General features: G+C 41.1%; 2 protein-coding genes and 1 long non-coding RNA gene across 4 annotated transcripts in view; all 3 read right to left on the reverse strand.

The window, feature by feature from the left end:
- Window positions 1-10,371: 10,371 nt before the first annotated feature.
- LOC143295285 (uncharacterized) lies at window positions 10,372-33,550 on the reverse strand. Of its 2 annotated transcripts, XM_076606905.1 has the most exons (5): window positions 33,390-33,549; window positions 30,361-30,465; window positions 26,433-26,495; window positions 13,229-13,294; window positions 10,372-11,128 (listed from the first exon to the last, which is right to left on the reverse strand). In XM_076606905.1, exons 1-5 carry the CDS (start codon window positions 33,414-33,416, stop codon window positions 11,066-11,068), a joined length of 324 nt encoding a protein of 107 aa, XP_076463020.1. In that variant the 5' UTR covers window positions 33,417-33,549; the 3' UTR covers window positions 10,372-11,065. The 2 variants fall into 2 exon arrangements, with proteins under 2 accessions (XP_076463020.1, XP_076463021.1); XM_076606906.1 differs by lacking the exon at window positions 26,433-26,495 and having other exon boundaries at window positions 33,390-33,550.
- A 10,818-nt stretch (window positions 33,551-44,368) lies between these two features.
- Window positions 44,369-46,270, reverse strand: LOC143295253 (uncharacterized). Its single transcript, XR_013056999.1, has 3 exons — window positions 46,229-46,270; window positions 45,180-45,281; window positions 44,369-44,448 (listed from the first exon to the last, which is right to left on the reverse strand). It is a non-coding gene; the product is annotated as an uncharacterized LOC143295253 (long non-coding RNA).
- A 16,779-nt stretch (window positions 46,271-63,049) lies between these two features.
- Window positions 63,050-72,089, reverse strand: part of LOC143295467 (ribosomal protein S6 kinase beta-2-like) — a 48,716-nt gene continuing 39,676 nt past the window's right edge. Inside the window, exons 6-7 of the mRNA XM_076607181.1 lie at window positions 71,275-71,382; window positions 63,050-63,471 (exon numbers count right to left, since the gene is read on the reverse strand). Coding sequence (XP_076463296.1) covers window positions 63,397-63,471; window positions 71,275-71,382 — 183 coding nt within the window. The 3' untranslated portion in view covers window positions 63,050-63,396. The remainder of the gene's footprint in view (window positions 63,472-71,274; window positions 71,383-72,089) is intronic.

Raw genomic sequence — 72,089 nt, forward strand, 5'->3', positions numbered from 1 at the left:
ATATATATATATATATATATATATATATATATATATATATATACATACATATATCTACAAAGAGAGAGAGAGGGGGAAAAAACAACAACTAACAAGTACATAAATATCTCCATTCTTCCCTAACCCACTCTCTCTCTGCGTACACACACACTTCCTCCCCCCCCTTTCACCCCGCCCCATATCAATCCTTTTCCTACATTAATGTTTGGAGTCACTAAAACCAGGTGTGTGTGTGTGTGTGTGTGTGTGTGTGTGTGTGTGTGTGTGTGTGTGTGTGTGTGTGTCCGCATGTATGAATTCGTGTGTGGTTGAGTAAGTGGGTGTAAACTTGTGTGTGCGTGTGTTAGATAGTTAGATAGACAGACAGACAGAGATATAGAGAAAAAGAGAGAGTGAGTGAGTGAGCGAGTGTGTGCATATCAGTCTCTGTGTGTGCTCGGGCACCGGCACGTGCATGGGAGAGAGTGAGTGAGAGAGAGAGAGATAGAGAGAGAATATGTGTGCGCGTATGTGTGTGTCTGCACGGAATTAATAAATGTATTGACGGATCGAACACACACACACACACACACACACACACACACGCACGCACGCACGCACGCACGCATACTGGCACATTGGCACAGTCTACGTGTATAAGAGACAGACAGAAAGACAGAGAAAGAGACATAGAGAGATGGTCTGTCGATAGTGTATTAAGAGAGATCGAAAGGAGTCGGGTAGAGATAGATTGAATAAAATAATGAAAATTATTTGAATAATGGTGTCTATGTTTTTTTAGGGAGGCAAAAAATCTTTTGTTCATGATTCAGCGGCATTGAAGACACTCAGAGTGGTAGGTGGACAGTCAACACAGTCATCAAAAGAAAATTAAGCTGAACAGCACGACTCAAGGCGAAGTTCGAGCTAATAACGCTGATAACAGAATAACACCCAGCTGTCCAACAGTTGGTTCCTGTCCCTGCCCACACACACTAACACATACACACACACTAATATATATATATATATATATATATATATATATGAAAGAGAGAGAGAGAGAGCACTGAACAGTGAAATATATTTAATGTCATTGGCTGTACTAGATGACATGGAGTACAAATCAGAACAATAATGGTGAAAACAATGAAATACAAAATCGGATATCGGAAAACAACAACAAAAAACACAAAACAAAAAAAACAAAAAAACAACAACAACAGCAACAAAAAAAAAAAAAAAAAAAAAAAACCGAGACAGAGAGAGAGAACAAGAACAAGAACAAAACTTTAATCTCCAGGCCTCCGGCCCCTGAAAGAGGTCAAAAAGTACACAATATGGTGATCACTCAGCCACAACAAAATGTAAAATACGTACTAACTTAACCTGTAGAACAAAAGTGCTTCTCGTGCATAGTAAATTAATTCTAACTTTCATCATTGTTGTCACAGAATTCCTGTCGTATCTTCAGGGCATTAAATATATAAATGCAGAGTTTACGAATACTGTAGAACCATTCTTCAGCAAGTGAATATACGATTGACCTTCAGAGTTCAGATGTTTTTGCCGCCGTAGGTTATTGTAAAGGACACAATTGTTTATAAAATGGGTTTTCATCTTCGATCACATTACAACGTTTACATGCGTAATTTGAATTACATTTGAATGTTCTTCTAAAAAATGATCCATTTATTGGGAGGCAAACCAAGCCGTAATTTTACCAAACAGTCCCTAAAACACTTTTTATCCACATAGTCAAAATATTGCTCACACTGAAAACCAGTTTTAAACAGTCTGTAGTTATGATATATATATCTTTAGACATTACTGACTCGTCCCACTCCTGCATAAATATATCTTTCATTCTTTGCTTAAATAATGACAAAAATGTTTGCTCACAACCAACGCCAGACATATCCAAACCCAAGTCTAAATAAAGTATTTTTTACTAAAGACACCCAGCATTTTTTTCCCCTTTCGTCTAAGTTAAACAACATCAAATATGTCTGTCTGGGTAATCGGTGCACATTCATATTCAGCAACCTTAACCAGTACTTGATACACCTTGTTGCACTATTTATATACAGTGGATAACGTCCTAATTCGCCGTATGCAAACTTGTTTGGTACTCTAAGTGTTATGTTCAAAAAACGTTTACATGCAAAGGAACGAACCTTCTCAATATTACCAGGTCTGTTAAGACCGCACATCTCAGAAGCGTACAAAAGAATGGGTTGTACCTGAGCATGAAATATTTTGAAAAAACATCCTTTGGAAATATCATTCAGCTTCGTTATATATTTTATACAGTCAATGCATGCATGTTTGCCTTTTGCTGCTAAAATCCCTACTCCTTTGTTTATACTCATTTTTGTTGTAAAAACAAACCCTACATAATTATATTCATTCACTACTTCTAGAGCATTTCCATGAGATTCCACTTTTCATATCTTCCCCAAAAGCCACCTTTTCGAAAAACCATCACGAGAGAGAGAGAGAGAGAGAGAGAGAGAGAGAGAGAGAGAGAGAGAATCTGACAGAGGAGGGGAGAGTCAGAAAATAAGAGAGAGACATACAGAGAAGAGACAGAGACAAAGAGAGAATATGACAGAGTGGGGGAGAGACAGAGGAAGAAAATGAGAGAGGTAGAGAGACAGAGGGATGGAGAAAGAGAGAAAAAAAAACTGACAGAGAGAGAAGGGGGGGAGGGAAGAAAAAAATGAGAGAAAGAGAAAACGATGAGAGAGAGAGAATCTGAGAGAGACAGAGACAGAGACAGAGAATATGACAGAGAGGGGGAGAGACAAGGGAAGAAAATGAGAGAGATAGAGAGACAGAGCGAGGAAGAAAGAGAGAAGAAAAAACTGACAGAGAGATGGGGAGTTTGGGGGGGGGGGGGGGGAATGAGAGAGAGAAAGAAAGAGAGAGAGTGTGTGTGTATGTGTGTGTTCCCCCGTATATGCACTGAGTCGTGATGAAAGCGTCTAAGTCCGTGGAAAATGGCCCGTGTAACAACTACAATACAAGGCAGAAGCGAGCCCACACAATAGCGGGCCCCAACACGTTACGCACTGCTGCTCAACTCTGAAGGCGGACGGTTGAAAGAAGAGAACACGTAACACATTGATCATTCCACAACACATCTTTGATCACGCAGAAAGCATCATCAGTCACAACTGTATACATACACGTGTATTTGCTAGTTGTTGTTTTTTTGTTGTTGTTGTTTTTAAAAAAAAAAATCTTTTTGAGAGGGATTAACGAGCCAGGGAAGTATCGACACGGGGGAGTATCGACTTGGGGGAGTATCTAGCTGACCCCATCAGAGAGGGAGAGAATCAGAGAGAGGGAGAGAGTGAGGATCAGTCAGGGAAAGAGAATCAGACAGACAGACAGACAGACAGAGAGAATCAGGCTGACAGCCGTGTTGAAAAAAAGACGTCTTCTTTCTTTTCTACTTTCCGTTACACGACTAACATCGAGTTGCTGTCGTGGTTCATGCATGCTGGGTATTTTCGTGTCTCCATAACCCGCCGAACGCTGACATGGGTTACAGGATCTTTAAACTTGAACTTGAAAAGATCAGTGTGTAGGCCTCAGTATCTGGCCCATACGCTCCAACTATTACTGTTGCATGCGTGGGCATTTTAATGCAGGCCTACAAACTACCAGAGACACACTGGATCGTAGACAATTGAACTGCCTTTCCAGAAAGCGTCGAGCCTGCTTTTGAAACTGTTAACTGATGGGGCTGTGACCACTTCCTCAGGTAGGCTGTTCCAGGTGTTCACAACTCTCTGGGACATAGACACAAGAATTAGATATTAGTGTGTATGCGCACGCAGAAGATCAAATACGCATGTTAAAGATCCTGTAATCCATGTCAGCGTTCGGTGGGTTAAGGAAACAAGAATATACCCAGCATGCACACCCCCGAAAACGGAGTATGGCTGCCTACATGGCGGGGTAAATAAAAAAAACCCAAAAAAACCGGTCATACACGTAAAATGTTACATGTCTGTCTGAGTGCGTATGTGTGTGCGTCTGAAATCTGATTGAATGACACAGGAAACGAATGATGAGCGCCCAGTGGCAGCTGTCAGTCGGCTCTACCCAGGTAGGCAGCCTGTGGTGCAAATGTCCCCGTGTATATAAAGCGCTTAGAGCTTGGTCTCTGACCGAGGATAGGCGCTATAGAAGTATCCACATCAATCAATCAATCAATCTATGTCTGGGAGAAGTACCAGCCGCGTACTGCATGCCTGCACCTACCCTTGACCAGTATCAGCCGGGAGTGCCCCCAGGTGTCCCGATTGGTGTTTAGCTCGAGGCGAGGTCTGTCTGTACTGTAAAAACCATGCAGGTACTTATATACATCCGTAGCCGTGTTACCAAGTGGCTCTATTAGGGTACGGTACAAAAGAACTAACTAAATGATTGAACAAAAGGATAGACCAGAATTCCCGTGCACAGGCCAGGAACATATAGAGGCCAGTCACAAATAGGGTTTTTCTATTGCGTTATTTACAATAGTTATGTAGAGAAAACTAAGAAGAAGACATAAGAAGAAAAGAACATAAAAGAGAAAACCTAAGAGAAGAACTAAGAGAAGAAGACATAACAAAGAGAAGACATAAAAGAGAAAACAAGAAGAGAAGATAGTGCCTGGAATGACACAAACAAATGTCATTTGCACAACATGTTGGCACAAGTGAATAATAAAGCACATGTATACATATTACATGGAAAGACTTACCACTTGGTAATGCATATGTGTGAAGACCAAACACTGACATCAAACAACATTTCTAATACATGTAAATAGTGCAGTTAAAGTGATTGAAGCTATGCTGAATTAGTGAAAGAACACTGACAGTATAGATTAGGTAAAGCTTATACTGTGTCAAAGTGACTCAAATAAATCAGTTTATCATGTAAGTTGTAACACTATACTGGAGTAAGCTGTTTAGGAGAGAGCATGATAACTAAATTACAATTAACAGACTGATACATATCAGGTGGTTTTAACCAATAACTGATATTAATTCAACACTATCTTGTAATCATGACAGAATACTACACACATTTTAGAGTACTGAGAATCAGTGAAACACCAACCTTCATCAGTGACAGCAAATGAGAAAGAACGCGTCATATGCACTCACTAGAATATTCTGGAAGAAACTATCTATGTCCTGAGACGTCATTGACTGTGACGTTAAGAAGAATCAAATGGAAGACTGCTATGAGCATACGACAACATGGCGATTTTCTATATCATAGCCGAGCTGTGACTAACATGTCAAAGCAATAACTGAACAAAGCAATAACTTAACATACTCATATGAACACAAGTACTGTGTTGAACAATACAGTTTACAAATCAACGCATTCTACACACTAGTACTTACAGCGTTACGTAGCGAGATGTCAGCCGTTGTGGGAACACACACAACAAACACACTGTTTGGGACACAGCAAGAGAGAGAGCAGCTCTGGTCAGATGACTGACCAGGTATCAAATGACCACTCATCACTCATTGTGCCAATTTATGCAGGTTAAGCAGACCGCAGAGACAGTCACGTGTGCTGCAAACAGATCGACACTAATCTGGCCAAATCTGACAACAACTGTGTTTCTTACAAGGTGTTCAGTGATAGATTTCTAAATGATTCTTGAACCGATTTACGTCGGATAAGTTGCAAAAGAAAGAGCTCAACGCCTACTTTCTGATGAGTATAAAATGAAGTGTTGTTTATTGAAGATGAATTTATAATCTTAATTTAAGTCACCTGAACACGGTCAGTTTTAATGAGCTTGTCGCTGAAAATTACAAACTGTGTTAAATCAGTTTAACGTAGGCAAGCATAAATGGAATAGACTTAAAGATGGAATTGCGATGATTCTGCCAGTATATAATACTTGCAGTTTATTGATCCGACAAAAGAGATATTAATTAATTACAGTAGAGCAGAAACACAGATTAAAGCTCAACCAATAGCGTACTGCAACGTGACACTGGTCGAGCCGTGAGTAGGTTGTCTGGCGAGGACAAAATGATGTAAGTGGCTTGGCGTTCAAACTGAGAGTTATGTCACACAATCTGTGCGCAGGTTAGTTGGGAAAAACGTCGTCTGATGTAGCTTGTGTGTGAGCAGTTTCGGAGCAAGCATAGCACGCTTGGTCACACATCAATCATGTCACCTCGTTTCCTTTGGTGCTCTATGCTTGGTAATTGCAGGTGGGCCAGTCTTTCTTTATATGGTTTATCTTTGATGCAGGCCAACAGCTTAGTGGCTCTACACTGCACATCCTCAACTTTGGAGCACAATGTCTTATGATGGTGCTGCCATACCCAGTGTCCATATTCCAGAATTGGTTGGACGAAGCTTTTACACAACTGAATGAAAAGATCTGGGCTCAGGAAATCGAACGTTCGTCGAATAATTCCCACCACTTGGTTAGCCTTTCTTGTTGTTTTACCGACATGTTCTTTGAAACACAGGTCCTTGTCGACGAAGATGCACAGGTCTTTTTCAACTGCACTCTCTTGTAGCCGGACATTGTACTCCTCGTCCCTAGTCCCTTTCATGTAGTACTCTGCCTCAGATTTTTTCGTCCCTAGTTTCAGAACATGGCATTGCGTGCGTATACACAGAAGGGGGTTCAGGCCCTAGCAGGTCTGCACATATGCTGACCTGGGAAATCGGAAAAATCTCCACCCTTTACCCACTAGGCGCCGTTGCCGTGATTCGAACCCGGAACCCTCAGATTGAAAGTCCAACGCTTAAGCCACTCAGCTACTGCGCCCGTCAGACACATGATAATTATACATGCATCACTACCGCTTTTAGCTAATAAACTACTTCGCATCATCAACAATTTCATAAAGTCGAATTTTGTGTGTGTGTGTCTGTGCGTGCGCGTAGAAGTGTGTGTGTTTATTTTTCCATCTCTAATTACTTGTTGCTAGTCCTTATTCTGAAAACAGTTGAATGTGTCACGGTTGCCTGCTATCAAGCTCCATTTCAGACTGTCACTGCATGGACTGTACATTTCATTTGTGCATCTCTGAACAAAGGAAAAGTCATGTTCATATAATGAATAGATTGGAGACAGGAAGGGCTGACCAGTGCCATTCTGTTCGTTGTATGTCAATTTTCACACCACTCACTCAATAATTCATTTATACAGACAGTAGTCATGCTGATCTTCAAACACAGGTCTGTAGAAGCGTTCCTCATTAGCTGGTGAGCTGAGACAAAGTATGCCTTACTGGTTCTCAGCTGGGTAAAACATAAGCCAGGTGTGGTTCTTCCAGTTGTTGCGTTGTTACAGAGTCGGTTAGGCATTGGCTCGATTCCAGATCCTATGTTCACCAGTGATCAGGGTTCGAGGCCCAGTTTCTGTACAGTGTTGTGTCCTTGGGAATGGAACTTTACTCTGATTTTTGTCACTCCATCTGGCTTGGGCAGTGAAAATGGGTATGTGACTTCGGTCAGCAAAGGTTTAAATGGTGTAGGAGAGAACTGGGTCCCATCTGCCTGTGTCAAGCCTGACACAGCCCTGTTGTCTGTAAAAGGCTTTTTGACCTATAACTTTTAACCAATCAGTTGTTGCATTTCCCTTGCAATGTCTTTACATTTGAGTTGGTGGCCATCCTAATGGCTTGAGATTATCTTGTTCAATTACCAAAGATGGTAAGTAGGCCAATTCCTTTTTTGTGTTATTCTCAGTATAAATGTTGCCTCTTTTGCAGAATAACCAGTTTTATTGTTCAAAATTAAGCTTTTGTTAAAAGAATAACCACAAGAGAAGACTGGAAATAAGCGTTCATAACACTCCCTACACTACTATGAGTCATAACCAATGCAGGGTCTCCTCTCGAATGTGGCCTCTGGCATCTAAGCATTAATAGCTTCTTATGGACTGCTAGCCCTGGGTCTGTGGCAGACGAAACAGAATATGGCTGTGTATGGGTACTTGTCTTGGGATATGAGCGGCATGGGAATAATGGCACTGAATGTGTAGGATGGTGGAATAACAAACAAACAAAAAAAACTTGCTCAAGTTATCTCTTGATCAATCAAGTAATAATAGTAATAATAAAATTTTATTTTTATATAGCGCTATAATACAAGCACAAGCAAGCTCTAAGCGCTTTACAATTCAGTACCTAAAGTGAAACAAGAAAGCATATAAAAAGTAGTAGAAACATAAAACAGAATCATTAATATTATAAAAACACAATGCATTAAACTCACAAAGTAACATACTATCAATACTACAACTGTTACATTCCAACACTCACACTAACACACACGCACAGACACACACGATTAAACGGCTGAGATGGCAGCAATTTTCACTTAAAATGCATACATGTAAAAAGGAACATAATTGTAATCTGCATGCCACAGATTTTGTAAAAATTGTAAAATAAAATTTAGGATAGAAAAGGTAAGAAGGGTAAAAATCGGGTCATTCTCCCTTTTGAACCACACCACCCCCATTCTCTACTCTCCCATCACACACACTCACATTGGCATGAGCCTGGGACAACAGCACTATTTGAGTTATGACAAGTATTTTTTAAAGAGATAAGTTTTAAGATTTGCTTTAAGGGTAGATAGATGAGTTGTTTGTCTGACAGCAATAGGCAGAGAATTCCAAGTTGTTGGGCCGAAGATGGAAAAAGACCGCTTTCCACAGGAGTTAAGGAAGTATCAGGGAAGTTAGCTGGGAGGAATCAAGAGATCTCAATATTCTGTTTGGCAAGTATGGGTTAACAAGCTCAGAAAGATATGAGGGTGTGGTATCACAATTCAGGCACTGAAAGCATAGACAGGCAACTTTATATTCAATTCTGGCTTTAACAGGCAACCAATGAAGTGTCCGCAGGAGAGCAGTAGCGCTCTCTCTCCGACCTTTTAGGACGAGTAGAGCTGCACTCTTCTGTATTTTCTGGATCTTGTAGAGTTTATCATTGGGAAGGCCAGCTAAGATCGAATTACAATAATCTAGGCAGGATAAAATGAAGGCAACAGCAAGTTTGTTGGCGGCATCAACAGACAGGAAGGGGCGGAGTTTACTAATCTTACGAAGCTGAAAGTAAAAAACTTTACACAGGTGGTTCACTTGAGTTTCCATCATGAGAGATGAATCGAGGTAAAAACCAAGATTGCAGACAGAACTAGAAAAAGAAATTTCTATGCCAGAACAAATGATAGATGTTGTATTTATCTGCTTGAGCTTATTTTTATTAACAGTCAACACAAGTTCTGTTTTGTCATCATTCATTTTTAGTTTGTTTTGTTTCATCCACTTTGCTACATTTTCTATACCAGTTTTAAATTTAGAAGCTAAACATGGAATTTCAGAGGGAATAGTAGACTCATGCAGTTGAGAATTGTCAGCAAAGAGATGATGGTGAGGTAGACTGCTGGATGATCAAACTTGTTGTGTGTACATTGTAAAGAGTACAGGTCCCAGAACGGAACCTTGTGGTACCCCATATCTGAGCACAGACTGGTTTCCATTTACAAGGACAGAGTGTGTGCGACCTGATAAGTAGAAATGAAACCATTTCAGAACAGTACCATTGAGTCTGAACACAGACCACAACCTTCTGACCATAATGTCATGGTCTATTGTGTCAAATGCTGCAGAAAGGTCCAGCAGTGACAGAATGGATACCTTACCTGCATCGGATGCTAACAACAGGTCATTGACCACACATAATAAGGCTGTTTCCATGCTGTGCCTCTTTCTGTACGCTAACTGAAATGGCTCCAGGAGACTGTGGATCTCAAAGTGTTAAGCTGGCCAAGCACAATACGTTATAGAACTTACTTTCCAAAGTAACGAAGTCTGTTGGTGAAAGTCATAACCTCTGTGACTTGTACCGAGGTAAAATCACATGTGATACACATACCTGGTTATGTGTTTGACATGATGATGCAAGCAGGGATGCACTTTTCATATTTTCCATTGAATATTTTCTAATTGCCTTTCTTTTCAGCTTTTTTTTTTGTTTTTCATTGAACAATATTTGATAGATCATAACTGAAACTTGCAAATGCTTGATAGAAAAACCAGACTTGTGAAGAACTTGTCAAAATTTGGCAATACTTGTAACAGAAACTCGCAAATACTTGATAGAAAAGCCTGAAATGTGATGTACTGGAGTCAAATCATCAACATTCTCACAGCATTTTTTTTCATGCTGCTCCCCCTCCTGCCATTCAGCTCACTTTTCCACACTCAATATGGCAGATCCACACCAGCTGGCACCTGTGATGTTGGACCATACTAAATAAAAACATAATTCAAACTGTATGTTTTACACAGACTAGCATTTAAATACACACACACACACACACACAGAGTTGATTACAGCAGATTTTTATTGTGTTCATTCATGAATTGAGGGAGATGACAAAGATATCAGGCCAGGAACTTAGTTCAAAATCTTCGAACACTACAAGTACAAGGTGGAAGATTTGTTGTCAGCTCTAAATGTTGTGTTGCCTTTTCTATGCATCTGCAGGTTGACTAGAGATTAAACAAAGTTCATTCATGATTACCCGTGATGTAAACAAAGAATGCCTTCTAAAGAAAATATGTAAAGATCTACTTAATTATCTCATTAAGTTATGTCAACAAAATATGACTGTGTCAGCACATAATTCTGTGGCACAAGTCTTAAGTTTTTAAAATCTCAACACGTGAATTGGGAGCATTAAAGACTTACGTGATTTTTTTTTTCTCTTTTAAAAACATCTTATTTTCAAAGTTAAATCACATGGATGTGAATCCTCAGTACAAGGTGACACCCAGGTGGCATACGTACATATCTCACTGTAGCACATCATGCATATCTCTTCACAGGTATTAGTTGTTCTTTTTTATTTTCTTTCTTGAAGTTGTGCATTTACTTCCACATGAAAGCATTTCTATTTCCCCTTCAAGATCACTGAATATAAATGACTGTTTTTTTCCCTCAAAAACAAAAGTCTCCTGCACACAATTACAATGGAACTAAGCAGGAGACTTGGTCCAAGTGGATGCAAAGGTCAGCGCTCACTTATTGGCATTGATCTTGGCCTCCAGATTGTCTGCATTGGCTCCTATCAGTTCATCCACCTGAAACAAAGACCCAGAAGTTCAAATATATGGAAAAGAGCAGCAGCAGCTTTGCTCAGTTGTAGCTCAAGTAAGCAAGACATACCATGATGAATGATTACAAAATTAGCGGATAAATGGAAGGTGAAGTTCAACTGTGACTATCTGAGGCAACTGACAAGCAATGGAAATGATGTACCCACACACTTGTAATGAATAACTTCAGATCTTAGAGAACTGGACTTTCAATCTAAGGTTCCTGGAATTAGATTGTGGATTTGGAGCTACACAAGCTTGGGGCTTATTGAGAGGAGAAGACAAATAGACAGACAAGAGTCTGTACAAAACTACAAAAGCACAAACAGGACAGAGTAGGAAGACAGAGGAAATGAGAATAGACAGATACACCTTAACCCTTTCGCTGCCAGGAAAATAAGATTTAAGTGAAATCTATTTGCCAGGGTTTTTTCACAAAAAACGGGTATAAATTTTCAAAAAATTCTGTGCTCTTTGTTATTGGAGAAAGACCCATAAAAGTATATATTTTCTGAAAGGGAAATGAATAAAGAATACAAAACACATGATGTTTTCCCATTTTATGCATTTTAAGTGACATGCTGTTGTTTTGAAATCAGTGTTTTGTTTTTTGTCACATTTTCAACTTGTTCATTACAAACATTAGTCTGGTAATTTGCACAAAAATATCATTTTCTGGACAAATGGATATCTGCACACACAAAATCATACTAGAACAACCACAATATAAAAAAACTGAAAAAGAAATAGATGCATTGTGACTTCTGCAAGTGATAATATGGATGTGAGGCCACGCCCCCTCAGTCTCCACCCCCCTCCTCTTCACCCCTCTCACACCGTCACTTCATCAGACCGCGTTGGCTGAGTGCCAAGAAAATAGCTCATACGGTGCCCTGCTAAAAATTCGTCTGCTAGAGTTGAACAGCCTGCATCACTCACTGATAGTTGTATCTTGGCCACTCTCTTGATTGCTCCCTTTATTTTCTATTAAATCGTCCTATAAATGTTCACCACTGTCTTCTCCTTCGAATTTATGCTCCAATTCTTTCTGAGCATTAGCTAAAGAAAGTAATCTTGGTTGATTTAGTTCGCCACGAGCGCATGTCTTGAGCACGGAGTCAGTCCGACATTTTGTTGAGCGAGCGAGGAGAGGAGCCAGGCAAAGACTGCGGCCAGTAACCCAACCAAAACGTTCAAATAAAGGACTGCCTTATGACGCAGATGGTGTTTCTAGCTATGAATAGAATCCAGAAAGATTCCCCAAGCTAAAGCTACCAGCATTTTTGTCAACGAACTGAATGCAAAGCAGGGAAAAGTCAGAATATTTCGATGACGAGTTATCTCGTCATGCAGGCAGCGAAGCATACATGCTTGCCATGACGAGTTATCTCGTCATGCAGGCAGCCTAGGGGTTAACAAGATATTTGTAGTGTCCCTACTTTTGCAACATGTATCGCAAGACATTGCAATGCTGATCTTGACCAGCTTGTGCAACTAAACTCTGTTGGAGGCAGAAGTTCCAGAACTTGCCTCCATGTCAAAGACATGCTGAAATGATATTGCCAAGGTGGAAAGATCCAGTCAATAAACAGTGGACAGATCTGAACTTGTCAACTTGTCAATCAGCAGCACTAGGCATCTAACAAAGGTCATTTCCATTCTGTTCATGTTCAACTTGTCATTCAGCACTAGGCATCTGACAAAGGTCATTTCCATTCTGTTCATGTTCAACTTGTCATTCAGCACTAGGCATCTGACAAAGGTCATTTCCATTCTGTTCATGTTCAACTTGTCATTCAGCACTAGGCATCTGACAAAGGTCATTTCCATTCTGTTCATGTTCAACTTGTCATTCAGCACTAGGCATCTAACAAAGGTCATTTCCATTCTGTTCATGTTCAACTTGTCATTCAGCACTTGGCATCTGACAAAGGTCATTTCCATTCTGTTCATGTTCAACTTGTCATTCAGCACTAGACATCTGACAAAGGGTTCTTCTGACCTATCAACTAAAACAAAAAACAAACAAACAAAAAGGGGGGGTGGGTGGAGAGGGGGCACAAACAAGTGGAAAGCTTTGTTTACCTTTTCACCATTTTTGAATAATCGAAATGTGGGCATTGCGGTGACTCCTTGCTCCTCTGCCAGTTCCTGCAAACATACACAGACATTTGTTGACCTGCTGCTTTCTTGGCTCCAGTGTGTAATTATGTAATCATCCTGTGCTCCAGTTGTCCATGTGTATGTGTGACTATATGTATTATACACACACACACACACATGTATACATACATGAATTTAAGTTACCACTGGCATACATATGGACGCGCGCATGTGTGTGTGTTTGTGATACTCATAGGTAAACTTAAATTAATTTTCTCTGGAAATACTTTGTCATCTATGGGAAGCCCAGAGTGGCATAAGGCAATGCGCAACTTTCAGATTAAAAAACTCACATGGTCATACTGCCCGGGACATGCAGGTGTTAAGGGAAATGAGCGAGCTGACAGACTTGCTGGTAACGCAACACCAACGAGCGGCCTATATCTAGGAAAATCGGAAATCCTCAGAAAAATCAAAGAATACCAAAAAGAACAGGTACAAGGCCATCACACCATCGATCGCCTCAAAGAAATAAAAGCAGAGAGAGGGAGCGGCCGCAAGTCTAACATGAAAGGTAGAGCACGATGCTTTGCAAATCAAACAAATATCGGCATCATTTCCAAACCAACATTGCGCAAATTTCTTCAAAACGGAACAGAGTCTCTGTGGGCCTTTCCAAATACAATAGACTGAGCAACACACTAGACGCCACGTTTTTGGCATCAGAGATCTTTTCCCATCCCTCTTGCGGCCAGTCAGTGGCAGCCTCTGTGCGTGTGTGTTTGTGTGGATGTGTGGGTCTGTGCTTTTGAGTGCGTTTGTGAATGCGCGAGAGTGTAAGTGTACACAAGTGTCAGGAGAGATCTGTGTACGTGTGTGTGTGTGTGTGAGAGGAGGTGGGAGTGCGGGGTAGAGGATGAGGTATGTGAGTATATGCATGCCTACACTGGGGAGCAACAGGATATTGGAACGTATATATATATATATATTTGTATATATGTGTGTGGGGTTGGGGGTGGGAGATATGGGCGTATGTGTGTGTGCTTGTACAAGTAAGTGTTCATCTCTGTGAGTGTGTGTTTGTGTGTGCCGTGGAAGCTGCGATACGTAGACTAGAAATGAGTGTGTGGAGGAGGGGGGTAGAGGAGGTGCAAGGTAATGTGTGTGTGTGTGTGTGTGTGTGTTGGAGCTCATGTACGTTTATATGTATTTGACTGTGCCTTCATATCTGTGAAACTGCATGTTTGGTGCATTTCTGTTGTGCATGTGTGGGTGTGTGTGTGAATGTGTCTTCATGTTTTACATTTATTCGCTTATTTATCACCATTGTTGTCTTATTTATTTTTTTTATATTTAAAAAAAAAAAATCATTTTATTAGTATTACTATTATTATTACTACTACCTTTTTCTATATTATAATTATTATTCATTTATTTATGTAAGCTTATCTATTATTTATTCCGTTTTTTGGGGGTTTTTTGTTGTTGTTTTTCTCAAGGCCTGACTAAGCGCGTTGGGTTACGCTGCTGGTCAGGCATCTGCTTGGCAGATGTGGTGTAGCGTATATGGTTTGTCCGAACGCAGTGACGCCTCCTTGAGCAACTGAAACTGAAACTGTCATCTACAAATCTAGCTTAAAAATAAAACAGTTTGTTCTTTTCACACATTCTTATAACAATCCACTACTGGAAAGGACTTAAAAATGCAAAGAAGCACACACAAAAAATGTTTCTATTCACTTTACTGTTTGTGTTACACATTTTCCTCTCTTTTTTTTAATTACGATTTTTTTTTAAATAACAAAACAGCACCTTTAACTTACACACCTACATGATTTACTCATTCAGTGTGAAAAAAAGAGCTCTCCCTTTGCAAGGAAATTTTGAGGATTAAGGGGCAATATATATATCTAAAAGTTGTAGTACAAAAACTTAGGAGATACATAAACAAAGTCAATGTTTTTGAAAAGGAAAATGAATATGGACTCCGAATATGAGCTCCACCCCCCAAAAAAAATTTTTTTTTTAACTTGATTCTGATTGTAAATAACTATGCAGGCATTTCAAAGTGACAATAATGTTTGTGCATTTCCACATTCAAAGAATGTCATCCTAACAGAAAACAAACAAAATACAACTTGAAATAGTATGTTTATTGTCAGATTATACCTGTAGAAGAAGAAAAAACAGGTCATACATTTATCATAACAATCACAATGCCTGTAGACATGTAAGAGAATAACTGATGAGTATTCTGTCAAGATAACAAAGTCAATCATGTAATCAATAATTGAGCAGTCAAGCTTTTTTTTTTTTTTTTTTTAACACCACTGAGCTGATCAAGTGTCTGCTGTGCACCCAGTTTGCCTGCTCTACAAGAGTCAGTCAACTGATCAGTGACAAAAAGTGTGAAAAAATAAAAATACAATTCCAATCCACTGTCTCTCAACTTTTGGTTTCATAAAAATCATGGATTATTGGCTGCTGTCCAGTTCCTGCTAGATAAACACTTTGAAAGACAGTTCACTGACGGTCATGGCCACAAAACCTCTCACAACCTCCGTCTGATCTTTGACCTACCGTCTTACACCACTCCTCACTCTCTCCTCCCCCTTCTTCTCAAATTACGTGAAAAGTATTGCACCCTTACTGTCACCCATCCTCAATGTCACCCACTCGAAACTGATGTCTGACTGGATAGGTGGGACTGGACAAAGCGATGAATATTGCTGTTAGTTTTGTCATTGTTCTTCTTCGTTCGCCTCCCATCAGATGAGCAGCCTGGTGTCCTCGATGAAGGCTGCCGTCCGTCGCAGCTCCTCTAGGGTGCTGTACAGCTTGGCTTCCACTGCTGTCGGTGTTGGCCAGTACTTCCTCCTGGAATCTGCATGTGTCGTACAGTCTTGAAGGATGTGGTCGGTTGTCACTGGTCCCTCACCACAAGGGCACTCTCCACTCTGTCCAATGCCAAATTCTGTGTGCATGTGGTGGAGCAGGCGGTTGTGTCCAGTCCTCAGGTGGAAGATCTTGACCGGTTCCCATCGTTCCAGCAAATCGCATCTGTCTTCTGGGCTATATTTGGGGTGCTGGAGGCGCCACTTTATTCCTTGCTGTGCCCTGATGATTGTCTTGATTTCATGTTTTGTCATTGTCATTGTGATTCCTTTGAGTGCAAACTAATTATCTGACAAGACATATACATCTCATCTTTATTTCCATACATAATCAACTGCACTGCCTGCAATGTTGTGTAAATATGTTGGCTGGGACTTCTGTCTTTGCTGGACAAAGTTTCTGATGCCCTTTTTGCATATGACACAAACCCACTTTTCACCTGCGCTTGATGAAGTCCAGTTAGCAAAACATTATCAAGAAGAAAGGGAGAAAGGGGTCCTTCACCTGATGAATGCTCATTTAAATAGTTTGTTTATAATCCAGATACATTACACTCACCCAGTCAGTCTTGTATTCATTGAACCAATCTCTGATAAGGGAAAAATCAAAACATGTAGAAAATCAGTGGATGTCTTACAGGCACTATGGCAACATTTTCTGTGGCTATTGTATGCCTAGTTTGAGTAGGGAAATTTTATCCTTATGAAGTTTACTTTCATTCCTGATCATTCAGATCCAGCTGGATCTCTTTTCTGCTGCTTCTGCCATTGCCTTGAGAGCCCATATCCTCTCTCTGCCAGAAATCGACAGCTGTTTCATGAGGCTCTAGGCAGATGCGCTCACAAATCCTCTTGCACCAATCTCTATGGCGAGGACGACTTGAAAGCCATTCTCTCAGGCTGCTGGCTAAACTATCATACTTCTTGATCTTGTAGAGGTGAGATTTCTTCATTCTATTCTGTATTCCAGGACACAAAATATTACATGACTGAAGCTGAAATGAACCATGTCTATTATTCAAGCCATAAATCTTATAAAGTCAATCAATGGCTGAGTTCAAATTCACACACACACACACACAAAGCAGCAGAACCAGACCTTATTTGCAGGGTAGCCAACAGCTGGTGTGACCCAATTTATCAATTTTTGTGATCATGTTGTACAGCCCGTTTTATATATTTCTCAACAAAATCACTTTCGGTGGATAAACAAAACTTTCATCTGCACTTGTTTTATTTTTTTGTGTGAATGGTGCATGCGATACACCACAAACAAAAATATTTTCAGAGATGCTGACAAGCAACTTTGAACCCCTACTGTCAGAAAACCTCCATGGCAGATGACAGTAATAAACGTAATGAACATGGCTGAATGACCACTCTATACAAAAATAAGACTAACAATGATGTAGTAGTCTTGAATCAGGTTTTTATTATTTTGACAATAAAATATTCAGTTGAAAATTCACTTAATATGCATACCATTTGGTCACCCCTGTGTCACTTTTGAGAAGACTCAATTATAAAACTGGGCATCTGCCTGTAACTCTCACAGACTTAGCATCAGTCCTAAGAACTCAAGGTAAGAGTCACCTGATGAATTTGATTATCTTTTATCAAAATCAGTTACACAGTCAGAGTATTGGTACTTCATTCAAAATTACCTCATACAGTTACAGTTTTAATGTAGCAGAGTTAATGTTTCAATTTCTTTTATCATCAGGTATGGGTATTATCAGCTGCTGAGTAACCTTAATAGATTTATGTTCAGTAATTTGAAAAAGCTTTTTTTTTCTTCTAAAATCTTGAATTTGTGACATTTTCACCTAAAAAAAAAAAAAAAGTATTAAAAACAACAACAACACACACACACAAATTCATACCACATAAAGAATAACCACAAAGAAAATAAAACTTGAAACAAATTTCCATCAATTATTCACAAGAAAACGGTTTGAAAAATTGTTCAAATCTTATTATTACTTATTTTCTTCTTTTTCTTTTTAGTTTTGGCATTAGCCTACACCTGAGAGGCACAGATTCCAACAGTAACAGTAACGCTTCAGCAAATTACACATCCATTAAAAAAAAAAAAAATTGAATCACAGACAAAAAAATACATAAAGACTAATAATGTTAATACTAATGTAACAACAAATATACATAGTAATAATACTTTAAATGAAAAACATGAAACATGCAGCTGACAAGAGTTATCGTTCGTTACTTGGGCACATATGTTTCTTTTCAGTGATTAGCTGTCTAACTGAAGTGAGAATTGAAATGTGACAACGATCATCGGCTTTTGGATTGGTGTAAGCATGCCACAAATACAGCGATCATTTTGAAATATTTCTAACCTCAAATCGAATATTAACAAGAAATTGAAATTACAGACTGATTATATATATAGACTATTTACTTGATTTGTGTGGTTTGATAACAGAGATCAGGAATCTGAAAAAAAGTGCAAAACATCAACAGCAGTGCTCAGCAGAAATCCAGTCACGGCACACTGGTGGTTACCATTTTGAACTGACTTGAATGCAAGCAGTTTGTTTTTCCCACACGTTATGGACTATGACAAACAACAACTTCTGGTTCAAAACTTCTATTATGGACCATGACAAACAACAACTTCTGGTTCAAAACTTCTATTATGGACCATGACAAACAACAACTTCTGGTTCAAAACTTCTGTTATGGACCATGACAAACAACAATTTCTGGTTAAAAACTTGTATCATTTTAAACTGCAAAAATTAAGCTTTTTATGGACCATTTTCAGAAAATATCTGCAAATCACACTGAACAAAACAGAAAAAATATTCTGAAAACAAAGTGTTTGTTATCTGGGCTGGATTTCTCATTCACTTTAGTGTCTAAAAAACTTAATGGCTACTTAGGATTGAAATTTGCAAAGAAAACATATGACCTTGAACTTTACTGACCAGACAAATTTATCATTGCTGTTACCCTATCTAAATGATGCATGATGTCACTCTTCAAATGTAGAGTTACCTACTTTGCTCTGCATGCAACGAAAAATACAGTTAATATTGTGAGGAAATTATCTTTTAAAACAGATGTATACTGCATTTTTCTTCCTCATAATGCAAACCTTTTTAAAAAGATAAGTTTCAAGTTTTAATTATCCTTTCACTCCTATTGGAGTATGGAGGATTACTGCAAAATACTCTTTTCGTGCCCATAACAAACATTTCCAAATACACAACAATGTCACATAAAAGTTGAGAAAACACAAATGTCTTTTAACTCCAAAAGTATAACTAGGCAACATTTGCAAATCTAATCATCTTACTTACAGCTAAAATGACTTTTTTGCCTCCTTTGAGCATATTACAAAAATTAAAAACCGATTTTGGAGACAAATATTTTTTAGGAACATATCTATTTCGTAACTGATATCAACACCAATTAAGCACATTTATCGCAAAACAAAACAAGCTACATCAGCTTTACAAAATTGCAATTTATGACTGCCCTTTGCATCAGTTATGCCAATAAAACCCTTTTTCTGATTTTTTTTTAATTTTATAATTTAAAAAAAAAATAAATTTCCATTTCTAACAGGATGAACATATTTTTGCTGTAACAGAACAGACACTTAATGAGCCATGAAATGAAACAACTGAAAAAAATGTTACAACTTAATACAATCACTTCTAATACTTCCTGTTTATGGTGAAACCTTTTAGGAAAATGTTCTTAAAGAACAAACTCAATGTGCATTGTCTGGGCTGCTTAAAGCAAAAACAATAGCAACTGTAACAGAAAGGACAAACGTGAAACAAAAGAGACATGACAATGTTTTCAGCCCCCAAAATATGTGTTTTTTCAGTTCTGTTTTATGTACATTTTCTTTCTGTTATTTATCAACACTTTCCACACTGAAGGGATAAGTTGACATATCTGTGAGACCCTACTCTTTTCTGTGGCTAAGGTAAAATTGCCAGAACTAAGAGGTGATGTTGCATGCAATTCCACTTAAAGTCCACATGGTGGAGAACATGTGTGCACTCTGCTCTTTCCTGGATTTCATGGTCCCATAAGACAGCTCCATACACTAGGACTGTCCTTAGCTGAGTAGATCATCTCGATGGATGTCTAAAGAACGCTCGCTGCACCGAAGAGCTGCCAAATCCCCATGATATGACATGACCACGACTTCATTCAAAAGACCTGCCTGATTTTTTCATTTATCAAAAACCCTTCTGGGATATAGTCATCAGAGTACACTCGTTATCTCTTTCCACAAGATTGCCATCATTCAGATAACAGTCTGAGTTCAATGCCAGCTCGTGCACAATACAAAGCCAAATTTCATCTGTACAGCTATTGTGCCCATACGCACAAACTGAACCATAGGCTGGAAGACAATTCACATCAGCTTTTACAGTGACAGGCATTATCTCAATATCTGTTTACCAGATGTCTGGAGGGAGAAGTGACAGGCATTATCTGTTTACCAGATGTCTGGAGGGAGAACCTGCATTGCTTAACCTTCGCCGGACGGTGTGGGTCCATGTGGACCCAGAAGGGTCTTTAAATGCAGATATCTCGTATATTTATAAATGTTTTTCAATGAAATTTTAGATATGCTCCAAACACACAAATCCCCTCCTTGTCCTAAAATTTTGAAAATATGGGTCAAAATTTCAAAAAGTAATTAAAGGTGACATTTTAACTAGTCACTGATGACGGTGTGGGTCCATGTGGACCCATGGCTCGCAAAGAGGGAAAACTGTGTTTACCCCTCTGCAGACGGCATGGGTCCGTGTGGACCAATGGCTCACAAAGAACTGAGAAAACTGTGTTTACCCTTCCGCAAACGGTGTGGGTCCGCAAAGGAAAATTGTAACCCTTGGCTACAGAGGGCGACAATGGGGAGGTCTGTATGACCCCCTCTTTGCATGCTGGAGAGAGAAACTGAAACCGATACTGGCACTTCTGAAAGTAACAAGTTCTGAGGAAGCGGCAGGGTTTTTCCCACATTCTCTCCTTGCTATGAGTATCTCTCATGGAGGCTGGACAGTCACTCTGATACCGTCATGGACAGACCCAACATTTTTGAAGCACTTGTCACCTGCGCTGACGTAGAGGAAGATCGTAATTTTGGTGAGAATATCAACATTTTGAGTTAGAATTTAAACCACTTGACTATTTATTAGGGGAAATAAGGTTGATGGGTCGGGGGTTTGGTGAGTGCAGAAATGGCTTGTATCTATGGTTTGTATCTGTCCCTGTCTCAGTTCAAGTTGCATCTCAAAGCTAGCCAAAACTAATCAATAACGTAAAAAGGCTTGAAGAATACAATCACAGAGGTGTACTCTCGCAGTAGTTCATGCGTTCACAGGTGCTGATAGAGGAGTGGATAGGGGGATTAACGTATGTGCTTTATAAAAACCAATGAAACCCACTGTTTTGCTTTCCTATCCCCAGAAGAATATTTTGGTATGAATGCCTACTTTCACTTTCAATTGTTGTATGTTTGCCTGTAATCTATGTATGTGTCTGGGGAGACAAGGGGGGGGGGCTTTCTCACTCTCTCTCTCTCTGTTTTGGTGCTCTAGTGTTTATGGGTTGATTGTTTAAAAGTGCTTACATGTGTCTGCATTTTTGTTACTTGTCATTTTTTAGTTGCGAATGCTTACAATGTTGCCCGGGTTTTTTCGATGACAGAGGAGGGGTGTGTGTGTGTGTGTGTGTGTGTGTGTGTATGTGTCTGTGTCTGTGTGTGTGTGTGTGTAAAACATAACTGCAAATTTATGGAATCATATCTGACTATACTGTACCTATCTCTTCTTTTTTTGGTTACCCCAGATGAGCAAAGAACACGGATTGCCAGTTCCCAGGACCACGAACAAGAAAGTGGCGATGACTAGTGACGAAGAATTTCTTCCACCTGAGCCTGATGCGGAGTCCCCTAGTGATGATGAACCAGATTTCGAAAAAGATGAAGAAGTCTTTTCTCAGTCAGGTGAGGAGCAAGAAGTGCCACCAGATTCCAACACATATACAGCAAAGGACAGAACAAGATGGAGCAAAGTTCCAGTGACCGGAAAAAGAAAGACGCCGTCTAAGAACATTTTCAAGCGTCCCTCTAGTCAGGTCCCTGGAACCCAAAATGTGCATGATCCGTATGATACATACAAACTGTTTATTTCAGAAAAAATCATTAAAGACACTGTCCGTTTCACAAATTTGTATGGACAAAATCAGTACCAGGAAAAATGGCAAGATTGTGACGATGTTGAGATTGAGGCCTTGATTGGCGTGCTGCTTTTTGGGGGGGTCAAAAAGCAGAACATGCTCTCCACCAGCGAAATTTGGGATCAGGAATACGGGGTCAGTCTTGTAAGAGCAGCCATGAGTAGGGACAGATTCAAAATCCTCATGTGTTGTTTGGGATTTGATGACAAATCCACAAGATCAAACAGAAAAGCAAAAGATTCATTTGCCCCTTTCAGAGACGTCTGGGACGAATTCAACAAAAACCTTAGTATCTATTACATTGCTGGGCCCCTTCTAACTGTGGATGAGCAGCTTGCGCCTTTTAGAGACAGGTGCAATTTCATCCAATACCTACCCAGCAAGCCCAATCGCTATGGTATAAAGGTGTTCTGGGTTGCTGACTCAGCCAATAATTTCCCTCTCTTGGGAATTCCATACCTTGGCCGGCCCCTCGGCCAGGACAGACAGGTGAATCTTGGAAGGAACATTGCCCTTCAGCTGGCAACTCCATTCTTCAAGAGTGGAAGAAATATTACATGTGATAATTATTTCACAGATTTGGGTTTGGCCGAGGGCTGTCAAAACAATGGCCTGACAGTCGTAGGGACAGTCAGATCCAACAAAAGGTTTCTACCCTACCCTTTCAAAAGCAACAGAAACCTCCCACTTCACGGCAGCAAGTTTGCTTACAATAAGACTGTCACCCTTGTTAATTACCAGGGGAAGAGAAGGAAGAACACCGTTCTCCTCAGCTCAATGCATGACGAAGGGATGGTGAAGCCAGGGGCCCCCAAGCAGAAGCCTGAGATTGTTCTTTTTTACAATGAGACAAAGGGGGCCGTAGACTCTGGATAAGCTTGCCCATGCTTATACCTCAAAAAGAATTTCCAAACGCTGGCCATTTGTCATGTTTGCCAACATCATTGATCTCGCTACAGTGGCAAATAAAGATGCACGGAGTGCATTCATCCAATGCATCAGTAAAAGCCTGATGTTGCCACACATGAAGCGCCGTCTCATGCACACAAACATGCACCGGGGCACTCTTGATCTGATGAAGCGTTCAATCAAGAGAATTGAGCTCGAGTCAGAAGGGCACAAAATGCCAAGAGCAAAAACGGTCAGGCAAGACAAGTCTGAGAGAGTAAGATCAGGTGAAGCTGCCAGCACATTGCACAAGAGGCAAGCCAGTTCTGATTCTGGAACATCAAGTGAAGCTGCCCCCACACAGCGCAAGAAAGCACACTGCTTTTTCTGCTCATGGAAGGCTGATCGAAAAGTGAGACAGAGGTGCCAGAAATGCAGTCAGCATGTTTGTCCCGACCACATGCAAATTCTTTGCCCTTCCTGTGCGTGCTCAAAGTAAAAACGCTGAACTTGTCAGATCATGAGAATTCTAAAATGCATACATGTTCTTCAGCTATACCAAATGCAGTAAAGATATGGTATTTGGCTCTTACACAATGTCATGACATAACATGATTCTTGCTTATTGAGTTCTTTTGTGTGTGTGTGTGTTTCTTACTACTGCTTGGTGTTCTTGATGTTTTGATCTTGCTTGTTACTTTTATGTTTCTTTTTTCTTGCTGCTTGAAGCCTAATTGCCTTAAAAATATAGTCTGCATTTCAAGTAACATTCCTTAGTGTCACACATACAGACATGCAACACATACACATACAGTTTGCACACACACACACACAAACACACACATACTAACACACAAATTCTGCTGTGATGGAAGCGTAAGTGCCACTGTCCGCCATTGTTGCAGGATGGAGCAGTATTTTGAGAACTTCGCCAAAATCGGATTAAAATAATCCTCTTTATAGACATGGGTCCACCTGGACCCACACCGTCTTCGGAGGGATGAACACAAAATTTCCTTCTATGACGGCCATGGGTCCACATGGACCCACACCGTGTGTGGAAGGGTGGACATGATTTTCCCTCTTTGAGGGACATGGGTCCACACGGACCCACACCGTCTTCCGTGTATAGTCAATAGCACTGTCCGGCGAAGGTTAAATGTCTAGAAAATAATATTTTTCTGGAATGCAATGCCTCAGGATGGATCTGATTTTCTCTGATTCTCAGCAGTTGCCTTTCTCATTTCAAACAAAAAGTAACAGATGAAATTTATTTATCAATTTAGTGGCATTATTATTAATCAGTATTCTGTCAATCCTGTAACATCCTTTGTCTATGCTGTTACTATGAAAAACGAGACCACAACAGCATTGTTGGTGCAAAGGGAGAGACACCTAATTTGTCCTGTCAGTCTCAGAGAAAGTGGTCTGGATAGATCAGTCAATGAAGTGCTCAAGATTAAATAAAGCAATAACCATCTACACTATTTGGAGTTTAAGTTACAGCATTCAGTTCTGTTACCTTTATCTGTCTGTGACCAAAAGTTGGCAACAAGATAGACAGTAACATCATAAATAAATTAGTCCAATAAGAGCCTATTAAAATTAATTACTGCTCCTTTCAACAACAGCCCTTTTCAAAATAAAGACTGTTAATGATCTTTCAAACCTCACAGAAAATCAATCAATTTCAACTCAAAGTACTGATACATTTGTTAACAGAACTGACATGACAAAAAGAAAATCCTTACCCTCTGGGTTGATGTGGTCAATTAAAAAGAAAAGTCAAAATTTCCAGCACAAGCTTCCTGCTATTTCAAAAATGGTTAATGATGTCTCTGTTACAGGAGCCGGTATGTCTGTTGAGGGGTCGTTTATTCTCTGTGGTATGCTATATGCTCTTGTATTGATGGACATACAATCTTATCTTGGAACACCTTTTCGACATCATTTCTTCAAAAAACTATCACACAGATTTATAGAATTCTTGTCGGATATACAGAAACAAGTTTTTTCAGACATGAAAGGCAACAGCACGGACTTTGGGCCAGGCTATTTTTGGCACCCTAGTGTTACAATCCTAGGAAATCGTGGGCATGTATATCGTATTACAACCTTTTCTATATTATACAAACAGCTATCATCTATGACCGAGAATCCATTGGTTCGCACTTCGACTTAAGTTAAACAATATCAAACTGCACAATGTGGGCTACGTAGAGTGCTTGTGACACCATGTACAGACAATTTGTGAAAATGACCCATGTGACATGGTGCAGTTTATTCAAATTCATCAAATTTGTATCAGTTCAAAAGTTAAGTGATTTTTCAGTTGAGAATGTGTTTTTTTTGTTTCTTTTAACTGGTCATGACTGGATTCAAGACTACTCTGATGTCACAGTTCATAGTTTTCGCTTTACACAGAGTGGTCAATCAGCCATGTATGTTGTGCTTGTCACATTCCCTAATGGTTTTCCGATGGTTGATGATCAGGGTTGCTGTCACTCGCTCTGCAAAAATGGCGTCACAGGTTCTTCTCCACTGTATATCCTTTGCTCTTTTTCTGTTTGAGGTGTATTGTAGTCAACATTCACACATACATGAAGTACAACACAAGTGGAGGTGAAAGGTTGGTCTATTCAATGAAGTATATTTCACTGAGAAATAAGCACCATAGGTTGTGTAACATGATCAGAAACACTGATGAAATTTGGTCATGTAAGCTGATGTCTTCTTCCCACATATAAGGGCTGCACCTATTCACTGATGCATATATGATAATATTAGTATTATTACATTTGCCAGGAACAGCAAAATTCTGCTATATAATAGGACATCAATATGAAAATGCTGTGGAATTTTTTTTTTATTATTTCTTAACTTTTTTTCTTAAATGAATACCACCCATCCAAAACATCACAGTAAGTCAGTGTGATGGTCTTACATATAGATCTACATATCCTCAAGGTTATTTTTTGTCAGTAAAAATAACATACTCAGTGACGTCCCTTTAACAATGCTTACTTTATCAGGCATTGATAGTTCATGAAAACATATTACTGAAAAGAGGCAAAGGCGGCCACTGAACTATAAGACCAGAACTATCATTAGCAGTAATCTGACACAATCATCAATGTACTCAATAACTTTTAAAAGTGAAACATACATACCTCAGCTTCATCAACATCAACTTTTATGAAAATGACATCACTGAAGTCTTTTTCAGACCATTTCTGAAAAGATAGAAGAAAAAACAACAACTCAGCTTTATTTTATTTTTTATTTTTATTTATTTATTTATTCAGACTTCTTGCTATAGCGCCTATTCTTGAAGCTCTATGCGCTTTACAATAGCACTAAAAACATTCACTCAAACATCCCCACACAAACATATGCATATAATTTGAAATATAGGCGAGAGAGAAAAATTAAAATAGGTCATGTCAGTTGATTAAATCAAGAAATGCAACAGGTATTAAAAAAAAAACAAAAAAAAAACACCCCGCATAACACAGATCAAAACTAGAAAGATGAAACAAATGTTCACACACACACACACACACACGAATGACAAACAATTGAAACACACAGGCTACAACATCACATGATAAAGCAATATTCATCAAACATTTCAAGTAAAAACGTACGTACATCATTACATTTAAGAAATTAAACCTGAAAATGTAAAAATGTACGTATTGTTAAAAAAACCAAACAAAAAAACCAAACAAAAAAAACAAAAAAACAAAAAAAACTCACACCTCCACCACGTCCACATACACTAGCACACACACACACACACACACAAAACTCATCAACAACAACAAAAGCACAACAGATGGACAACTGAGTAAACAAACTACAACATTACTTCATAAAACAGTTCGTGTTAAAATCTCTCACATACATATTTATACATTAAAAAACACAACAACACACACACACGCGCGCACGCACACACACACACACACGTACCAACTCACCCACCCGCACACCCGCAACACACAGACACAAGCTCGCGCGTGTGGACGTGCAAACACCCGCCACCACCTCTCCCCCCTCGTTCCCCCCCCCCCCCCCCCTCCAACCCTCCCCCACACACACAACACAACACAACCACACACCTCTATTTCATTTCAATTTCATATAACATTGTATGACTGTCTGAACAGGTGTGTCTTCAGGGCAGTTTTTAAACTGTGAGGGGGTTTCAGAGTAACGAGTTGTGAGTGGAAGCTGGTTCCAAACAGTTGTCGCAAAGTGAGAAAAAGATCGCTTGCCATAAGTCTTTGTTTTGATTCGAGGGACAGTAAAGGTTCTATTGTCTGAAGAAGAGCGGAGTTGTCTGGCAGGGGTATAGACATGAAGGAGATCAGAAAGATAGACAGGAAAGTAGGGATCAGTGAGAGAGTTGAAGCAAAGAGTGGATGTTTTATGTTGTATTCTTGCAGAGATTGGGAGCCAGTGAAGCTGTTGGAGGAGTGGCTGTACGTGTTCGTGTTTTTTGACTCCGAATATCAGTCGTGCTGCTGAATTTTGAACCTTTTGAAGTTTGTCTAGGAGGTACTGGGGAATGGCAGAGAGTAAGGAGTTACAGTAAGGAAATTTTCTATCTAAAATTACGTTTAAATAACATACTTACCGTGACCCAACTAGTGCAGACTCCGGCAGGGGTCTGACATTCCTGTCCTGTGCAAACTACTATCCGCCTATGCGGAGCAGACGAAACTACGGCCGATAACCTCCCGGAAGTAGGTAACCTCCCCTTTGTCCCGCTGGTTATCGCCCTCTTGCGGCCATTCCATTGGTGCAACTGTGGGTATGGTAAAGAGATAGAGGAGATCGACTCGTACACTGCCTACTGGCAGGGCCGAGAAAACGCGGATCGCGTCGAGTGAGTTCGCGGATCGATAAAAATGACATGAAAGGTAACACTGACCTGAGTGTGTGACCACAAACCTCTAGAAGTCACCAGAGGAGGTGTAGGAGGTGGCGGAGGTCTGGAGTCGACCGGAGGGAGCGGAGGAAGTGGAGAAGGCGGCGGGTTGGCGTTGTTTAGAGGGCCAGGAGTAGAGGGCCCAGAGTGTCAGCGAATCGATTGCGATCGCGCCTTAATTTTAGCACGATTCCCCAATCGAGCTACATAATTATGTGACCTGGTTGGAGACATAATTTGACCACAAACAAGAACGCCAGAGAATCGACAGACAGACAGAAAATACGAAAAAACTTAGCCGTATGAAGAGCACAGGTACAGGAGTCATGATGGCTGCCGGAAAAAGAGGGCGATAACCAGCGGGACAAAGGGGAGGTTACCTACTTCCGGGAGGTTATCGGCCGTAGTTTCGTCTGCTCCGCATAGGCGGATAGTAGTTTGCACAGGACAGGAATGTCAGACCCCTGCCGGAGTCTGCACTAGTTGGGTCACGGTTAAGTATGTGTAAATAAAATCAAATTTAGACAGAACGAGAGAACAGACGAGAGTTTTGGTTGCATCAGAAGTGTGAAGATGGCGAATGCTACTGATTTTCCGGAGTTCATGGTAAGCAGAGCGACAGATGTTGGACACGTGTTTTTCCATGGACAGAGTGTCAGAAAAAGTTACCCCTAGATTTCTTGTAGCAGATGAGAACTGAATGTTTGTGTTACCAACAGACATAGAGGAGGGAGCGGAGTCAGGTAATGGTTTGTTCTGTGAGTGAATCAGGACTTCAGTCTTGTCATCATTTTGTTTTAGTTTATTTACGGTCATCCAATGCTTGATGTCAGTAATGCATTCTTGAATGTTGTTGATGGTGTTATTGATCTGGTCAGGTGTACATGAGTCATATAATTGTGTGTCATCGGCAAAAGATTGACTTTGGACGTTGTGCTGAGCTGTGATGGTACCAAGTGGCTTTGTGTACAAAATGACGAGCACGGGTCTTACATCTGCAATAAAATTTATTCACTCATTACAACTAATTGTCTTTTAAACAATTATGAACACATATAAATTTGTTCCAAGCACGAAAACCCGTGGAATGCTGCCATCAGTACACAATCTGCTTTGATCTGTCTATCCATGCCATTTATCATCCAGAAGTCGTCAAGTGGCTTGCATAATGCATGGAAATAAATGTACTTTACTTAGATGACAGAAACCTAAAACTGAAGAGATAATGGGGGGGAGTGCTTCACTTCAGGCAAAAAGTTATAGTAACCACTCAACCAATAACTTCACATGATTGAATTATAATTTTGACACAAACTACCACTCAACCAATAACTTACATGATCGAATTATAATTTTGACACAAACTAGTAAAGTTTCAAGAAAAGAGATGCAATATTTTATTTTTAACTTTAAATTTGAAACACAAATGGCAAAAAAATTGGCTCTTGTTTCACAAAGTTTTGTTTTTAACACTCACTTACAGTCCAGTTATTCATTTGAAACTCTGCTGCTTAAAAGAACACAAGTCATTTGGATGAGATGATAAATCAAGGTTCAGTATTCAGCTTCACTTAGTGAACTTAAAAGAACCCACAGCAACATAAAAGTTACCCAAGCAAAATTTTGTAGAAAAAACCCTTTGATACCAGAATAAGTACATCTGCAGACAGAAAAAAGGGTGGTGTTACACAAAAGCTGATGCACTCTCCCAGGGCAGCCTGAATTTCACTGAGAAATCTGTTGTGACAAAAAAGTAATACAATAAATAAAATGAATAAATACTGGAGTGTGATACAGTATAAACCATTGATATGTTATAATACTCTTTACATAAGCAAACGTTTTTGTTTTTCATTTTTAGTTTAATCGAATGACCATTGTGAGAAGTGTGAAGCAAATAATTGAATAATGCTCTTGTTAAACTGACATGGATAATGTTTTTTGTCTTCAAATCATGCAAAGATGTTCACTCTTTTAGTCTTTCTGACGCTGTAAATTACTGGAAATATTTGTGCTATTCTTTTTTTCTTTTTCTTTCTTTCTTTTTTTTTAAAATCAAAAACAAAAATAAAACTACACTAGATCTTACAAGTTACACCGAATTCACTTAAAATCTGCCACAAACCCAAGTCAAAAACTACAGAACAAACTTCACTATTTACCTTTAGTTTTGGGGCTATGACCTTGCAGGGTCCACACCATAGAGCATGGAAGTCCACAACTACCAGCTTGCTCCCAGCCTCATCCAGTATTTTCTTAAACTCCTCCTTGACAATCAAAACATCATGGTGAATCACAACTGGTTCATAAATAAAAGCTGCACAAATAATGTGTACAACTTCCATCAAACATGGGCACCATCAGGCAAAACCACAACTGACAGTGTTTGTGTTTGTAATAAGTATTGTATAATATGTTAGTAACACAAAACAAATGGCCTCCTTGGCCCTTGATGGATTAAAAGGGACAATGTCTCACCTGAAAAGAAGTCCTAAAGAGCAACAACACTCCTCTATCTTTCCTCCTTCCTCTTGAAGCTGAAGCAAACTGATTAAATAAAACAAAACACTAAGTTTCAAAGGTACCGGTATTTTTTGAAAGTGCATGGTAAACCAATTACATATGAGACTCGTTACCTTCCACTAGTTAGGTGAGGTTCTTGCGAGACGCACTAGGAAGGCATGTTTCTTTTTTTCGTCTCACAGCAAGAGTGGCGAGGTTCTCACAAATCAAGGCTAGGTAGCCTTCAGTCACTTCAGTTCTGAGCAACTTTGCCACAAGATAAGGGTAAAATCTACTTCCCACCTCATGCCCATTTCTTGCACATGTATTTCTAACCCTCGCCACTATGTGCTCACTAATAAAATATATCTCTGAAAATAAGCTAACAAAGCTTTGCATTTAGCCACAAACTCAAACATTATACTTTTTAAAGTACCTATCAACCTAAACTAAGGCACCTATCAACCTAAACTATAATAATAGTGAATTTCTATTGGACGCACTTGTGGAAATTTCCATTTTTGTTTAAAGCTATAATAAACAAGTTGATCCAAGATTGGTTCAGACACTGTCAACCCAAAGATTTCAGTTCAAAATCAGTCCGTCAATGATTGTCCATGCTTGTCAGGTAAGGGAATTAAAAGAAAAACTTCAATTCATTTTTACACTGACTGAGATAAACTCATTCAGTGAAACTCAGATACACTCAATCAAGTCAATGTGTACATCTGTTATTCATGCATGTGCATTACAGCACTGTATATCATGTATAAATATTGTAATGACAAACATGTATACATGTGTACTATTAAGTATAATATATGTTGTATGTGTGTGTGAAAGCTTTACTTTGTCAACATATTTTCACATCACTATCATGTACTAATCAAATCAAGATTCACAGACAGTGCATGCCTACACGAGTCAATGAAGTGACAGACTGTAGTCAGGACTGAGATGGAGAGAGAGACACACTGACAGTGTTAAGTTTTTGTTGTTTGGTTTCTTGGCCTTTCGTATGGTCTCTTTCTCTGCCTGCATATTCGCTTGATCTTTCTGTCTATCCACGGTAAGTTGTTGCTCTAATACCATGTCCGAACTTATGGGATGTGCTTGTCTGTGGCTAGTAGTATGGTCCTCTTGATCTCAGTCAAGAGTACGCTGGAATAAGAACCTTCTCCTGCATGAACTTCAACTCTCCAATTGACTCTGGTCAGCATTGAATTTTTAGTCATCCCACCTGGCCTTGGAGTAGAGGCAGTGTTTAAGTTTCTCCTTCACTCTGTGGGGTCAAGTGTGTCCATCTGTGTGTGTGTGTGAATGTTCAGACTAGTGAGTAGGTGTGTGATTGTGAATGTGTAAGGGTGTGTAAGTATATATTTTTCTCTGGAGCAGTTGTTTCTTTTCAGAGTTGGTTATAATATATGGATCAATCCATATGCTTCGACACCTTGGCACTGAAAATGAAACTGTAAAATATGTTGTAACTGTTTTATTGTCTAATATATTCATAAGCAGTCCATTTTTAAATATCTTTGTACTTTTTTTTTTTTACTTCAATTATGAGATAAATTTGAGCAACAGATAGGGATTGAGGGAAGGTGGGGTGGGGAAGATTTTTTTTAAATAATTTTTTTAATTTTTTTGAAGTTACAATTAAGCAAAAATTACCTGACAGGATATGAGCAGACCAAATGGCATCTAATTTGTTTGTTCCCCCTCATCCCCCAGTTTTTTGTTTTGCTTTGTTTGTTTGTTGTTTGTTTTTTTTTGGTTGCTGTTGTTTTTATATATAAATTACCAATCCCCACTAGTTCAACTGCAGCAAGCACTTTGCAGGGATGCCAATCATCATCGTCGTTATAAATAAAACTGCTTTTCTTTTTTAATGTCGCCTTCTGAATAAAAAAACTGAAAAAATCCCAGTCGGATTATTGTATCTGTATTCTATTGCCTCTCAGCTCTCTCAAGCACGTTTTCATGTTTCTATGTACACGTTCGTTATCTTTCCTCACACCCACTAACGTTAGCACACAAGTTTATGGTTGGGCCAACAGCAAAGAAAGAGCTGTATTATCAATGGTTTCTCAATGGGAAATCATTTACAGCTCAGTCTTTTGTGAAGGACAATGACTGGCTCTTAGTGATGTAGTCTTGGTGACTAGTTGGCCTTTGGGAACCGTCCCCAATGCCGACTGTCCTAAAACCCTCTTGGTCGAAAGAGTGGGGACTGTCTTGGGCAAAACACTCTCCACTTTCATCGAATTCTAGCCCAGATTGTCGAGACAGCAGTTACCTCTGCTGTTCTGATGGTCTTAGTCGAACACGACCGACAGCACACTCTGAGAACTGACGCTCAACACATTAGACGACGCCCTGACCTCGATTCGTGCACATACCTCCACATGACCCAAACTATTCTAGCACCTCATTTCCTGTCCGACCCACACCCCAGAAAGGCTGAATAATGGACAAGAAACGGTCAAGAAATGAACTACTGATTGCATCAGTGGCCGACAACCGGAAAAGGACAACTAAAAATCTCAGCTGACCCAAAGAACTACATAGTTTATGATTTACCTGTAGAAAAGTTCTTTCTTAAGACACTAAAATCATTTTACCATTGCTATTTTTGTTTCTGTGCCGATGACTGTCGCATTAATTTTTACTTGTTTGTCAGTCAACTTACCTTGTTTCTCACTTCAACGATTGCCATTCTGGACGTTGACACAATGAAATCGAGCTGCTTTCCAAAGTGTGGCCGCTGCAGAGTGCGAACGCTATGGCAAAAGAGTTGCGGGACGCGCGGTAAAATGAGGTATCCGATCGAGGTGCGCAAAGTTCTATAAATAAGTCCGTGGGATCGAGGCAAGTCATAGCCAGTTTCTATTTTTGGATCGAGAAAAAAATAGGGATTGGTCGTGAATTTGAGGAATACCAAAACATGGACAATCAACTCACTAAAGATTTTTTATGTCTTTTTTTTTTTAATTAAAGATATTCTCCTGCAAGAAATGAATGTCAAATGTGGTTGACAAATTGCACTGTGCCAGTGTGCGTGTTTGTGTTGGGTGGGGGTTGTGCAGACAATAACATCTCACTGAGGGATATTTGCGTCTATGGCAAAGACATGTAATAATAGATGTATATGTATCTCTGTGGTCTATGGGTTGTGTTTGGATCTGGATTCCCACAGTTGTAGTAGCAGTTGAATACTAGTAAGAACAAAGCAAGTTTTGAAGCTTTTAAAGTCCCTTCTTTGTTTCATAACATATTTTGGTAGAGATTTTGGTTAAGGTTTCACACTTCGTTTGCAGTTTATTTGTAGAATTGTCCAGTTGATTCTTGAATGAGCCAGTAGATGCATGGTACTTGTTTTAGCTGAGGTGGCAGTTGATTCCATACATTAGTAACGCGATTACCGAAGCACAACTTTCTTGAATTAGTATTTGAACTTTTTACAATATTTTTTCAATCGGTATTTCTTGTAGAACTGTACTGTGGTGCTGAGAAGTGATCCCAAGACACATCACCATAACCACTGCAAAGTTTATGTCTTGATATCACCACATATCCTACCCACTGGTGAAAATAATTCCAAATAAGTTAATCATAATAAGTCATGTGTGTACAAGCTTTATGGTTCTCTGCATCCTCTCAGTTGCAATAGATCGTCACTTCAGATAAGGACAACACACAGTGTTTCCATACTCCAAGTGAGGTCACACTACAGCTTTGTTTAATTTTACAAAAATATCATGGCCAAGAAAAGTAAAAGTTCTTTTGATTATTCCAATCAGTTGATCTGCTTTATTTAAGCAGGTATGAATGTTTAGGTCAAATGGAAAATTTCTATCAAAAATGACTCCAAGGTCTTTCTCATTTTCACATGATTTTACTGTGTTCGAAGTATTGTTTAGTAGCATGGTGTATGTTTTGTTTGGATTTCTACTGCCAACATATGCATCACTTTTTACTTGTCTACATTAAAATACAGATTCCATTTCTCTGTCCGAGCTTGAGTTTGACCAGATCTTTTCACAAGGTGTTACTGTTGCATGTCTTATTATATATTTTGGTACCATAAACAAAAATTTTACACAGTCTAGAAGGTTATTTATTCTTATTCTTGTTGCTTATAGTCCAGCCAACTGCACAGGGCCATATCAGGACTGTCACAGTCAAATCATACAAATGCTCAACCGCATCAACACAAAACTGTCACATCTACCAAAACAAAAAACGAAAAAAAACACCACTAATACAAACCCACAAAACACAGTTCACGACACAGTGTCCCAACCATTTAGCTCCTTTGGGCAAATAAGACTGGACCATGCTGAGGAGACGCCAGTCATTTCGCCTAATATATCATTCCCAGATTACAAAAAATCGTAAAGGAAAAAAAAAAAAAACTTCAAAGTCAAACAAAAAATACATAAAAAAGGCCATATAGGCAAATAAAACTACAGAATGGGCAGCTAGTGCCCATCCCAGTGTTTACATCTCACTACCTAATTGCCAGAGCAAAACAGCACAGATAGTAGTACATCACACTGTGGAAAAAAGAAAAAAGTGTCAAGGCTTGCTTGAAAAAATAAATGTGAATGGACTGGGAAGGCAGGAAAAGGAGACAATGGTGAAGAAAGAAGAAAGGAAGAAGGTTATTTGTAAAAATTGTAAAAAGCACTGGTCCAAGAATACTTCCATGCGGTATTTCACTACGAACGTCAGCCTCTGAGGTGCATTCATCACAAACTCATGACAGTTCTTTATGTCAAAAAATCTCTTGTCAATTTGTGTAACTTACTGACTATACCATAAGTTTCTAGTTTCCCTAAGTCTTTCATATTGTACACTGTCGAAAGCATTATGAAAATCTAAATAAATTATAACTACTGGATCACCATTGTCGAGTAATTTCCTCCATCACCTCCAAGAGCTTTGTGACACAAGACCTTTTGCTTCTAAAACCATGTTCCCAGATAACATGCCATTGGTAGGCCATGATCAATTCTGATAGGGTTTTGCAAGTATAACATTACCATCTGCAGCAATAGGCCTTAACGTGGCCTGGTTATGGTCCTTAAATCATTTGCACACATCCTCATTTCAGGGCCAATCGTGGCAACCTTTACCAACAAGGATCTGAACTAGTTTATTTCTGGCCCAGTACTCTGGTTGGTTTAGGGAACCAGCACTGGTCCAAAACAGGATATTGATCTGCCCTTGCACAAGTGGACACTGGACCTTCACTGGGCCAACATTCGTAATTACTATAGGTCCAGAAACGCACAAGTAATGGGTCACAATCACTTGTGTTGAAGTGTTGCCAACCACTGAAATACACAAGTTGAACAAATAACAGTTACAGTCCAAGGTAATATTTACTGAGAGTAACAGACATTAAGAAACACATTTATGACACTGATATTTACAATGTTACTGACAATGTCAGCATAAAAATAGGATACATATATTTGATCACTGATATCAAATTAGTACATAATTCTTCACATACACTCAAGCCATTTTCACTGTGTGAAGAGGATTTTTTTTTTAATCTGGTATTTTTCATTGCTCCCACAGAACAAAATAAACCAAGCTGTCAGAACACATGGTCAACTCACTGACCATTAATTATGCAAGATATGTTCACAGAGAATGTTTTTAGTTGGCCTTTTGACTTCTATACAGTATTGTTATATCTACCCCCCAACAGACATCTATAAAATATATGCAAAACTGCTTCACAAGCTGGTAGGGAGTACATGGTCACACTACAGCAAATGCTGTAACATCAGAGCTCAGTTTCCACTGCCAAAAAATTCACATGTTAAAAATTTATACCAGTTCTTCGTGGGAAAGAAACCCTACCTACACACCAGCAACAACCACCAATGTGCTAGTTATGGTCAATGCCTTGAACCAGCACACTCAATGGAAGAAGAAATGAAACAAGACTGAACAGTCCAATACTTTGACCAGATGTAGCAAAGACAATATGTGACACAATTGGCACTCATTTGGACAGACAATACTAACCAGAATTAAAACAAATAATAAAAATCACAAGATTAGCTAGAAATTAAAATACATTCTGAAACATCTGTATCTTGCTGAAAAAAATACACCAAATGCTTAGATTGTATAGTCAAACATTAGTGCAAGACTATTCACAAATAATCTTTGAATAAGGACTTATTAAACAATATTGTTATCTCTACCTTTAAACAGACAAAGATTTAATGCAGAACTGATTCACAAGTCAGTACAGAATATGACTGGTTAAACTCCAGCAGTTACTGTCCTAGCTAATTACCTTTTTTCAGCAACAGAGGTCACTTATCACTGCCAAAAAAATTCACTTGGTAAAAATCATACCAGTTTTTCCTGGATGAAAAAAAAGGAGCTGATCATTCACTTCAAGTCTTTTTCACTCTTTGAGTGCCCCCCATGGTCAATTGCATTTTGTAAATATACCTTGACAGCCTGGTGCACTTCTTCCATTGATCGTCATGACATCACCTGAAAAAAATCCAACATATTAATGTGTTATCATCAGTCAATAGCAACAATTCTAAACAGACTTACTGGGTATTCTGCCAATACTGGATAATGCAGGTAAATGTGAATTTACACTCCACCCAAACATCAGCTATCTCAAACAAAGAATATAAAAAGATGCACAAAAGAATCGCTAAAGCAATTTTCAAGCATGTTCTAATGTTTGAAATATATGTGAAGTAGTCTGAACTTGTTCAAGTGAAGACTCAGTTTTAATCCGTACAACTGGCTCTGAAGAGGTGTTTGGTTTTTTTACTGGAAGTGACCTATGGTTGAAGTCACCACCTGATCTGTCCCCTTTTGTCATCTGCTTGTCAGATAGAAAGTTGACTTTCACACACACAAAAAATAATCAAAATATATTTCAGAGGTTTTCTTTTATGATCAGAAATGCCCTCTTGACTTTTTTAATGTCCAAGCAAACATGAAGAATTGGGAGCCCTGAAACTGCACAGCATAAGGAAATATCTATACTATTAAATGTTACTACATGGCAGAACAAAGTGTCCTTGAAACCAGTTCATGGGTTGTCGTAGCCCTTTGACTTTCAGCCCTGCTTGCCAAGCCAGTTAAATTGCTTCTGCTACAAGTTTGTCAGTATTGTAACCAGTACCTTCTTCACAGTAACCTTTGCTCCTGCTCCTCCTAGCATACATAACTTTTGTACCTGCACAAATAAGAGTGGACCTTTTTTACTATGAACTTGCTGTTTTCACAAGCCTGAACCAAGAGTCAAAAACTGACTCACTGTCAGGAACATCAATCAACATCACCAACTGCTGTGTTCAGATTATCCAGATAATAGTGCACACGACCATCATACTATCTTGACAAATAATCATTAAAAAGAATGAAGCAAGTCCTCCGTAAACATCTCCATGCACCTCATCAACAAACTGACATGGAGAACACTACCACCTTCACTCATCTGGCCCTCTATCCTAAATTAAAAAAGAGACGGGTATGGGGTAGGCAGTTATGAAATGCTGATGTTACAAGCTGGCTGCTTACACAAAAAGCCAACAAAACTGATGTCATGACACATGAAAACACAAACTGAAATGGTCACTACCAAGACTATAATGGACTTACCACAATGAAATTCTGTGACCTTAAACTTGAAGCTGCACGTCAAAAAACTTTGAAGTCCTCCATGTTTTCAAACTTCTGAAGTTCAAGTTCACAAGGATGATCATCACTGACATTGCCTTTCACTTGCTCGGAAAGAAGCTGTAGCTGACATCTTGCCGATCCAGCTACTTTGACAGTAGTCTTGATTTCCGCCAGCAGTTTCAGAAGAGTAATGGTTGGTACTGTAACCCCCCAAAAAAGAAAAAAAAAGGATATTCTGAAAGTGTGTCTTTGATGGCATCACCAAAAGCCAAAGGCCATGTCTAAAATTATTCATTGAAGAAGGCTTCAGACTGTGTATATAAACACTTTGTCACTATGTGTGTGCTTGTGCCTTACATGTCTTTTCTTGCAGTTTGTGGACAAGCAAAATTATAGGATGCCAGAAAAATGAATTAATGACACGCCTTACATAAGAAAGCCAATTAAAAAAACTGGCCTCTCCTGCGGAGGAAAAAATCCATAGCAGTTTTCTTCTTTGGCTGGTCTCAACCTATACCTTTGAAAGTATCTCCAAAACAATGTTTTGGTGATGTTACCAATTTCACTCTATAGCTTATGAGACCAGACTTTGACATTCCCTTGCGGTATTCACTGGTTCAGCGACTTACAGCTGCACGACCATGTAGGGAGAACAATGATGCTCCATGGATTTGTTTGAACGTAAAATCTCACCTTCACCACCTAACTCTGTAGATCCCAATGCCGAATCACCTGATGCTGAAGCAGATGCTGACAGCACTTCACAGGCCAAAACTACTGAGGCAGATAATAATAATAATAATAATAATAATAATGATTAGTATTTATATAGCACTTAATCTTATGCAGAGACAAACCAAAGCACTTTCACACCAGTCAGTCATGCGCATGCATAACTCTAGACTGAAAAAAACTGAAAAACAATGAAGGGGCAGGAAGGGAGGCTATCTTGGGAAGAGGTGGGTTTTAAGGCCAGACTTGAAAGAGCTGAGTGCGGAGAACTGACGAAGCAAAGGGGGGTGCTCATTCCAAATGCAAGGTCCAGAGACAGAGAAAGAGCGGCGGCTGACAGTGGAGCGTTTGAATCTGGGTATGCGTAGACAGAGTGGATCCAAAGCCCATCATAGAGAGCAAGATGAGGTGTTGATGTGAAGGCAGCCACAGAGGTAGGAAAGTGCATATTTGTGAATACATTTATAACAAAGAGTGCAGATCTTGTGCTTTGTTCTGTGTGAGACAGGGAGCCAAAGGAGATGCTGTAAAAGAGGAGTATGTGCTCAGATCTTTTCTTTCTGAGAACAAATCGGGCAGCAGAGTTTTGTATGCGCTGGAGGGACTGGAGGGCTGAAGCAGGCATACCAGACAAAACAGAGTTGTAGTAGTCGTGGCAAGAGAGAATGAGAGAAATGACAAGTCAAGATGTTGCATCGGTGGACAGATATCTGAATGGAACTGAAGCACCGTAATTGACAGTAGCAGGACTGACAGGTCTGGCAGTTGTGCATGGACAGTGTGTTGTCAAGTACAATGCTGAGGTTCCTGACTGAGCTGGAAAGAGGGATGAATGTACTGCCAAGTTTGAGTGTGTCAATTGTGATGGAAGTGAGTTTTTGTTTAGTTCCTATGATCACTGCTTCAGTTTTGTCCGCGTTCAATTGTAAGTTATTTTGTCTGCATTCAATTGTAACATTTAGAGTCATCCAGTTTTGAATGTCCAGAAAGCAGTCAGATGTTTCTTGTAAGAGTGAGGACAAATTTTCAGGGGTTTCACTTTTCTGAAGTTGCGTGTGTGTGTGTGCTTGTACAAGTAAGCGTTCATCTGTATGTGTGTGTGTGTGTGTGTGTGTGTGTGTGTGTGTGTGTGTGTGTGTGTGCCGTGGAAGCTGCGATACATAGACTAGAAATGAGTGTGTGGAGGAGGGTGCAGGGTAATGTGTGTGTGTGTGTGTGTGTGTGTGTGTGTTGGAGCATGTACGTTTATATGTATTTCAATTTGACTGTGCTTTCATATCTGTGAAACTGCATGTTTGGTGCATATCTGTTATGCATGTGTGGGTGTATGTGTGAATGTGTGTCTTCATGTCTTACATTTATTTGCTTATTTATCATCATTGTTGTCTTTTTTTAATTTTTTTTATTACTACTACCTTTTTTTTTTATATCATAATTATTATTTATTTATTTATGAAACTTATCTATCTTTTTTTTTCTTCTTTTTTTTTCTCAAGGCCTGACTAAGCGCGTTGGGTTACGCTGCTGGTCAGGCATCTGCTTGGCAGATGTGGTGTAGCGTATATGGATTTGTCCGAACGCAGTGACGCCTCCTTGAGCTACTGAAACTGAAACTGAAACTGAAGTTGAGTGTCATCGGCATAAGAATGATGACTGACGTTGTGGCAGTTGATAATTTCAGCAAGAGGAGCAGTGTACAGTGTGAAGTACATAGGGCCTAAAACAGATCCCTGTGGGACTCCATGTTCGATTTTTAACCGGTTCTGATTGGTAATTACCAACGATGACAGACTGGAATCGGTCAGTGAGATATGATTTGAACCAGCTGAAAGCAGTGCCATTGATACCAAATGTATAATGAAGACGGGAAAGAAGGACTGAATGGTCCATCGTGTCAAAGGCAGCTGACAAATCGAGAAAAGTGAGATGGGAAATTTTTCCTGAGTCGGTTGCTAACATTAAAATTAATTATTCAGGATGTGGAGGAGAGTGGTTTCAGTGCTGTGATCAGTACAACCGGCAGACTGAAAAGGGTGGAGGAGATTGCTAAAACGAAGGTGGTTGTTGAGTTGTTTCAAGATGACTTTTTCAAGAAGTTTGGACAGGAAATGAAGGTTAGAAACTGGTCGATAGTTTTTCAAGATGTTCACGTCAAGGTTGGATTTTTTCAGATGAGGCTGGACGATTGCAGTTTTGAAAGTGGGTGGAAAAGTTCCAGTAAGAAGAGATGAACTGACAACACTGGTGATTGTGGGGAGAAGCTGTGAGACACAATGGGAAAAGAGAGAGGCTGGTATGAGATCAGCTCACATGATTTTATTGTCATTTCTTTCAGGATTTCATGGACTTCTGTTTCAGACAAGGGATTGAAGGAATGGAGAGATGTGTCATTGAACTGAGGATCAGGAAGTAGGTAGGAAAGGTTTTTGATCCAAGCTGGTACGAATATTTCGGACTATATTGAAAAAGAAAGAGAAGACATTGGGGAGTTCAGATAAAGTGTAGGCAGAAGGAAGAGGTGTCCTTTTTGCAGTGCCAAGAAGATTTGACATGATGGAATAAAGAGATTTGGTGGATGTGGCATCGAGAACTTGGGAAGAAAGATTTGTCTTCGCTGATGAGATCATATATTTGACTTTGTTTATTTGTGGCAATGCCACCTCCACGAGACGGTCGCGGAAGTGACTTGGTTTTGTAGCCAGGGGGATCAGATGTTTAAGTTTGGGTTTGTGACCTTGTGATTTTAACCAGGTTTCAGTAAGAAATGTTACATCAAAGTTATTTTTTAAAATGTAGTCAGAAATAGAGTCAGTCTTTTGATCAGGGCAGACAGACTGAGCACTGAACAGACAGGCATGAAAGAGATCAGAGGCAGGCAGAGAGGAATTTAATGGTGAAGCAAGCCAGTCAGGCAGACAGGCAAAAGGAGATGGTGACTGAGCAGTGGAGGACAGTGGGAAGGAAGAGAAAGGTCCGAGAGTTGAGACAGGTGTGGCAGGAGTAGGAAGCAGAGCAGAGGCTATCACAGGGGATACATTACAGTTTGGAAAATTGTCATCAGAGGGGACAATGTCATGGGAAGTAAAAATGTCAGCATGAGCTTGTGTGTTGACGTTGGAAGCAGCACAAACAGCGCCACATAAAGTGGATGTGTCAGCATACACAGATAACACATCAGGGATACTGTCAGTAGTGCTGACGTCACACACAGTGGGAGCAACTTCAGAGGGGATGCTAGACACGCCAGACAGGTCAGCAGATGTGACACTGTCAGTGACAGTCACAGCAACAGCAGGGATGACATCAGAAACAGGAGGATGATCAGTGCAGGGGACAGAACCCCACAAACAGTTAAGTCTGCCCGCTCTGGTTCCTCTCTTCGTCTTTGGTCTGCTGACGCCTTTCTAATGATGCGCCATGTCACGTCATCGTGTAGTCTGCGGTGTTGTTTATGCCATGATATACTTCAAAACACTCTAATTTCATTGATATTCGCCATGGTGACAGTGGCAGTGTGAGAGCAGAGGTTGGACGGTGTGAGAGGGCTGGGCACACAAAAAACGTGCCAAAAGGCAGAGAGTGTCGTAAGCAGGCCGATAGTCGTGGATACAATAATGAGGGTCATGTGAGCAGCATTCATTTGTGTCCGTTTGTAAATAGATACAAAAATAAGACAAACATTAAATGTCAAATTATTCTTAAATCAAATAAAAATAAACAAAACTGTTCCGACCTTCGGAGTCCTGGAACAAAACATACACGTTGATATAAAAAATGTCCAGAACTGAGCAGAATAACCAAAGAAAACACATACAAAAAGGCAGAGACCAACATAGTGCAGCCAGTGGGTGCAAGGGCAGATTACTCATCCTGATACTGAAGGATGGAAGGCTGCTGGGATGGAGTGGTTTTGGCAATTTGGAATGCTTTCGGACTTGCGGCTGGGATTATCTTATGTCCTTTTCAAGCATTTCCTCATCCTCTGAGTCTGCTGAAGGCACTTTTTGTTCGGGACATATGTTCCCCCACTTAAACATGCTTCAAAAGCATCTGACCTCTTGACATCACCTATTTTCATTATAGATGCAATAATATAAGATGAAGATTATCTTAGTTATGTCTTTTTCCAGCAATTCCTCATCCCCGAGTCTGTTAGATGCACTTTTTGTTCAGGACATATGTTCCCCCACTTAAACATGCTTCAAAAGCATCTGACCTCTTGACATCACCTATTTTCATTGTGGATGCAATAATGAAAGATGAACCCCACCATGACAATGTACTAATGTAGACAACAACACAGTGATTTTCAGTAAAACCTGTGATGCATTCAAACATGCCTTAGCTGTAAATTGACAGCCAAAGAGGCATACAGTCCAGGTCTACAGATTAAAACAGGCTTGTCAAAGAGTGTGCAGCTGCACAGCTGACAGAAGAAAATGACAAAAAAACTAAGTTAAAACACAAATGGAGGCATACTGCCAAAGTGAAAAAAACAGAAAGAAAAGATTTGTCAGTGTTGCCGGTTTGCAGCATGAAACAATGACCAGGCAAATGATACACAGAAAAAGAGTATGAGGGACAGTACAAGAGGAAGAATGCAAACTTCATGGAGACAGACAACAGACAGAGACAGACAGACAGAGAGAAAGAGAAAGAGAACATACAATACACGATCCATATATTCATTCATTAGCACTGATTTTACTTTTCATGCGACCACAAATATGGCATGTGAACATTATAACATCATGTTATAAGAGTAAGAAAAGAGGAAGAGTGCAAAAGAAATCAACAGGCAGTAAAGGTGACATCTAGTTCTCCCTGTTGTAGTAGTTGGTAGAGTGATACCTGGAGTGCTACTGGTCACATTAAAAAACAAAACAGGCCACACAAAGAAGAGTTTATAATCTAAATAATAATAACCTTGAGATATCAGAACAAATAGTGCTACTAAAAGTTTATGAATAAATAGATTAATCAAAAAGAGAGGAGAGGAATGTAGAAAGTACAGCTTATTATTTGGGTAGGGAGCTTACAATTAGTCTATGTAGAGAACAGAAATGTGATAATGAGATGCAGCATATAAAAACCTGTCGATAGTACAAAATCATCACTTCCTATGCTTATGTATCTTGTGAAAATTTATCTTCCACAGCATGATATTCTTTGAACTGTTTGGTAACAAAATAAGGGGCTATACAAACACCATAATTATCACTGGCATAAATGATCCACTTACACTCTGGCACCTCTGCCCAAAGCATTAAGGTCTTCATTTACACCCAAGGTTTCTTCTGCTTGCTTAGCTTTTCTCTTGGTTTCTTCATTGGTTGCTGAAACAAAACATTATTTCAAATATTTGGATCACACACTAAGTAATTATCAATCAGCATAGCATATTTGTACAACTGACCTCCCATGCTAGGTCAAAATATATGCAGTTTGGATTATATCAGTGAGCAGCCTACAGAAAAATCCTTCAACATTACATCAACTCAGCCAATAGCTCATGATCAAGGTCTTTCCTTTTGAAGTTCATCTGCAGACTCTGTGTGTGTGTGTGTGTGTGTGTGTGTGTGTGTGTGTGTGTGTGTGTTTGTGTGTGCGTGCGTGTGCTCAAGCATGTGTGCGTGCTTGATGAAATGTATTTCTATGTTCATATGTGACCCCTGAAAATGTAAAATCCCCCGTGACCCCTGAAATCTTAGATCTCATGTTTCTCCGCTGACCATAGGCTAACCCCCTACTTCAAACAAAAAAAATTAAAAAAAATTATCACTGAGATAATGAATACATGACTAAATTACCCAACTGCAGCACAAGCTAAAGATCTAGCAAACCTGTGTACCCCTTATAAAAGTTCTAAAAAAAAATACCAAAAGATCATTTTCTGGTTACAAGCAATGAAGCATGCAACAAAATTTGTCACAGCTCATGGACGGTGGAGTACTCTTCAGTCAACCCACTGTTTTTTCTGAAAATGTCACTACAACTGTCAGCAAAAAGTCGCGAAAGTGTCATGGTAATGTAAATAAATAAAAGAAATATAAAATTGCTTACTCACCACACTTCGTCAAAATATGAACTGCTTAGTAACTCCATCAACCAGGACAACTCATAAGGCCACGAAAATCTGGCAATCTGTACGACACCACCAGTGTGATCTCTAATCACATAAGAAACAACACAAGAACATTTCAAGTCAACAGATGTCAGACAGAGCAATACAAACAGTCCTTTTTTGTTAGCACGGTAAAAGACTGGAACCACCTGGAAGAAAATATAGTAAGAGCACCAACTCCTGAGATCTTCAAAAAACTATTAACATCCCAACAGTGAACCTGCCAAGCTGCGCACACCCCCCACCCGTCCCGATAATGCCATAATATTGGCGACAGGGATGTACCCAACAGAACAGAACAGATCCATGACTCCTCTTTCCCTTTCATGGCCCTTTTTATGACACGATTTATCTCTTCTTCTTCCATTAATGTTCAGCGGTCATAACTTTGACCATTACTAACATTTCGGGGGTGTGCATGCTGGGTATGTTCTTGTTTCCATAACCCACCGAACGCTGACATTACAGGATCTTTAACGTGCGTATTTGATCTTCTGCTTGCGTATACACACGATGGGGGTTCAGGCACTGGCAGGTCTGCACATATGTTGACCTGGGAGATCGTAAAAAATCTCCACCCTTTACCCACCAGGCGCCGTCACCGTGATTCGAACCCCGGACCCTCAGATTGAAAGTCCAACGCTTTAACCATTCGGCTATTGCGCCCGTCTCTTGATTGATGGGGTGGCCAAAAGACATATTTTCCGCATTTACACAGCCAATCCATTATTTTCTTCGCTGAAAACTACCACTGCCCAAATCTTTTTTCGCCTAATCAGATAGGCCTGACTCTTGTAGATCTTATTTCAAAATCCAAAAATCGAAATCTATAAGCAATGCACCCAGTTGGGAACAGCTGAATGAATAAAAAAAAAAAATAATAATAATAAATAAAAATTTTAATTTCTCATGATCGATAATCATTACAAAAGCGCACTTCTAATGCTGAACAGAACTTAGAAGAAGATTCAGATGAAGGAGCAGGAACCCACGGTAAACTTGAGGAATGGCGGCCGAGTCTGAGTCACGTACGTGATGGTTGGAAGTCCGATTCGAAGTATTTGTTGTTTTTTCCAAACCAATTCGAATTAAGCTGATGGTAACATCATTCACTTCTAATAAATCCAACTTTATATATGACATAGTTCCAAATGCTAAAGAACTATAAATTCACTCAACAAAATTCTCGGAACACACTCCCGGTAAAGATCGGAGTTCATCGGAAATCTGAATTCTGGTGATGCCAGAAGAGGACTAGTGCGGGCAAAGACACAATTATCCACTTCGATTATGACACTGAGATCGAGCTGGTCTAGTACTGGGCTAAACCTGACTATTTTTGCCATAACTGCCGTAAAGAAACCGATTAATATTCAATTCTGGCATGTTTATAAGGTTGGCACTTAGCACGCAGATTTTTGTATCCGTGCATGATTGGCATATCTTCAGTACATAATACCACATGCTGTAAGATTGGTATTTCACTTTCATCTCTGTAAATCCAGTAATATTCGGTTTGATATATCTCAGTCTGCTGAGCTAAGAGTTCATCCTTTTTGTTTGAAAACAAAAAACAAAACCCAATCAGTTTGTCCTTTTTGTTTAAAAAAAACAACAAAACCTGTTAACATTGCTATACAAAACTCTATAAGCTGTGTCAGGTCAGGGGCATGTCACCCAGTACTACCTGCCGCATGTCAAGTCTCCCAACGACGGACCAAGCCGAGGAGGAAACCTTTCCCAACGGCTGTGAAGGTGGAAGAGGATGACCAAAGGGAAGGGGGAGCTCTTATCCTTGGCGGGAAGTCCTCCTAGGAGACGGAACTCCGAAGAAAAAACCTGCACCTGCCGAGGCCGTCCTACACGTGGCAGTATATGCACCTGTGCGACTGTGAGCGTCGGTAGGCGAGAGAGTGGGGAAGGGACTGCACAACTCATCTTCATGGCTGAAAAAAAAACGTCACCTGTGCTGGTCAGGCAACCAGGCTAATGTCGGAACGACGAGCTAGCCCTTCAACACCCAGCTTTCCCAAGCCCTGCGGCGATGGAGAAGTGGTAACGGGGACAGGCAGAGGATACTGCTGGCAGTTCCTAGTCACGACTCTACACGCAGGCGGCTGTGGGGTGATGGTCGTCCGCCGTAGACTGGGGCAGATGCGGCGCCCGTATCCTCCCACAGTGTCAGAGCATCCCTTTTTAAGGACAGCACTGCTCTCCTCACATGGGGAAGGGGAGATAAAAGGATCCCTAAACAAAGCCTGCCTTGCCTAGTACCTAGCAGGAAACTGCACATACTTGGACATCCAACACTAGTGGTCGAAAACAACAGAAGAAAAGAACCAGGAGTCATGCCCTGACTCTGGGTGCCTGGAATGTTCGCACCCTTTTAGACAGAGACAACAGACCAGAAAGGCACACAGGGCTCATTGCTAAAATGCTTGATCACCAGGTGGACATAGCAGCCCTGAGCGAAACCAGGTTTGCCGGTGAAACCCAGCTAGAGGAAGTTGGAGGGGCCTACACCTTCTACTGCATTGGGAAGCCCGATGGCACCCCAAGAACCTCAGGCATGGGCTTTGCCATACGAACCAAACTTGCACGACAGCTTGACAGCCTTCCGCGTGGGATAAACGATATGCTGATGACCCTGCGTCTGAAGCTGTCTAAGGATTGCTTCTCCACAGCCATCAGCTGCTATGCCCCGATGATGACCATCCCTGATGACATCAAAGAAGCTTTCTACAAGGAGCTCAGCCGCACCATTTCAGTGGTAGACAGAAAGGACAGGCTGATCATCCTTGGGGATTTCAATGCCTGCGTCGGCGTGGACTACCCCTCGTGGCCAAAAGTCCTAGGACAGCACGGCACTGGCAAGTGCAACTCCAGCGGACTGCTTTTGCTCTCGCTCTGCGCACAGCATGGACTGACCATCACCAACACCCTCTTCCAACAAGCGGACAAATACAAGAACACATGGATGCATCCCCACTCCAAGCAGTGGCACATGCTGGACTATGTGATTGTCCGGCAGAGGGACAGAGGTGATGTTTCCATTACACGCTGCATGAGAGGAGCAGTATGTTGGTCAGACAATCGCCTGGTAAGCAGCAAGATGAACATCAGACTTGCACACAAGCTCCAACCAGCCAGGCAGAAACCCCCTAGGAAGCTGAACATCCACTGCCTCCCTATCACCAAGGACGTGCTGCAGCAGCAAATCCAAGCAGCTCTCCACGAAATTCCTGCATCGACCGATGTAGAAGAGGTATGGAGCACCTTTAGAGATGCTGTGTACACAGCAGCAGCAGCTGACATACTCGGCTTTGTACAGAGGAGCCACAAAGACTGGTTTGATGAGAACGACTCTGGAATCTCCAAGCTCCTGAACACAATGTATATGCGGCATCAGGATCACATTTCCGATAAAGACTGCCAGAGGAAGAAGGACCAGTTCTTGCAAACCAAGCAGCTCGTACAGAAGAGGCTGCGTGAGATGAAGAACACCAGGTGGGAGAGAAAGTCCGAAGAACTTCAGTCCGCTGCTGATGCTCATGACATGAAGACCTTCCATAATGGTCTCCAAATTGTGTATGGGCAAGACCACCCTCCTCACAGACAAGAAAGACATCCTTGCCCACTGGGCAGAGAACTTCAACACCCTCCGCAACAGGGACTCGTCCGTATCTGACTCGCTAGCTGCCCCTCCCACCAAGGCCAAGACCTGGAAGGTCCTGAAGCTGACAACGTCAGGAAAAGCACCAGGAGTGGATGGAATCCAGGCTGACATCTAAAAATATGGAGGCGAGGTGCTGACAGACAAGCTGACCGCCCTGTTCCAGTCTATCTGGGAGAGAGGGAAGGTCCCCCAGGATTTCAAGAATGCTTCAATTGTCCACATTTACAAACAGAAGGGAGACAAAACATCCTGTGATAACCACTGTGGAATCTCTCTCCTCTGCATCGCCGACAAGATCTTCACCGCATCATACTGAACAGACTGGCTGACCATGTCTCCAGCACAGTCATCCCTGAAGCACAGTGCGGCTTCTGCTCAGGCAGAGGAACATGTGACATGGTGTTTGCTGTACGCGAGATGCAAGAGAAGTGCCGTGAGCAGAAGAAGGAGCTCCACTTGGTCTTTGTAGACCTGACTAAGGCCTTCGACACAGTGAACCGCCGTGGTCTGTGGAAGATCCTCCTGAAGTTCGGCTGTCCAGAGAGCCTAACCCAGCTGATTCTGTCATTCCACGACGGCATGCAGGCGAGAGTACAGGAAAATACTGACATATCAGATCTGTTCCCTGTGGTAAATGGAGTGAAGCAGGGCTGCGTCCTGGCACCCACACTGTTCTCCATTCTCTTCTCTGCCATGCTGATTGACGCCTTCCAAGACTGTGACCGGGGCATCTACATTCAGTTTCGCAGATGGCAAACTTTTCAACTTGCGGTGACTCCACGCCAGGTGCAGGGTGTTTGAGGCACTGTTGAGAGAGTTCCTCTTCGCTGATGACTGTGCGCTTTCTGCACACACCCATGAGGATATGCAGTTCATTATGGACAGGTTCTCAACCTCCTGCAGGTACTTTGGACTCACCATCAGTCTCAGTAAGACCGAGTCCATGTACCAACCAGCTAGCTCACAGAACGCCAGTGCCTCCCCCCCACCTGCCATCAAGATCGATGACACAGAGATCAAGTCAGTCGACAAGTTTTGCTACCTGGGCAGCACCCTATGCAGCAACGGAGCCCTTGATGCAGAAGTGACGCTACGCATCGCCAAGGCCAGCTCCACCTTTGGTAGACTCAACAACAGGCTGTGGAACAACAAAGGCATCAGGCTCAGCATCAAGATGAAAACCTACAGAGCTGTTGTGCTGACCACCTTGTTGTACTGCTGTGAAACATGGACGACGTATCGCCGTCACATTCAACAACTTAAACAGTTTCACCAGAGATGCCTACGAAAGATCCTTAGCATAAAGTGGCAAGACAGGGTCTCCAACCTCCAGGTCCTAGAGAGGAGCGGCCTGTCCAGGATTGAAAGCCTGCTGATCCAGTGCCAGCTATGCTGGACAGGACACGTTGTCCACATGACAAACAGCAGGATCCCGAAGATGCTCTTGTATGGCCAGCTGAAGGAAGGCCACCATGAACTTGAAAAACCCTGCAAGCACTTCAAGGACACCTTGAAAACAAACCTCAAAGCCTGTAACATAGACATCGTTTCCTGGGAAACTGATGCCCCTGACTGCTCTCGCTGGAGGATGCTGTGCTCTAGTGGCATACAGACGTTTGAAAACAAGAGAATGCTGGCCATTAAGGAGAGGCGTGAGTGAAGGAATCAGGGCTCAACTTCTGGAGACGTTTTCCCTTGCAACACCTGTGGGCAGTGCTGTGCATCCAGAATCGGCCTCTTCTCCCATATGAGGACACACACCGACAGATAAGCCTGCCTGCCATGAAGATGTCAGAAATAGAATTTGAATAATTCTGTTTGTAACTGCTTATACAAAGTTTGGTTTTTAGTCACTATCTGTCTGCCCTTTCCCTGCCTCAACCTGGACTGATACGTACAGGCCTGGGTGCCTGACTGTCCTTGTCTTCAGCAGTCTCTATCCTATGGTCTGATTCCTGAGTCCAAGTCACAATCATTCTCTCCCTGTAATTTATCATTATGTTCGCTTTTCCTTTTTCTGGACTTCAACTTTTCTTTTGATTTTCTTATCTTCTCTCTTTGGATATGTTGTCGTTATTATGTAAACCCTGTCAATTAGGGGCACGTTCTTGTTAATATTGGTGACATCTTTCATTATTTTCTTCTTTTTTTCCTCTTTTTTTTCTTCTTTTTTTAAAACTTTTAAAATTTTTTTTTCCAAAAACATGTATACAATACAGAGAATAGTGTGAAACAAACAATATACAACGAACAGTAGTATCTTCCACTACAGGGAGAGAGATAAGACAAAATAAAACAAAACAGACTATAGCAAGGCAAAACAAATCTGTAACAACAACATCAACAGCAATAACAACAACAACAAACAAACAGATAAACAAACCAAAAAAAACAAACAAACAAAAAAACGGAAGATTTGTCCAATCATTCAATCAATCAATGCTTACACCTTAATGATTGTAGTAATCATGGTGATTTAAGATGACATTAATAGTAAATAGCCTGGACCAGTTGTGACATAGCAACAGCATCAAATGTATCAACTATTACAGTAATGGTATCTAGGGTAAGGTGAAAGCGAGTGGTGGCATTGTAATGTCATAATAATAATGAGCATGAGTATACCACTTCTGCATTATTGGAAAAGAAAGCTTGTAGTTGATCACACTGTAAAGACAACAGCAACCATAAAAGTTATAAAAAAATAAACAAATAATACATATGAGAAATAAATAAAGACATGTTAGTACAAAGTAAGGACTGTTATACAGAATGGTAACTATGGAACATGTGAAATTATGATTAAGTAACCGTTTCCATAATTGGAAGGTAACTGTTCCACTTTGTACGGAAAGCATGATGGTTCATTAGTATATAAGATGCATGTTCTTCGATTTTTTATCTGTATCTGAGCTGTGTTTTAAATGCATTGAGTTGTGGTGGTTGTTTATTGAATTTGCATTTGTACAGAAAGTTTTTGGCAAGTAAAATAATAAAATCTAAAATGTCATCTGTAGCAAATGCGTGTGAGTTTCCAAATAAAAACTAATTCTTCACATAATTGGGCATTGTATACATTATTGCATTTGTTATTAGGAGGCCGGAAAACCGTGCAGCAGAGAATTCCCCCTTTCCTTCCTGCAGCCCGGAAAATCGGTTCTCGCGGTAAGCGCTTTGAACTTCCCGCGAGTCGCGTCATCAGTGCGCGTCATCTATCCTTGACCGGGTCACTAGCAGGGCAGTGTTTATGAGTGGAATGGATGCCAGACACCCCCTTCCCCCTCCCTAGGCCGTGGGAAAGTGGGCGCCGCTACATTCTTGCTGATGTGCTGTGTAGACACACGGGCACAGAAAAACGGAATGTGTAGAAAGTTCGGATTGTGACCAGTTTTCTGATGATGAGTTTCACAACGCTCTAACAGATAATAATTTCGATCTGTTTCAAATGAATGACAAGGAGAGAGTGCAATTAGCTGTTGCTACAGAAGCACAGATAGCGGGTGATGAAAAGTTAAAAAAAGTAAGAAGTGTAAAAAATTGTGGTGTATACTTGTGCAGTAACTGGCATGACTGTTTCAAGGTATATCACACACGTGTCACCTTTGTGTGGCATATTACGTGATGATTGTGACATGGACATGCGTATTTAGAGACAGTATCGTTTCTGAATAGTTTTTGTTCAAGAATTGTGTAGATAATGAACTGATTCTGGCTCAGTGACTGCTAGTGTAGTGAAAGGCATATAATATTCTCTTTGAGACAAAGTTCAAATCATTCATGTGATAAGGACAATAGTAGTGACAATTGTGACAGTTTTTCGTGGATATGACTAGCAGTGTGGCACTGAGATACATGCGAGGCACTACTCGGTGAGTACCTGCATGATGTGCATACTCTGCAAGCAAAACACTGTCCTGCATGTAGTACGTAGTTGTATGCATTGTGTTTGACCCCAAAGTCACCTGTTTTACACCTGAGTGTCACCAGAGATGTCACCCTATAGTGTCAACAGGGTCTCAGACAACTTCTCACATCAATTCTGAACACAACAGTATATGACAATCTTAGTGTACTGTAATGAGCCGCGTTACCGTAAGCCTATCAGTTTGGAAAGCAGTCCAAAATCTCTGCACAATCTCACATCTCCAAAAAAGGTGTTCAATGGTTTCTGGATGTGATCCACAGAAGCTACATTTATCATTATGATAGATATTCATCTATTTCAGTGATTTGTTTGTTGCAATAATCCTATGAACTAATCTTATTTGAAACCATTTTAAGTTAACGTCACTTATTTTGTGTATTTTGTGAAATGTCTGTTTCCAATTAATGTTCAGTTGCAAGAAATCGTCCCATTTCTTACAGCATTTAGGGGTTGTATTGTTTTTAACTAGAGTATCGTAATAAACTTTTGTTCCTTTTTTCACTGAATATATCATTTGTAATGATTTTCTCATCTGCAAAGCAGTGTTATTATCAATTTTAATGTTTAGGTTTTTTATATAATTTCTAACTGACCTTATGCAACCATTTAAAGTAAGGAAATTATTATTTTCTTTTTTGTCTCTTCAGTTCTAACAGTCAGTCCCAGCAGTCATGGTCTTGAATTTGTACCAATTTTAAATGGGCCAAGTCTGACTGGGTTATTCACCTCATCTGTGTGTGTGTCCACATCATCAACAATCTTCTTCACTAGTTTTTTGGCTGTATGCATATCCTCCTGTTTTCTGTTCAGCAGAGTACTTTTCACTTTCTGGCAAGTTAGCCATGACCATATTTTTTCCATTTTGTCTAAATTCCACATTGTGTTCTGCTTTTTGTTCCACTGTCTCCACAATTTTCTGTAGACTCTGCACTGCAGGCTGTTTTGCCTCATGATTGTCCATTCCAACTGAAAAAGTATCAAGTATTTTCAGCCAGTACAGTGTCCAGTTTACTTTCCATTCTAGTGGTGACTTCGTCTGTGCCTGGTTCTCTACTTTTTTTCTTTTGTGTGTGTGTTGTTGTTGCACAGCCACACCAAGAAATCTCCTCCTTAGCTCAAGTACTTGGACTGTGCTTTTGTTAATTCAGCACAGCTGAATAGCGATTCTTAACGACTGTTAAGTAATATACAAATGAAAAGTAAGTAGAGATTTTCAGTCAACTGTCTTAATCTAGTATGGAACAAGAACAGATGTCCAATAATTAGCAATTAGTACCTTACCTTATAATCCTGAAAATGTTAATCATGCAGTTGAAAAACTGATAAAAGGCATACAAAACAAAAGTGACAAGGTGATACAGTGCAGTGCATGAAGGAAATATTGATTCCCGCTGGGAAGTGATGTCGCAGACTTAGTTACACTATAGGAACTTCAAAAATCAACTGACGATATTTTTGCCTTCCAAGGTCATACTCCTTTAGAAGATCCAGGCTACTACTCAGCAAGTCCACACGTGCCACTTTGCACTCTATTGGCAACAAGAACCCACTGATAATTTCCGTGAAAAAAAAACAAAATATAGTTCAGCCTAAAAAATTGCTTCCATCTTGTTGCGATACTTTAACCTGGTTTTATATCACGGTTGCAGAGTATTTCAATAACTGAAAGAAACATGAATTGGTTTTTTAAGATAATGAGCCTCCCCTGGCTCCCTCATTATAGATTAGAAATAACGACGGCTCCCGTAGCGTACATGCTTGAGACAATAAACAACACTTCAAGAACCCAACACCCGCGTGAAGTCTCTGTTATCATTTCTACTCTTTTCTGTCAGACAATTCCAATTTAGTGTCAGTAAGTGGTAGAAACAGTCTGGAACGTTCTTCTGCCTCCTCAAAACCACGATTCGTACTGTAAGTACCAAAACAATTTTCTGTTTTGTCTGCTTTGTCTCCCACACCCATAGTGATATATCTGCAAGATGAATCCCAATCAACGAAAACAATTTACAGCAAATGTCCCAGCCCCCTCTAAGATGATGCTCACTGGCAGTTTATCCCCAAACTGGAAAAAGGTCAAGCGCCAGTTTGGTAACTACGCCATAGCGAGCAGGCTAAACAAAGAGGAGGATGAGGAATAGAGAGTACCTGTTTTCTTAGCCACAGTAAGGGAAGAAGTGCACGGAATTGTAGATAGTTTAAAGTTCGCCACACCAGGGGCTGAAAAGAAACTTGAAAAAGTCATGGAGAAGTTGGAGGAATTTTTCATGGGGTACACACATGAAGCATTGAGTCCTACCACTTTCATCTGCGTCGGCAAGAAGAGGGAGAAACTATTGAGGCGTACGTCGCTTTGCTCCGCAAGCTAGCAAAAAATGCAACATCAGCACTCTAGAAGAGAGACTGATTAGGGATCAGGTAGTGGTTGGAGTACGTGAGGAAGGTCTGCAGGAGAAGCTACTGGAAGTCAAAGACCTTACATTGGACAAATGCCTGACAATCAACAGAGCATACGAAGCTTTGAAACAGCAGCTACAATCAATGTCCACTGGGACAGCTGATGAAGCCTGATCCAGCGCCTCATGTACAGAAAAGGGAAAAATGGAAATCCTATGCAGAGGAGATCACAAGCCAACAGAGGTAGTAGGGCGAGTGTAAACAGTCCTCAGCACAAAGAAGACCTCCACAAAGCAAGACCTACACTGGCTGCCAACCTGCAGGAGCCGTTTTTGGGCAGAACAGCCATTGAAGAGCTGAAGCGGATTGAGAGGGTGAATCAAATAAATGCAGAAAGCAAGAAAGATGGGGCGACATACCGACAAGAATTTCCCTACTTATTCTCAGGTCTGGGAAGACTGAAGAATGTCTATAAAATACGACTGAAGGAAGATGCCCAGCCGTTTGCAATTGCCGCACTACATCACCTTCCACTTGCAATGAGACAAAAGGTCGAGGAGGAGCTGAAATGCCTGGAAGAGCAGGTCATCATCAGATGGGTGAAAACTCCGAGACTGGTGCGTACCAACTGTGGCAGTTGAGAAACCAAATGGAAAAGTCAGGCTCTGCACTGATTTCATCAAAGTGAATGAGAGCATCAGGAGAGATAATTTTCCACTCCCAGCTACAGAGGAGCTACTAGCCCAGCTGAAAGGTGCAGCAGTTTTTACCAAACTCGACTGCAACAAGGGATTCCATCAGATCCCACTGGATGAAAGGTCACAGGAACTGACCTTCATCACACCATTTGGTCGTTTCTGCTACCACAAACTACCCTTTGGAATTTGCTCGAGACCTGAGGTCTTCCACAGGGAGATGACCCACATCCTTGCAGTCATTCCTGGGGTCATCTGTGAATCAATGACATCCTCATCAGTGGAAAGAACAAGGAGGAGCATGACAGACGACTGAAACTAGTACTGGATAGAATGTCCGAGGCGGAGGCAATACTCAATGAGAAGTGTGTTTGCTCTGCTAGTTCTGTCAAGTTCCTGGGTCACATCATCTCCACAGAAGGAATGAAGGTGGATCCAGCCAAAGTGGAAGCCACCGGGAATTTTCCACGACCTACCAGTGTTGCAGAACTAAGAAGACTTCTAGGAATGGTCAACCACGTGGGAAAATTTGCTCCAAATTTGGCAGAGAAAACAAAACCACTGCGAGAACTCTTAAAGAAAGAAGGTGATTGGACCTGGGACAGCCAGCAAGAAAAGGCCTTCACAACCCTACAAAAGTCTCAGCAGATTCATCATCATTTGGCCTGGATGTGGTTCTACTTCAGCATGAGGAAAAGCACTGGAGACCAGTATTCTAAGCCAGTAGATCACTGAGTGAAAAAGAATAGAGGTACGCCCAAGTCGAGAAAGAAGTCCTCACTGTCACATGGACAAGCAACGTTTCTGCATGAGGCTAATGCGTTTCTCATATGAGATTGTATACACTGCTGGAAAGAACCTCATGACAGCTGACACATTGTCTCAGGCTCCTGGGTCAGTCCCTGCTGAACAGGAATGCTTAATGGAGGTTGAGGCAGACAACCACGTGTGCTCAGTGATTGGGAGAATTCCCACTAGTGATGCACGTCTCAAAGAGATTAGGCAAAACCAGCTCAGCAACAAGATGTGCAGCCAAGTCATCAACTTCTGCAAGCTAGACCACTGGCCAGAGAGAGCCAAAAAGGACCATGAGCAAAGAGCACACTGGTCCACTAGTGCAACAAGATCTGACAGTACAGAATGGATTGCTACTCTACCATTGTCGTCTCGTCATACCAGCATCTCTGCAAGAAGACATTCTGCAAAGACTCTACCTAGGTCACCAAGGCATTGTGAAGTGCTGGGCACTGGCATGGGAAAGTGTCTGTTGGCCAGGTCTTTCAAAGAGGATTGAAAAAGTTGTAGAGGCATGCCAGATTTGTAAGAAAGACAGACAAAAACCCCTGAGCCAATGAAGCCAACGAAGACGCCAGACTGCCCCTGGCAGCGAATAGGAATGGACTTATTCCAGCTCAAGGGTCATCAATACCTGCTGATGGTGGACTATTATTCCAGATGAATAGAAATAGCCCATCTCCACCAAACTACAGCACATGCCGTGATTGAGCACTCAAAATCAATCCTTGCAAGACACGGCATTCTGGAGGTAGTAGTCTCTGACAATGGCCCTCAGATCAGCTCCACGGATTTTTCTGAAGTTCTCAAAAGTCTATAACTTGACCCACATCACAAGCAGCCCTCATCATCCGCAAGGAAACGGAGAAGCTGAGAGAGCAGTACAGTCCATGAAAAATCTGCTCAAGAAAGCCCAAGACCCTTACATTGCTCATTTGAACTACTGAACCACTCCCCTCCAGCAGAGTTCGAGTCCTTCTGAACTCCTCATGAGCAGGAAGCTCAGATCTTGAGTCCCCATATTCCCATCGCTACATGTCCCACAAAAGCAGGATGTAGAGCAGTTCAAAAAGACAGACCTGCAGCTTCAGAACCAGCAGAAGTACAACTTTGACAAACTTCACAGAGCTAGAGAGCTAGTCCCTCTTGAAGAAGGTCAGCCCGTCTGGGTGAAGACTCAGTGACCACATTCCATCACCATAAAAACTGCCCAGAGCATCCAGCAACACAACAGACATCATCTTTGCTGTAAAAGTGACCAGCCCCTACCTGCCCAGAGGGATATCCCAAGAGCGTCGTCCACACTGCCTGAAAAAGAGGTGCAATCCGTTCCTGGTTGCAGCCCTGATGACGTCAGTAACAGACTGCCCGAGAGGCCCCCAGAAGGCCAGAGAAAGGGATGGCCAGAGGACTCGCGCAACGATAGGTGCCTTATCACCCACCAGCCAGGAGACAGCCCAGTCTACACACAATCCGGCCTCAGGATCAAGGCACCCAACAAACAATCTATGAACATTATCGAAGTCACAGACAATCTCATGTAATCAGATAAAATCCGTCCACAATCGCAACGCGTTTCGTTTCGTTTTGTTCGAATTTCGCGTTCCGGAATTTCGACTGTGGAATTCTAGTCAGTTTTGTTTAACTGATGCTCGTCAAAGTTTTGTTGTCTCAATGTTCTATATACTCAGAAAGGTAGATGTAAGAGAATGAGCCTCCCGTGGCTCCCTCATTATAGATTAGAAATAACGACGGCTCCCGTAGCGTACATGCTTGAGACAATAAACCACACTACAAGAACACAACACCTGCCTGAAGTCTGTTATCATTTCTACTCTTTTCTATCAGTTTCAGTTTCAGTAGCTCAAGGAGGCATCACTGCGTTCGGACAAATCTATATACGATACACCACATCTGCCAAGCAGATGCCTCACCAGAGGCGTAGCCCAACGCGCTTAGTCAGGCCTCGAGGAAAAAGAAAAAAAGAAAAAAAAGGTGAATAAATAATAGATAAGCATACATAAATAAGTAAATGAATACATAAATAGGTAAATCAATAAATAATAATTACAATATGAAAAAGGTAGTAGTAATAATAATAAAATAAATAAATAAGACAACAATGATGATAAACAAACAAATAAATGTAAAACATGAAGACACACATTCACACATAACCCACACATGCATAACAGATATGCACCAAACATGCAGTTTCACAGATATGAAGGCACATATTTCTGTCAGACAACTCCAACTTAGTTCCTACTAATTTTACAGGGTTTATCTGGGATTCACAGTCAATTTCGAGCAAAAATAGTGTATGTTTGAATGTCAGGCAGGAATCGCAAAATAATTGTTTTTGGATGTGATGTAACGCCCTGGAGAATATGATAAATGCAAGTTTATTTTATAGAAACTTGAAAGAAAACTTTGCCAGTGTAACATCCCAAAACGTCTACCCCCTTCCATAGGTGCCCCGTGGGATGCATCAGTGTCGTAAACCGTCCCCCGGAGGAACTTGTCAGTGTCCTAAATCGTCCCCCGAACGACTGTTCAGCCGTGTCATTGAATTTCTCCCTGGGGACGTTCTGGGACGACCCCCCCCCCCTCTTCCCTGTTTCGCTCTCCCACTAGTATTTTTGCAGTGAAAATCTATCCCAAAATGCCACACCCTACAGACACCCGCTGCCCCTTGCGCTCACAAACGTTTCTGCTTTTATGTTACGTTTTAATACGTTCGTGCATATTTTGATGTGTGTGCCTTATTGTGACCTCTTTGCAGACTTTCACCACTGACCAGTTCTGTGTGGCAATTCCTGACCACTGCTGAACATCACCTAAAAGTGTTTGGATTGTGTCATTTTATGACATCTTTGTCAGACGTGAATTATTGACATTTATACACATGTAAATTTGTTCACTAAAAGAAATACTATTAACACCCACAACCTACAAAATACACTCGCTTTGAAGAAGTGTTATTACGTTAAATATGTTCTTTCATATGTTCCAGCTGAACAGATTAAAATGATGTATGTGTTCGCATTCTAGCAACGTAAATGAATTTTAAAATTTTCCCGTGTCGGCCGGGTACACAACCAAAAACTCGTCAAGACTGACAAGCCGAGATAAACAACGCAATAAATACATTGGAACACGCTTGTCTTGGCAGGTATTTGATCAGTCGTATGTCTTGCGCGTTGTTTTTTTTTATTTTTTTTTTTATTGATACCTGCTAAACATTGCTAATCACCAAATTGCGTAGTACACTTGAATAATGGAACCTGCCCTTAATCGGTGCATGAAGAAACTAACCGTAAGAAGAAGAAATAAACAACGAATATGGGATCAAAACGTGTTGCAGTCCCAACGCCAATAGTGAGTCACTTCGATCGTGTTCAGTAGTGCCTGTTCTGATTCAATACACGCAGGACACCAGCGGCTAAGCCTCCTAATGACGACAATAACCGCTGAGCCGTAAAGCACGAGTGAGCGTACCCTCAGAATTTAGATCGCCACTACGTCTCTCCAGTGACAGTTCCCCGTGAATCTGTTGATACTGAAACTTTGGCTGAAAGTCACCCCCAACACGGATGTGAAGGGAAATCGAAACTGAAGTCACCATAGGAGCAGGGTATATGTATGGCTAAATAATTTGTATTTGATGATGAATGATAATGATTAGAATGCTGCTGTGAGAATGGATCCATTTTAGTTTGTGAGAACGTGACCGTGACAAGGCTGTAGCCTACACGGAATTTCATAATTTATATCCTGACGTCAACCAGACCCGCGAGATGTAGACACCAACGATGTTGATCAGGATATACACCACTGAAGATGCATCCACGAAGTTAAAGATCCTCGACTATGTGGTCCAAGTCTTCCCATTTGAACCAAAACACACTCATCTCGTGAAGGGAACCAGCACGGGTCGGAAAATCCCATCTCTGCTGGAGATTGAACCAGAGTCCTCTGAATCGTCAGTCCGCGACGCTAACCATCTCGCCACAGCGGCTGGTGCATAAGAGGTATGAGACAAAGATAAAACCAGATCTTCTGATCAAGCAACACTATAGCTAACTTATAATCAGCTTTCTTGAAATTGGTTATTCGGTTTTCAGTAGAAATTTTCAATATTTCCAATAATGCGGACATCTGTAACAGTATGGTCCATTAGTGCCTGTGTGCCAGGAAGGAGGAGGTTGGGGGTTATGTTGTGGGGGTGGGGGGAGGAGTGGGGAGCGGGGTTGGGGGAGGGGGCGAGGGAAATGCAATATATCCCTTGCAGTACCTCTTCTCCCAACATCCTCTGGTGGCGTTGTTTCGACAATGACCAGTTCTGAATTTGGAAGAAGCTAGAAAGCTAAAGTTCTGAACCTTTTAAAGGTTTCAGTATGGACCTATTATAAGTCTGAGTAGCTCTGCATAGCCCAATTTCAGGTCCTGTGCCATTCACCAAGCTTCATCCATAACCCCCCGTAGATCTGGCTCTTTCTCAGCAGTTTGTCTTCCCTGTGGTGTCCTTCAACATTTTTGCCACGTCAGTCCGACTAGGAGCCTCAGACAGTCCTGGCCTATTATTACATATGATTTTGTGCACAATATATAATTCTTTATATTTATGGCCAGGTTCGTTTTTTGACCTCTAGTGACAAGTTGACAGAATGGTTAACATCAGAGTAATGTCCTAAGTTTATGTGCATGAATATGACAGTAAAGGTTAAATGTTAAATGTCCCATAGATCACGACCATGGTGGCAGTTAATTCATATCCACTGTGTCAAAGGCTTGAGATTGGAAGGCGGGGCCCAATCCTTTCCCTCCGACGGTTTAACCTTCCCTGTGCGAAGTCATGTACTCATTCACATTTTTTTTTTAAATTTAGGGGCGTGGAGTGAAGTACCTTTCCAAAGGATACGACACAATGCCAAAACGCGTCCTCAAACCCAGATCGTTTGTGAACACTGGATCAGAAGTCCGACATCTGGCCGATTATGTCAGGTGGCTCCGATGATAGTATTTGTGCCGAATTTTCTTTATAAGATTGTTTAATGGTTCTACGGGATCGATATTTGCTTTGCTTTTTTAAGCCCTGGCATGGCCCTGCGTGGATGTTTGGGTTGAAAGCAAAAAAGATAAATAAATCCACAACCTTGTCAACCCCCCCCCCCCTCCCTCCCCCCACCACCCTTTCCCTTCCCTTACAATTCTGGCCTTTCTGTCCTCAGAGGAGAGTTTCGCAACTTCCTCAACCCAATTTGATGACGCGGCTCTGTGTGTACCATCCAGCATGCAGCTAGGGGGCCCTTTTCTCCGATGACTTCTGCAGGTGGATCTGATCAGACAACAGCTATCGAGCAAGTCTCATCAATGAGCTTCCGTTTGATGTGCCTTCTTGATCTTGGCAAGTCATTATTATCCTATGTATGAGCAAATTCAGGAAGTCTCGCTTAACACCTAACCCTCAATTCTGCATTTTATGTCTCTGAATTTGGGCAGGAGGACAAGCGAGGTAGCTCCACGCTCTTAGCAGTCTGCCCAATGATGTGACTTTAGAACCGTATAGCTCTTTCTGCCAGGCGGGTCTGCTTCTAGGGTCCTGGCTGAACTTTGTCAACAGGGACCTCACACCTAGTAAAAAAGCCTTCAGCATTGAGTCTCTCTCTCTCTATGTGGATCTATCTATTTCTGTGTATGTATATGTATGTATGTATATATATATATATATATATGTGTGTGTGTGTGTGTGTGTGTGTGTGTGTGTTCTATCAGTCTGTGTGCGCCACGGTGTGTGTGCAACATATTCTGACGCACTGGTCAGGCCTTTGGAGTATGGTATTGCCTATCACACAGAATACATGCTTTGAGTATGATGGATACTGCTCTGAGTTAGTGCATGTACATTTAATTGTGTGGTATTTTTCTGGCCTATATCCACTTTTCTTCCCCTCCACTCCTCTGTGTGACTGGCGAAGTGAACGTCCACGTCATATTGTTAACACTACTCATTCCGTCATGAGGGGGAAAATGTGGATATTGCCTTTTTTGAGCACACAGAAGTTTCAATAATCAATGGTTATGCAAATACCATTAAGTATATTTTCATCGTACAAACCTTTACAAATCATACGTGCTTGCGCGCACGCACGCATGTGCATACCCACTCAGCACACACACATGCACGCGCACACATGCACACACACACGCATACATGATATACTCAGTATTATGTAAAATGTACATTTCATTTAAAAAAAAAGAAGAGATAATTCCATTTCATATGCAAACTAAATAAATGACGGTCAAAATACCCGTTCGATCGATCTGACTTTTTCCAAAAGACACACGTGTACATAAAAATGGTTATCAGATAAATAACTCCAACTCATTGATCAGATCTATATACTTTTACAAGAACGGTCATGTCCAATATTACCCAAATGATCCTCTTCGTAATAATTTATCCAGCATTTGCCGATTATCCATCGAACACAGCTCTCAGCTGTGATCTAGCTTCCCCTACAGCTTCTGACAGGCTCAGGTACCAGTACTGCAAGTAAAATGTAACTGTGTCTTTGCACTCGGGGCTGATCGCAGTGACAACACCGCCAATGATGGTGGAGAGCACCAGGAGACGTAAGAGAACCTGGAAAACGCGGCCCAGAATCAACCTGCATCCGGATGCCTTGGAATCCTCCTTCCCGAAAGCCAGCCTCCGTATGATACTGCCCTTGCGCATAACTGGAGGAAACAAAACCAAACAAATCAAGACAACGATGGTAAATTAGTTGAGCAAAGTCAAGGCAGCCGCGGCAACATTAAATCAACAATACAGGGCAGCAACTGAAAAAAAGCAATAACAACACTAATAATAGTAATAATAATCAATAAAGGCCTTGCTATAAAGAGTGTCAAATAGCAGTCTATACTTTTGTGCTAATGCCAGAGCTCAAATATGATTTTTATATATTAGACTTATTTGGGACAATCTATAAGCATTATGTGACAGTAATAAATACAACTGCTTCAGCTATGAAACAATAATTGTTTACGTAAGGTTTGTAAGTCATTTATGTTATCCAAAGCGGCATGCAACACACACACACACACACACACACACATATATATATAATAGAGATTACCATTTGACCAATGGAATAAGACATAGCTGAAGTGGAAATTAGGACAATTATAGGTTTATACTTGTTCCGTACAAGAAAATGACCACACAAACCCCGTGTGTCGCGCACGGGCGTGTGTGTGTAGGTGTGTGTGTATGCGTGCGTGCGTGCGTACGTGTGTGCGTGTTAAGTAATATATACCTATTTGTTCTGAAACCAGTTGTTGTTTTTTTCCGCCCGAAACTAGCCCGATAAACAACAAGTTGTTAACATGCACTATGTGAATTAAAGAATACATATTACTTCACCCTATCCCCACCCTCAGCTGAAATTATGTTTGGCAGGTCTGAAATATCACTTCTACAACTGGGTCGACAATCCCGCGAGGAGATTTTGAACACGTTCTCAACGACCCCCAACATGTCAGTGGTAATTTAACACTTGAGTTCCATCAGTGTGAACCGAGAACCTGGATCTGAATGAAAATGAGCTGGAACTTTTTATGTAAATGTTAACTGACGCAATGCGAACAAGAAAGAAATAACAACGTTGACGACTGGACCCTTAAAAAAACACCACCACCAAAACTGTTTTGCTCCGGTGAAACAGCCTTAAAACTGACCACTCGCTGGATTTTACACAGGGGTCAGTCTGGGCTAGCCTCGAATACACACACCCAGGTGCGCAGCACACAGTTGCCGCACTGACAAAAAATAACCTATGGCAGCAAAAGTGTTGTCCTCTGGCCGCAAAATTTTGTAGAAAAAACCCACTCTGATAGCGGGAACGCAAATATGCATGCACCCAAGGCCTGACAAGCGCCGGCGTTGGGTTATGCTGCTGATCAGGCATCTGCTTAATTAGATGTGGTGTTGGGTATATTGATTTTTCCGAACGCAGAGAACCCTCACTGAGAAACTGAAACAGAGACCCGCACCCGCGCATTGATCTGGACTTGCCATATTTGACCCCAGAGTAAAACCCAACAGGTGTACGAACAAGCTGCTACAACGGGTCCTTCTTGGCTTCCTGGTCCAATATTTCTAACCCGATTCAGCCAAATAATGTCGCGCCCTCACCAGCATACTACAGTGAAATCGCTCTGGGCACTTGTCATTTATTTATAAATCAATGTAGAGTTTAAACACTATTCATTTATGTTTTGTTTTTGTTGTTGTTCTTGTTGTTTGTTTGTTTGTTGTTGTTTTTGTTTTTTCGTGTGTGTGCGTGTTTGTGTGTGTATCTGTTGCTTTTATTTTGGGATTTTGGGATTTTTGCCCTCGTCGTTTACTGTGTGTCGGTGGTCTCATCCGATTCAGCGCCCAAGCAAAACTAATAATGATAACAATAATGAAGTGGTCTTCTATAACGCTGTTCCCTCACAGAGAGTCTCAAAGCGCTTCACAAGTTGAATATAACAATAAAGAAACAACAATTCTCGAGAAAATTCAAATAACAAACAATCACTCATGGCACTCTACAAATTACACGTTACAAAAGCGAAGCAACATTCATAAGAAAAACAATCAACCACGAAGAAACAGTCACCATCCTGGCCTCATGACCAGTACACACACACACGCGCGTGTGTGCGCGCGCACACACACACACATGAAACACACAGAGCACCTTCACCCACACATACATACACAACACTGGAAAAAGTAGTACATCCCTCATATAACTCATATAACCGCAAATTAAACCCAAATTAGACTACGCTGTAACTCAAATGCAAGAGAAAAACGTTTTCAGCTGGGTCCATGGAAGGGGCCTTTCGCAGGTCAGCAGGCAGTGAGTTCCTGACAGTTGGGCTGAAAAACTAAATGATCGGTAACCGAATGTTTTCATACTAGTGTTCGGCTGAAGATTGAAATGACCGGGAAAACTAAGTTGTGAACGAAGAAGAGAGATACCGTGGGAGTGTGCCATGAAAAAAAACGGTATGCGAGCTTGGCAATTTTGAACTGAATGCGTAATTTAATTGGACGCCAATGCAACTCTTTGAGCAAAGGTGCCACATGCTCACAAATTAACTATGGCAGCGTGTTGTCTCTGCCAAATATTTGAGAAAACTTGATGCGGAACTAAATTATGCTCACCAGGCTAACAAGCCCGACGTTGGTTGCCTCAGCATCCTGCAATGAGATGTGTTTATATTATTTTTCAACAAGAACCCCCGAGACCTGAACAGCCCGCACACGCGCAGAATCGCTGGCCTTTCGCATATTTGACTCGCAATACAAACCCAACAAGTTGACGTTAACAAGTGCTACAACGGGTTCTCTTGTTTGGTGTCTTTTTCAAACCCAATTCAGAAATAATGTCGCGGTACGCATACAGTGAAATCTGCCTCACTTGTCGAAATAAATCATGGGATTTCTAAAAATCCATATGTTTTGCTTGTTTTGTTCTGTGTTTGCTTTTTGCTGTTTTTGTTTGGACTTGCCGTTGTTTGTCATCTGTGTGGGGTGGGATTCCCCGCGTTATGTGTGCTCTGGCTCTCCGATGCAGTCGCAGCAAATAATAAGAAACAATAATCAAGGTCTCGACATCTGTTTGTTGCAGGTCGACAATTGAATAAACTAAAGCAGACAAAGATTTGAAAAAAATTTCATACAAAATACTCATGGTCACTCTTCATTACACGTGTCACAAACGAGCCAACGTCATAAGATAAACAATCAACCACAACAAACAGTGCCACACCTCCTCATACGTAAATCACTTAAATCGCGTGTGTGCGCGCCACACAACACACACTGACGTCCAGAGCGACTTGCTCCATAGCATAGCACCTGGAAAAATAGGTTGCCTCAAACACACGCAATCCTTTAAACCGAACCAATGCACAACTGCGGCCAGAAGCTCGCAAGTTGGCGGCCAGATCCTGAACTTGTGGGCTGAAATACTAAATGTATCGGTAACTGAATGTCATCTTGATCGGGAAACCTGAAATAGGCTAAGTGTACAAAAAAGGTACCGTGAGTGCCAAAACTACAATATCCGTTCCTGCATCTAGCTTGCTAGATCTCCGCGCTACAAGTTAAGCTGCACTGTTCTGAACATTCTGCAAACGACTGATCTGATCAGCTGGAAGACCCACTAGTACCGAATTGCAGTAACCCATACACGATGTAACAGCGGAGGAGACAAGTCTAACTGTGGCAGTCTTTGAAAGATATGGAAGAATGCTGGCACATTTTCCGAATTTCGAGAAAAGCTGCGCGGCAGATGGGGCTAATATGTTGTTGCATGGCCAATGTTTTGGTCTAGATTTACGCTGAGGTACTTGACAAATGGTTTGATCACAAATTTTTTAACGAGTCTGTTATCAACCCAGAACTGTCTTGACTGCTTGTAGCTCAGGCATATATTACTTTGGTAAACAACGTTAAAAATCTACCAGTTATGGTCGTGGTCAGACGACTGTCACATGGTGTTGCTACCGATATAAATTATGAGAGGAATGTGCGCGCGGGTGTGCGTGCATGTGCGCGCGTGTGTGTGTATGTGTGCGTGTGCGTGTTTAAGTGCAAAGCTTACATCGTTTCTGCACAGATGGGGCTTTGAGTTTTCGGCTCTGCAAGTCGTCCCAGTTGATATTCTTGAAGAACGAGTGCTGACGTATGAAAGAACCCGCGTTCTCCCCAGATCCTAACCGCTGTGTGACGTTCTTCCGTAAAAACTGCAAGATTAATTCAGGGACACGGAAACCTCAGAGTCTGTGATTTGCGATGCTCTTTTTTTTTTTTTTTTTTTTGGAGGGGGGTGGAGGGAGTAAGGTGGGGTCGTGGGGGGTGGGGGGGAGGGCGTGGGGGAGGGCCTAGTGATGGCCTAGTGGTAACGCGTCCGCCTTGGAAACCAGGGAATCTGAGCGCGCTGGTTTGAATCACGGCCGGGCTCAGCCGCCAATATTTTCTCCCCCTCCCCTTGACCTTGAGTGGTGGTCTGGACGCTTGACGCTAGGTACGGCGCTATGTAAGCCTACATTTTATTATTATTATTATTAGTCATTCGGATGAGACTATAAATCGATGTCCCGTGTGCAGCATGTACTTAGCGCACGTAAAAGAACCCACGGCAACAAAAGGATTGTTCCTGGCAAAATTATGTAGAAAAATCCACTTTGACAGGAAAAACAAATAAAACTGCACGCAGGAAAAAATACAAAAAATGGATGGCGCTGTAGTGTATCGACGCGCTCTCCCTGAGAGAGCAGCCCGACTGAATTTCACACAGAAAAATCTGTTCTGATAAAAAGAACTACAAATACAAATATTTGTCTGTCTGAGGACTCTGTTCTTCTGCAAGGACTGCAACTGAGATACAATGAAGGGATTCCTCTGCGTCTGTGATTTTGGATGTCTTTATTTCTGCCTGTAGGTTTATTCTCTGATATATATATATATATATATATATTATAAATCTATACATACATGTATATGTTGCATATTCTCTCTCTCTCCCTCTCTCTCTATAAAATAATAATCATTATATCTCTCTCTCATTGTGTGTGTGTGTGTGTGTGTGCGCGCGCGCGCGCGCGCGCCCTCGTTTGTGAGGGTGTACGCCTATCTGTTCTATAATTGAACGTTGTGTTCCTGGCACTGTATGTGACATTAAGCGATTAAGTGTGTAAATGACAGAACGTGTGTGTGCAGGTGTACTGTGCGCCGTGCGTAGCCAGTGCCAGTGCACGCGCATGGGTCTGTTCGTTCTTCATATATACGAGTGTGCGTGCTGTGTATATAATGCACTGCATTGCATTGCATTGCATTGCATTGTATTGTCACGTCCGTACGTTCTTCATAGACATGTGTGTATTGTATTGTATTTTCTCCCCTGGGAGAGCGTCAGTGTTGCTACAATGTGAGTGCAACCCATTTTTTTTCTTTTTTTTCTGCCTGCAAGTGTATTTGTTTTCCTACTAAATTGGATTTTCTATGGAATGTTTGCCCGGACAACCCCTTTGTTGCCGCAAGTTCTTTTAGAAGCGCTATGTGCCTGCTGCACACGGGAAATCGGTTTATCGTCTGCCGGATCCGAGTGACTAGCGTCCAGGCCACCACTCAAGGTATATACCTATCTGTCTGTGTGTTTGTTGTGTGTGTGTGTGTGTGTGTGTGTGTGTGTGTGTGTGTACGTTTACACGCGTATGTGTTTGTGCTTCCATGCGCGCGCGTGTGCCTACTTTTACGATAATGAGTTACTGTATGTGGCTATATTGTGTTGGTGAAGTGTCAGTCATTTGGTAGACTGGTCCACTGGTATATGAGGGCTGGTGTTAAAGTCTTCGCTCCTACCCAGAATTGAGTGTGCTATGCGCTTAAATGGGAAGACTTGTACCATGCGGTTGAGCATCATCCACTTCGCCAATGCGTCTATAGGTGTGTTGCTCTAATTTCCTAACCAACGCTGCAAGTGTCTGCATATCTCAGTCGGGCCTGGTTGACGCCAGGATATCATTATGACAGGAAGCGTCGAGTACAGCCTTGACACGTAGTCCCAAACCTAAATGGACTTCCATAGCAGCATCGTCATCATCACCATCGTCATCCTCCTCCTCCTTCATCATCAATATTTTTTTTTAAAGTCCAAAATGATGTGGCCTTTCATATCCTGCTCAGTTTCGATACCCCACCACTTCTGCGCTTAGCGGGGTGACTCTTGTCAAGGTCTTCTGTTTCGGCAGATTCATGGGAGACTGCTGGAGGAACGTGGTGGCCGCTGGTCTCCACTCTGGCTACGCGACTGAGCCAGACGGCATAGTAGCTAGTGTTCCAAGTAAGTTAAATCAGATCAGGCACTACTGAACACCACCGAAGTGACTCAGCAGCAGGCCAGAGTCTCTTCTGGTGTGTGGCCTTCAGGCGAACTAATATCGATGATTCCCTGTTGACTGACGGTGCCGGGACTACGACAGACGAACCCTGGTGTGGCCGTGTATGGGGGACTCGGAATGAGCGGTCGGGGAGTAATGCCACTGTTTCAGTTTGGTGCACATGATGGGGCAAAAAAAAAAAAAAAAAAAAAAAAAAAAAAGGCTTGTCAGTTAGACTGCCGTAGTCAGAACTGTTTATATTAAATAACATCAAATATATTAAATACATCTAACTTATACTAAAATAACGCATAGCCTTTGTGCACGTTACAAATGTTCATAAACGCTATAATGACGCTACCTCTAGTATGAAACGATTGAAAGATGCAAGATGCTTTCCATTTTTGTTTAATGAAGTTAGTGACAAAACTTTTGGATCAGCCCACCGCGTACGTCTCCAGTGCCACTTACGTGTCTGTGCATTGCAGCATGATGCCTGTGCATTGATTCATGATGATGATGATGATGAAGACGACGTTGATGATGATACTGACAATAATAACAATGTTGATAAAGACATCAACATTAACGTTAAAAATGCAGACAATAAAAATAATACATAAAACAAAATGCACTCTGATGATGATGATGATGATGATGATGGTGATATTGAAGATAACAAAATGCGAAGCCTAATTGCATGGCTCACCTGCTGATTTGAAAGCTACAAGAACAAACCGAATACGCGAGTGGTGGGAAGGGAGGAGTGAAATAATAATAATCATCTTTATAACATCAACGTTAATAATTAAAATGGAGACAATGATAATAAAACAAAACAAAGGGTACGTTGATGATGATGATGATGATGATGATAACAAGAGGCGAAGCCTTCACGGCGAGCGGGTGGTTCCTGTTGAGTTAAAAATCACAAGAACTAAACCAAAAACGGAGGTGGTGGGAAGGGAGGATTCGGAAGGGGGCGGGGGTCAATTAATAGTTGCCTATCAATCTACGAATTTGTGCAGATCTGCTGAAACGCACAATCTCAGCAAATCCACAGTTCACCCATTTCACTAATATCCAAAACAAATCATAAATATACGTTCGTTTCTGTTGAACTACTTATTGCCGCTTTATCCATTGCATTACTGCTTATAGCTACTTCATAACAAAAGTTGCGAACGGATGCAAAACGATTCTCACAGTGACGGACGTTTCAGGCAAGAATGCTGACCAAGAAGTGCCGTCGACTAGAATTTTCAGCATGCTCATTCTAGTATCCATGAGTACCGTCTTTAAAACATTCGTGTGCAATAAACAGGTCGATGTTGCAGCCAGTGTTATTTTGGCTCAATGTTTAAACCAGATTTGATGTTGACAGATAAAGTATTTCCAGAGTAAATGAATTTGTCAAACGTTACCACACACACACACACACACACACACACACACACACTGATACTGAAATACATACAATGTGACACAAATATACAGACACACAGACAAGCCGATCCGGTGTTATGACATGGACTCACTTTGTAGTTAACACACGCGAGCTAATAATAAGGACAGACAACAATCATAAGCAGTGGGTACTTCGGTGATGATGTCCCTTGCGGGGCCCTCGGGCACCAGTTCCAGGTTGGGTTCTCCATATTTGATCATGTCCTCGATGACATCCCTGGACGCCGCGTCGAACGGGTACTGTGACACAGACCATCCACCACCAAATACCGTATCATTCTACACATACGCAAGCAAGCGCGCGGTTCACACACACACACACACACACACACACACACACACACACACACACAGATGCACTGGCGCGTGCATAAAGTATGCACGTGTTTATACACTCCCGGACGCGCATAATCACATGCACAAGCAAAAGCACATACGCGTATGCGTACAGGCTCACAGACACACAAACACACACACACACACACGCATACACAGCGATATATGTCTACACACCTACGCATGCTTTACGCATGGAATTGAAAATATAACAATGGAATAAACGATTTTGTGGGGAATGATGGAGGGTGAGAGAAAAGCGAGACAGGCAGACAGAAAAAAACAAAGAAACAGTAAGTGACAGAAAGACAGAGAGACAGACAATTCTGAGTGTCTTCTATGAAACTGAGAATCTATTTTCAGTGCAATCTTGTATGCAAAAGAATGCTGACAGAAACAGATGAACAAATGAGCAAGCATGAAATGGAGAACATTCTAAATAAATGTGACAGAAAAGGTTCCATCACAACAAACATCAAAACTATTTGGTCCAGTTTTCACGCCCCCCACGCGAGGGTAAAGCCTTGTGAAATATCTTTTTTGGCATCACATTTATGGAGAGAGTTGAATCATTTTGATGTTAAATTAACCCCAACATCCCTCCGTAAAGA

Source organism: Babylonia areolata, chromosome 20, assembly GCF_041734735.1.
Source record: "Babylonia areolata isolate BAREFJ2019XMU chromosome 20, ASM4173473v1, whole genome shotgun sequence".
NCBI classification, from domain to species: Eukaryota; Metazoa; Mollusca; class Gastropoda; order Neogastropoda; family Buccinidae; genus Babylonia; species Babylonia areolata.

Bases quoted from the DNA above. Each gene is read 5' to 3' on its own strand.
- LOC143295285 (XM_076606905.1), bottom strand. From the start codon at position 33,416: ATGGCAATCGTTGAAGTGAGAAACAAG. The intron at 30,466-33,389 runs GTAAGTTGACTG...TTGATTGTCAAG, and splicing joins TCGTTGAAGTGAGAAACAAG to GAGGAGTTTAAGAAAATACT. The intron at 26,496-30,360 runs GTAAATAGTGAA...CTATCTTTTCAG, and splicing joins TCATAGCCCCAAAACTAAAG to AAATGGTCTGAAAAAGACTT.